A 60,948-nucleotide genomic window follows, 5' to 3' on the forward strand; every position below is an offset into this window, starting at 1 on the left:
TGTTTCACATGAGACTCCCAATCATCGTAAAAAATTAAAATGTCATCCAAATATACAATCATGAATTTATCAAGATAATTCCGGAAGATATCATGCATGAAGGACTGAAAAACAGATGGAGCATTAGAGAGCCCGAATGGCATCACAAGGTATTCAAAATGGCCTTCGGGCGTATTAAACGCAGTTTTCCATTCATCACCCTGCTTAATACGAACAAGATTATATGCCCCCCGAAGGTCAATCTTAGTAAACCAACTAGCCCCCTTAATCCTAGCAAACAAATCGGAAAGCAAAGGCAAAGGGTATTGAAACTTGACCGTGATCTTATTCAAGAGGCGATAATCAATACAGGGTCTCAAGGAGCCATCCTTCTTAGCAACAAAAAAAAATCCCGCTCCCAACGGTGAAGAAGATGGCCGAATATGCCCTTTCTCCAAAGACTCCTTAACATAAATCCGCATGGCGGTATGTTCAGGCACAGACAGGTTGAAAAGTCGGCCCTTGGGAAACTTACAGCCTGGAATCAAGTCAATAGCACAATCACAGTCCCTATGCGGTGGAAGGGAACTGGACTTGGGCTCATCGAATACATCCTGAAAATCAGACAAAACTCTGGAATTTCAGAAGAGGGGAAGAGGAGATTGACATCAAAGGAACGTCATTATGAACCCCCTGACAACCCCAACTAGTCACAGACATAGACTTCCAATCCAACACCGGATTATGTACCTGAAACCATGGAAAACCCAGCACAATAGCATCATGCAAATTATGCAACACCAGAAAACGACAATCTTCCTGATGGGCTGGCGCCATGCACATGGTCACCTGTGTCCAAAACTGGGGTTTATTTTTAGCCAAAGGTGTAGCATCAATGCCTCTTAAAGGAATAGGGTTCTGCAAAGACTGCAAGGGGAAACCACAACGCCTGGCAAATTCAAAGTCCATTAAGTTCAAAGCGGCGCCTGAATCCACAAACGCCATGACAGAGAATGACGACAATGAGCAGATCAAGGTCACAGATAACAGAAATTTAGGTTGTACAGTACTGATGGTAACTGAACTAGCGATTCTCTTTGTACGCTTAGGGCAGACTGAAATGACATGAGAAGCATTGCCACAATAAAAACACAACCTATTCTGACGTCTGAATCCTTGTTGTTCCGTTCTAGACAGAATCCTATCACACTGCATAGGCTCAGGCATCTGCTCTGAGGACAATGCCACAGCGCGCTCAGTTCTGCGCTCCCGCAAGCGCCGATCAATCTGAATGGCCAGAGACATAGAATCACTCAGACCAACAGGCGTGGGAAACCCCACCATAACATCTTTAACAGATTCAGAAAGACCCTTTCTGAAAATTGCCACCAAAGCATCCTCATTCCATTTAGTCAGCACAGACCATTTTCTAAATTTCTGACAATACAATTCTGCCGCTTCTTGACCCTGAGACAGGGCCAACAAGGTCTTCTCCGCTTGATCCACAGAATTTGGTTCATCATATAATAATCCTAGAGCCTGAAAAAAGGCGTCTACATTAAGCAAGGCCGGATTCCCAGATTCCAGGGAAAATGCCCAATCCTGAGGATCGCCACGCAGCAGGGAGATGACAATTTTAACCTGCTGAATGGAATCACCAGAGGAACGAGGTTTCAGAGCAAAAAACAGTTTACAGTTGTTTTTAAAACTCAAAAAATTGGACCTGTCCCCAAAAAACAAATCAGGAGTAGGAATCCTAGGCTCTAAAACCGGAGTCTGAACAATATAATCAGAAATACCCTGCACCCTAGCAGCAAGCTGGTCTACACGAGAAGCCAATCCCTGAACATCCATGCTAGCACAAGACTCCTCAGTCACCCAGAGGAAAAGAGGGAAGGAAAGACAAAACAGACTACAGAAAAAAAAATGTCTCAACACCTTTCTTCCCTTCTTCTGAGATGCATTTAACTCATTGTTGACCAGTTGTACTGTTATGATCCGGTGACCTTGGAGCTGCATGAGACGTTCTCTGGAGTAGGTGGTACCTGTACTGACCGCAAACCCTAAACTGACACCGCAACTAGAAGTAGCCGTGGGGTGTACCTAACAAGTCCTAGACACCTCGACACAGCCGGAGGACTAAATACCCCTATAGATGGAAATGGGAATTCTACCTTGCCTCAGAGCAGAACCCCAAAGGATAGGCAGCCCCCCACAAATATTGACTGTGAGTATAAGAGGAAAGACACACGCAGGCAGAAAACAGGATTTAGCAAAAGAGGCACTTCTAGCTAAATAGAAAAGGATAGGACAGAATTCTAAGCGGTCAGTATTAAAACCCTAAAAATATCCACAGCAGATAATACAAATATTCTACATCTAACTAAAGACATAGAATGTATATCTGCATCTCCAGAGAATCCAGCATGACTGAAAAATCCAAACAAAGTCTAAGCTGGACAAAAACACAATGAATTGCACTGAATAGTAAAGCACACTGCATGTGTGCTGCAGAGACAAAAAACCAGACACTTATCTTAGCTGAATTGACAGCAGGGCATGAGGAGCCAGACAGAGATGCAATCCCTCCAAGAACAATGGGCAACTGGCAAGGACTAATGGATCCTGCACACCTAAATACCTAGTAGAGCTACAATCAACAGAAACACCTGCCCTGGATTACAACCCAGAGACAACTGCACTACCACCAACAACCACCGGAGGGAGCCCAAGAACAGAATTCACAACACATTAAGCACTTTGTCTGACGTTCCCGTGTCTTGGCAAATTAATTGCTCCATTCTAAAGATATGATTGAGTTCCGAGACAAAATCAGATCGCGAGGGAGACTTTGATTGTTAGCGAGGGATTAGGTTGCGCCCCGCCATCAAGAAATGTCTAAGTAGACTCCTCTTGAACTTGGCGATGGAGAGGTCACATATAGATAATAAGGCCAATTCCATTGTAGGCTGCATTTTATAAAGGGATAGTTTGTTATAAAGATCAAAAATGGATACCCAAAAATTGTGAATAGGTGGGCAGGACCACCAAATATGCGAATATGAACCTTTATCCTTCCAGCACCTCCAATAGGTATCTGGGGTAGTGGGAAACATAATATGAATAATGGATGGACATCTATACCACCTAGTTAAAAGTTTATAACTTCTGTCCTGATAATCTGAGCATAATGAAGATCTGAGAGTGAGGAGGAGACTCTTGGAGCGATCCTCCGGCGTCAGTGGTTTGTTCAGTTCATTCTCCCATTTCAAAAAGAATAGGGGAGGATCAAGTGAGGTTATTTGGTGTCCTTGAAATATTTTATATAACAGTGATACTGTATGAGCCAGAGGACCCTCTCCCAAGCACGCGGACTCGAAAGGAGTAAGTCGTCAGAAAATGTCAGCCTGTTTGGATAACTTAATAAGGTAGCTTTTGATTTGTTCATGGAAAAACCAAGAACCTGGTGGAGGTTCAGTTCCGGCAAAGAACTACTGTAGGGGCTTTATTGAGGACTGGTCTATGTATTCATAGGCTATTGGGCGGTTGTCTTTATGTTTATGCAAGAATATAACTTTGTCCTGACCTGCGGGGAAGTCTGGATTGTCAGAGATTGGGGTCAAGGGGCCTAGTATGGACGAGATGTTAAGCTTTTGGCTGCCATATTTGATGAACAGGACCAGGTTTCTTGTAATAAAAGGCAAGTCATCTCCTTGAGTTTTCATGTTTCCTCCCTTCCAAATGTGTGGTATAGGGCTACTTAGTGAAAGCTTCATCTCTAGATCAACCCATTTTTTACTGAGTTTGTGGTGGAACAGGTCTAAAATGCAAGTTCCAAGGGATGCATAATTGTAGAGTGAAAAGTCTGGAAGGCTCAATCCCCTGGATTGTTTAGTTCTGCTCAGGAGATGGTAAGATAAGCGTGGGCGTCTGCCAGACCATACAAATCTCATTATTGCTGTCTTGAGTCTAGAGAAAAAGGAGGCAGGGAGGAACAAAGGAATGGAAGTAAAGAAGACGTGGTAGTAGGTCCATTTTAATTGCATTAATCCTTCCAAGCCAGGATAAATGTAGTTTGTTCCATATCTCTAGGTCAAGCTCCACCCTTTGTAGGGCTATTTTATAATTGGCATCATATAGTTGTGATGATTTGGCAGTAAGCTTTATACCCAAATAAGCAAGGGAGTCAGATCGCCATCTAAATGGGAAGGAGGAGCACAATTGGGAGACTAAAGAAGGTGATAGTGAAATATTCAATATTTCGGACTTGTGTGAATTAATTTTGAAATTACTTAGGGATCCAAATCTGTGCAATTCCAATATGATATTGGGTAGACTGGTGATAGGGGAGGTGACATACATGAGTACGTCATCAGCAAAAAGAGCCAATTTGTGTTCTTCCGATTGGGTCCTCCATCCTGCTATAGATGCGTTATTGCGACTGCCAAATGTTCCATAGTTAATACATATAATAAGGGCGACAGTGGGCACCCCTGTCTCGTACCGTTTCGTATGCAGAAGGGATCAGACAGCAAGCCGTTCACTTTGACCTGAGCAGAAGGAGACTCGTAAAGGGCCTTAATACTCCATAGCGCCTTCCTTTGTAACCCACTGTCTTCGAGCGTTTGACACATAAATTCCCATCCCGCTCTGTCGAATGCTTTTTCAGCATCTATCGACAGGATGCACATGGGGTCACCTCCCCTATTGGCTCGGTCTATCAAGGAAATGGATCTAATGGTATTATCTCTTGCCTCCCTTCCAGGTATGAAACCCACCTGGTCCTGGTTAACCAAATGTGGCAAAAGGCCACTAAGTCTCTTTGAGATAATTTTGGCATAAATTTTAACATCTATATTTATAAGAGAAATAGGATGGTAATTGCTACATAGAGAGAGATCCTTTTCCGGTTTTGGGATGACTGTAATGTGGCTAACTAGGGCTTGTGGAGGGAAGGAACCCCCTGAGGCAATAAAATTACATGTTGATAGGAATGGAGGGCATAGCAGATCTGAGAACAGCTTATAGAAGCCCGCTGTGTATCCATCGGGACCAGGGCTTTTGCCTAGTTTCAAATCCCAAACCACAGAGGTGACCTTTTCCAAGGAGAAGCCATTCTCTAAATCTGCTAGGGTCTCCTCTGAGATTGTAGGTAGTTTATTTGCTTGTATATAGGATTTAATCTTATCTTGAAATGTATGGGCGGGAAGGTCTTTAAAGTGGCCATTTATGTTATAGAGACATCTATAATAGTCATAAAAATCAGATAGAATGTCTGGGGCTATGAACCCTCTTACCCTCAGCATTTTTAGTGCGCAAGATAAATGTTTATGAACCCCGTGGGTGTAAGGCTCTCGCTAGGAATCTGCCACTTTTGTTACCTAGATGAGAGAAACGACTTCTGATTCGTTCTCTGAAACAGTGGGATTTTTGATCCAAAATTGTAAGTAGTTTTTGTCTGGCTGTGGATAAACTTGACAAAGTAAGTGGGGAAAGGTCCTGTTTGTGTTGCATCTCAAGTTTATGAATCTGTGAGGAGAGATCGGCAATGTTTGTTAGGAGTTCTTTCTTAAGATGAGCCCCCTGTGATATACGTACTCCCCGTAAAAAACTCTTCAGAGCCTCCCATTGCATTGAGGGGGACGTTGGGTCATCAGCATGGTCCGCCACAAAACCCTCTATAGAACGTCTCACCTCCAAGACACAAGTCTGATCCTGTAATAAGTTTTTGTTTCACCAGGAAAAGCCAGGTCTCACAGAGGGATCTAGCTATATCGAAAAGTAGATGGGTGCATGGTCGGACCACAGCACAGACACCACATCCGAGAGTCTAAGAAACAGTGAGAGACAAAGAAATAATCCATTTTACTATATAGAGAGTGTATTTGAGAATAAAAACTATAGTCTCTCGCATTTGGGTGGAGGGTCCTCCATACATCCACCAGTCGCAAGTCATATATCTGCTTCTTCACTTTTTTAATGGAGGACAAAGGGTAAGAGGTCTTACCTGATGATACATCTATTAGAGGATTCATTGGAAGATTGAAGTCTCGGAACTATCGGCAGGGCGCCTGCAAATTTCTCTAGAAGCCTCTTACATATGGAGCTAAATTTCTGCTGGCCTTGATTAGGGAAATAAACATTAGCCAAAATAAGCGTGCGGAACCCCCAAGCCACTTTCAAGAAAATATATCTTCCTTTCTGGTAGGAAGGATTTATGAAAACCAATAGACACTTCCTTAGATTTAGAATGGGGATTTGTACTATGGAACCATCTTGGGTAATGGTGGGATGTGCAATTAGGGGTCACCCGGTCTTAAAGTGTGTCTCCTGAAGCATTAAGATTGAGACATGTTGTTTGTGGTTAGAGTACAAAATTTGTCTTCTTTTCTCGGGTATATTTAACCCTTTAACATTATTGGAAAAAATTTTAATTCTGGCCATATCTAAAGTAAATTTCAATTGATTATGTGTACATTGAGACCAGGCCCTAGGGAGGTTTATGTGGGATTTTTGGGTGGGGGATAGGTCAAGGGATTGGAGAGAAAGGGGTGAGGAAAAGGAGAGAAAAAGGCAAGAAAGTTGAGGAGAAGCGGGAAAAGTTAAGTATATGGTGGATGAGCGCCTAGAATGGGAAATCATGGTGTGTTTGCCTGGCGGGCGACCACCAAGCACAACAGTCAGGGTGGGAAGAAGCTGGAGGTGAGAACTAGCCTCTATCTGCCACCCCCACAACCTAGACAAATACAATGCTGCATCAAACTTTGTTAACTGGCATCTAATTCCGACCAGACTAAACTTGAGTTCAAACTTAACAGTATAAACAATAAAATGAATAATTAAGACTACATAATCTTCAATGTTATTTAGTGTTGAGCATTCCGATACTGCAAGTATCGGGTATCGGCCGATACTTGCTGTATCGGAATTCCGATACCGAGATCCGATATTTTTGTGATATCGGGTATCGGTATCGAAACAACATTAATGTAAAAATGTGTAAAAGAGAGAATTAAAATAAAAAATATTGCTATACTCACCTCTCCGACGCAGCCTGCACCTTACCGAAGGAAGCGGCAGTGTTCTTTGTTTAAAATTCGCGCTTTTCTTTCCTTTACGTGAGTCCCGGCTTGTGATTGGTTGCGTGCCGCCCATGTGACCGGGACGCAACCAATCACAGCAAGCCGTGACGTAATTTCAGGTCCTTCAGGATTTTAAAATTACGTTCCGGCGTTGTGATTGGTTGCGTCGCAGTCACATGGGAGACGCAACCAATCACAAGCCGGGACGTCACGGGAGGTTGGACACGCGCGCATTTTAAAATGGGCGCGTGTCCAGCCTCCCGTGACGTCCCGGCTTGTGATTGGTTGCGCCGCGATCAACCAATCACAAGCCGGGAGGCTGGACACGCGCCCATTTTAAAATTTTAAAATGCGCGCGTGTCCAGCCTCCCGGCTTGTGATTGGTTGACCGCGGCGCAACCAATCACAAGCCGGGACGTCACGGGAGGCTGGACACGCGCCCATTTTAAAAAGCGCGCGTGTCCAGCCTCCCGTGACGTCACGGCTTGTGATTGGTTAATGGCGGCCATGTTGCCGGGACGCGGACCAATCACAGCAAGCCGTGACGTAATTTCGTCACGGCTTGCTGTGATTGGTCCGCGTCCCGGCAACATGGCCGCCCTGACCAATCACAAGCCGGGACTTCACGTAACCAAGTAAAAGCGCGAATTTTAAACAAACAACGCTGCCGGTTCCCTCGCTGAGGTCCAGGCTGCGTCGGAGAGGTGAGTATAGCGATATTTTTTATTTTAATTCTTTCTTTTACACATTTATATGGATCCCAGGGCCTGAAGGAGAGTTTCCTCTCCTTCAGACCCTGGGAACCATCAGGAATACCGTCCGATACTTGAGTCCCATTGACTTGTATTGGCATCGGGTATCGGTATCGGATTGGATCCGATACTTTGCCGGTATCGGCCGATACTTTCCGATACCGATACTTTCAAGTATCGGACGGTATCGCTCAACACTAATGTTATTCCGATGACAGATGACAGGATCGAAAAACCAGTAGGAAATGGTCCACATGACGGGACATGAGCAACCCAAAACCAAACCGCCTCAAGAGTTGAAGCCACTCATTGGGGTTTGTGTGTAGAATGTTTCACAGAGAGAAAAGAGGAGGTAAAGAGAAACATAAAACCCTTCATGTTGGAACTGGAGGAGAACCATTTTTCTTATGTTGCTTGGTGTGTTGAATTTTCAGCCATCTTGGAGGGATATCTGAGAGTTGGGGAGAGTGTGGCCAATCAGGAAGGTCAGTCATTGGCAACTCAAAAGTACCCAGAAAGTTAGTCAGGTCCCCCAGGTTACAGAAGGTGGCTGTTTTCCCTCCTTTAAAGGCTATCAGCTGGAATGGGAATCCCCACTTATATGCAATGTCTCTTTCTTTGAGGAGAGATAAAAAAGAGCGTAATGCTCTTCTGAGCTGTAGTGTACGCCTAGATAAATCTGAGAGCAGTAGAATCATTGTTCCACAGTAATTAATGGTGCCTTTCCGCCTGGCAGCCAGCATGATGGCTTCCTTGACTTTGTAGTACTGTACTCTACAAATAACATCTCGCAGCGCGCAGAGATGATGTCACTTCCAGGACGCCGAACACCGCAGCAGAGGAGGAGGAAAAGGCGGTGAACTCATGGAGGCCACCGCTGGGAATCACTGGCCCGCTTTACCCCCCCAGAAGCGCAGGTGGGCCAGGAAGGTCCCGAATCACTGGGAGACGGGAGCAGCAGAACGAGGAGGAAGGCAGAGCCCATGACCACCACTGCACGGCAGGAAAAACCAGGTACACTGCAGTCACCGGCCACGCAGCATACGAAAACCTCTCCATGCCCCATGGGGGACAGAAAAGACACTGGCGAATGGGATGTAGGAAGGGCCTTTTAACCTCTTGTGCTTCCTGTCCCCCATTAGGGAATGGAGACATCCTCCTATGCTGTCGTGGAAGGTGACTAGAGAAAAACAGGGTGGACGGCAGTGTGAACAGCCTCTTCTTACCTCAGCATCAATGGTATCTCCAGTATGAGATCAGAAATACAGGGTGTATAGCAGTGGGAGTAGCCTCTTCTTACCTCAGCACATCTGGCATTTTCAGTATTAGATTATATAGATGAGTGGACAGCAGTGTGATGAGCCCCTTCTTACATCAGCATCCCTGGTATTTTCAGTATTAGATCAGAAAGATAGGATGCACAGTAGTGTGAGTGCCTCTTATTACTTCAGCACCCTTGATATCTCCAGTACGCTGAGGCAAGAGAGGGTGCCAAGTTTATTACTTTTAATTAGCTCAATGGACCTGGATAAATAATTCCTGGAAAACCAATTTAAGGGCAAAACAATTTTTGTTACTTCGATTTTTTTTCTGTATTTCAAGAGCCAAATTCTTTTTCTGCTTCAAAAGCCATAAATGGGATTGTTTTGTTTAGTTTATTTTTGCAAAGTGTATTTCTCATTGGCACCATTTTTAAGTATGTCATGCACTGAAAAACTTTAATTTTGGGAGTGCTGCAATTCTAGGAGATTGGTTTTGTGGGTATTGTTTTTTCAGCATTCTAATTGTATATGGGTTATTGTTTGACTGTGATTGTATCAAACGTTTATCTTTTTTATTTTAATACCTTTGCATAATAAATACACTTTAAAAATAATATTTTCTTTTCCAAGCAACAAATTTGTGTCATTGCTTGGTTTTCACATGAAAAGTTGAAATTTTTATTGTAATCATTTGGCGGCTCTGGTTCTATTTGATAGCTATTTTCTTTTGGGAGATGTCATAAAAAAAAACAATTCTGGCATTTTTTTCAGTGTTTACCTTACAGGTTTTGCAATGTTCACACCATGTGTGTGGATCGCCCCGTCAGGGCAGCGGGGTACTCGGTACCGGGTCCTTCGGTTCACAGGGGGATGTCATGGTGGCTGACCCGGTCCGTGGCCCTGGGACGTCCATGTAAAAGGGAAAGGTCTTTAAAGAGAATGTTCGTGACGCCACCTGTGGTATTCGGTCAGGGTGACCGACGCTGCTTTAAGGGGTCCGCTGGGGTGATGTTATGGCAGCTAGATGGTATACCTTCCCATAGGTGAAGTATGTCCCCCAGGGCTTCCCAGTGTGTAGATGGTGGATGGTGAGAGTCGCAGTGAAGAACGAGGACACAAGGTTGCAGTCTCTTTACCTTTTACTGAAGGCTTCAGCATCCACAGTCCAGGGTACCAGACCACAGGGCAGGCAGAGTCCGGCCGGTTTGGAGGCAAATCCAGAGTTCCCTTATCCAGGTGGAAATCAGTAGCCTTCCCTTGCGCCGTGGTGTTGTAGTACCTTACTGCTTAGCGTCTCATAAGGTCCTCACAGATGTTGTAGATGTTATGTCTCTCTCTCTCTGTCCCCCAGATGGATAGGACAAACCTGTATGACCGGTGGCTTGAGGCATTTTACAGGGACTCTATCATGCCCCGGCCTCTAAGGGGTGCCACCTTGCCTCCTGGGTATAGGGGCGGACAGGTAACGTGAAATTAGCTGTCCTGCCGGTCTCTGGAGCAAGGCATAAAGGACTGTTGCTCCCTCGGTGTTCCAGCTACCGGGATCTTGTGCCTCAGAAGCAGCCTGTGTAGGGCAGAACTCCTCTGATATACACTCCTTTGCTATGACTTCTCCACTCTCTCTACAATACAGTTCTCCTTCAGTGTCTCTTTCTAGAAGCTGCCGCACTTAAGGCAGGCACAGCTCCGTGTCCTTCTGTCTCGATCTCTGACAGGATCCCACCCCATACCTTTCAGGTTCATATAGCAGGTTACCCTGCCTATCCGGATAGATATACATTCATTCCACATCTATATACCAATTTAGTAACAAGATTTTTTTGGGATTTCTTGGGGTTTCCTGTGATTAATTATATAACATTTTTTGTATACCTAGCCTGTTTTCTCTAATATAATTACCAGCATCTTAATATCGGGTTTACTTCCTCTAACCTTATATGATGCAGTGCAGTTTTGTTCTCTACTTTTAGTCTGGTGGCTCACAACCCCTCCCCCTTTCCCTCTCCACACTTGTGTTTTCCTTACTGGTAACAGTCTTTGTTAAAATTTTAATATTTGTCTAATAAAATCATATTTTAAATATATCCTTTTTTCTACACTTCATTTTTCTTTGTGCTATTTTTCAAAGGAATATGTAATTGATTGATATTATGAAGTGCTTCTTAGCCCTATAAAATAAGGACTATGGGAATATTAATTATCTCTGTATCTTATAGACAGATTGTCCGCTTTGTCCGTAAAATGGACTTTAAAGCCAGGGAAAAAACCTGGCAGGCCAAGGCATCCGAGTTATTTAAGCAAGGGGCCACCAAGACTAATGAGGATGCAGTTACTATCAACAAGGATCTGATCAAGCAATACAGGAATGCTCTGTATAAAAAGACACGTATATGGTGGAATAGGTCGGCCTTGGAAAACTATATGGATAAGCAAATTATCCCCAGGGGACTGCGAGTTCAACTATATCCGTCTTTTGAATTAGAGGATGATGTATTAATTAAAAGATGGCTTTCAACAGCTACAACATGCTCCCTGGAATTTATCCAGATTATTATCGATAAAAATTCTATGTCACTGACGGCTTTGGACTTGGAAATTGAGGAATGTGAACAACTTCTCATGAAAGATATTCCAGTAGAGAACTTTGATCAAATTATGACTGAAATCAATAAAGATGTAGATAGGTGGGAAAAGGAGGTTTGTCAGAATAAAACCCGAAAGTTTCAAAGAGATTTAAATGATTACGATACAGATAAGATATATAGATGGCAAAATAAAAAATCAAACCACCAGGGAAGAAATAAACAGAAGGATAAAAAGACAACTAAAAGTAATCAGCGTCGTAGTCCTTCTGCCAGTTCGGCAATTTCAACCTCGGATGCCAATACCTCACAAAGTGATGGAGAAAACACTACTAGTGAGGCATCAAGGATTGATAAAAGACTACCAGACATCTTCACAAGATCAAAAGCCTTACGCACTCAGGGGGACCAACTCAAGGTAATTAACTTGTCAAAATATGAATTATCAATGGCTGAAGTGAGACTCCTTGAGAGAGGGCTGACCTTTTCACCTACCTGTCGGTTGGATACTTTCACGGCAGTTCGTGATTTACACCTCTTCTCTAGGAAACTCATTCTTAAAAAATTCCATCACAAAAGTGATATCCATGATACCTTCTCCACAGTGGAAGAAAGGGAAGCACTGAGAAATCTTGAGGAACTATTACAGGAGAATGCATCTGCCCAGGTAGGTAAATTTCCTCACAACCTTTTTAACAAATCACGGAAATTTCCCCCTATTAAAACATGCCCGGCCATAGATGTCTTCACGAGAGTCCTCACTAGTGAAATTGAATCGCTATCTGAGAAACCGGTCTGGCCTTCTAACATAAAAAAAGAAGAAAAACAAGCTTTGGTTCACTTACAATCCTTAAAAGACGTAGTCTTTAAACCAGCGGACAAAGGCGGTAATCTGGTAATATGGCCGGTCAACATGTATGAACAACAAGCTTACAAATTACTAAATGCACCAGGTTGCTACAAGAAATTAACATTTAATCCCCTTACTAGACATCATGCTGACCTGCTAGAAATAATTGAAAAGGCCTTTGACCAAGGGATTATTACGAAAAAAATGGTGGAGACTATACAGAAATTACATCCTAAGTTACCCACTCTGTACCTGATCCCTAAACTCCACAAGGATCCTGTTGATCCCCCAGGTAGGCCCATAATCTCTGGCAATGGTAGTTTATGTGAAATTATCTCAGATTTCATAGATTTCTTTCTCAAGCCACTGGTATCTACTCTACCATCCTATATTCAGGACACCACGTCGGCTCTCCAGAGACTTAACAACTTGTCTCTGGATGACCATATGATTATGGTCACAGCCGACGTGGAGGCCCTATATACCTCCATCAGGCACACGGATGGACTGAAAGCAGTAGAATGGTATTTGCAGACCAGTGATTTGGATAGAACTATTATTCCACTTATTCTCACCCTTTTGAAATTCCTGTTAACTCATAACATCTTCACTTTCAATAGACATACCTACCTCCAAACTCAAGGCACAGCAATGGGGGCCTCTTGTGCCCCCTCGTATGCCAATCTTTTTTTGGGGGCATGGGAAAGAGAAATTTTTCAAGGAGATACCATTCCAGAGATACAATGGGTCCAGGGGTGGATGAGATACATCGATGATGTATGGTTTATTTGGGAGGGAACACCCCAGGGTCTGCAGAATCTAATGTCAAAGTTGAATAATAACAATCTTAACATTTTTTTAACGTATAAATCGGGAATGATTTTGGAATTCTTGGACATTAAAATCCAAGTATCTGAGGGCACTATACACACTGATCTTTACAGAAAGCCCACGGCAACCAACTCTCTGTTACATGCCACTTCCTCCCATCTACCTACAATCATCAAAGGAATTCCAATAGGGCAGTTTCTCAGAGCTAAACGCATTTGCTCTGAAGAATCTGACTTCGAAAAACAGGCGGTGGATCTTACCCATAGGTTTTTACAACGCGGGTATAGTAAAAGAAATATTAGGAAAGGCTATAGAAGAGCTAAAAATACCCCGAGGGATCACTTACTATATTCCACCCAAAAAAAGCTAAAAGAAACTGGAAACCAGGTAAGATTCATCACAACATACAACAACCGTTGGAATGACATCAAGTCATTATTCAAGAAGCATTGGAATATTCTTATGACTGACCCAATCCTCCAAAAAATTCTCCCTCCGGGCCCATCAATGGTAGCAAGAAGAAGTAGGAACTTACGGGATTTATTAGTACATAGCCATTATGACCCCACTCCTGAATCCAGACAAAAACCATTGCAACAGGGATTTTTCCCATGTGGGATGTGCAAGGGGTGTCTCAATATGAAAAGGGCTTTTTCTTTTTCTAATGCTGATGGATCTAAGACCCTGGATATTCGGAAACATCTTACATGTTCCTCCCAGGGCGTCATATACCATGCCACATGTTTATGTGGCCTGGTGTATATTGGTATGACCACTCGGGAGGTAAAAATACGCGTACGGGAACATGTCATTGATATAGAAAAGGCTAAAACAATCCAGGACCTCTCTCTTTTAAAGACTCTACCGCGCCACTTCAAAATCAGGCACGATTGCAATCCCAATGGATTAATATTTAAGGCCATTGATCAGATCAATTTGGGGACACGTGGAGGCGATTTGGCCAAGTCCTTAGCACAATTAGAAAGTAAATGGATTTATAGACTTGGTACAATCGCCCCACGTGGCCTTAATGAAAGCTTTGGTTTCAACTCATTTTTGTAACTGCAATACTCACCTAATATAGGACCGGTTTTTTAGGATGTTTTTAATTTGTATGTATAATTGTTTTTAAACCTTTTCTCTTTTTATCGTAGGGGTTTGTTATGTATTTTAACCTATTCTAAAGTGTATAATTATCGTGTATGTTTTTTTACCTTAGTTTCGCATACCCAGTTGATGTTGCTTGTGATCGTTGTGTCCCCCTGGCTTTTCACCTGATGGCTATTCCTGCTTGGACAGTGCGCTCTGCCTCGTGGACTGACCTTCCCCGCGGTTTCTTTGTGAGGGACATGCTGACAACCAAAAATATAATAAGAGAGAAGAAAACTGGCTGTTTAACCTTTTTTCACACAGATTTATATTGTTATCACCAATTTGGCACTATTGGCACTTTTGTACAATACTGGGACGACACCTTTTGAATTTAAACATATACTCCTATTATCTTCCTTCCCATGCATTTATGTGTGCACTTATTTCTGTTTAATGTCCTTGCCCTTGAGATAATGATATCGGTTTTTTTTTTTTTTTTTTTATCACTTTTTTGCACTTTATTCAATTGTATTTTTTACTTAGGTACATACATACTGTTATCAGTATATATTTTCTTTTTTTATTTATGCCCCTCTTCCTGAGTAATTTTTGCATTATGCCTGCGATACCTTCACGCTTCACCCACTTCTTTTCTTCTCTGTCAATGCGGGCAGAATCTTAGCGTCTTACATTTATCATATTTTTTATAGATGAAATATGGTTGTCCAGTTCACTATTTCATCCCGGGCAGTATTGCGCACGCGCAGGGTCCGGTCCCCCTTGACTTCTGGGAGACGCTATTTACGTGACTGCAGTGCGTTCCACTGCGTGTCATGATGCGCATGCCCAGAAGCCCCATTGGTATGGAGGGACGTCCCCTGTACGTGTGCGCTTTGGAAAGCTGCCTGCGATGACTATTCCCTCCCCTCTCGGGCTATTTACAATAGGCTCTGCGCACGCGCGGGGTCCGGTTCCCCCACTGACTTGTGGGAGGCGCCCAACACATGACCGCAGTGCGTTCCACTGCGTGCCATGGTGCGCAATCTCACAAGTCCCTTTTGCATGGTGGGACGGCCCTGTTATGCGTGCGCAATCTGAAGCCGTCTGTGACACTTCCGGTCTCATCACAGCATCACCTGGTAACGCTGCATAAAAACCCCGCACACTTCCTAAACCCTCGTCCTCGCCCCTATTGAAGAAGCTACGGCGAAACAGCGCTTGTCGGGCACCGGGGAACCATCTGCACTTGCATCATCAGTGCTAGGCATCACCTTTCTTATCTTGCACCACAGGTAAACCCTTTTCCCCTACTATACTTGTCTCTTTGGTGGGAATATCTCCACCTTGGTACTTGTTGTGGATATACCTTTCAGGTTCATATAGCAGGTTACCCTGCCTATCCGGATAGATATACATTCATTCCACATCTATATACCAATTTAGTAACAAGATTTTTTTGGGATTTCTTGGGGTTTCCTGTGATTAATTATATAACATTTTTTGTATACCTAGCCTGTTTTCTCTAATATAATTACCAGCATCTTAATATCGGGTTTACTTCCTCTAACCTTATATGATGCAGTGCAGTTTTGTTCTCTACTTTTAGTCTGGTGGCTCACAACCCCTCCCCCTTTCCCTCTCCACACTTGTGTTTTCCTTACTGGTAACAGTCTTTGTTAAAATTTTAATATTTGTCTAATAAAATCATATTTTAAATATATCCTTTTTTCTACACTTCATTTTTCTTTGTGCTATTTTTCAAAGGAATATGTAATTGATTGATATTATGAAGTGCTTCTTAGCCCTATAAAATAAGGACTATGGGAATATTAATTATCTCTGTATCTTATAGACAGATTGTCCGCTTTGTCCGTAAAATGGACTTTAAAGCCAGGGAAAAAACCTGGCAGGCCAAGGCATCCGAGTTATTTAAGCAAGGGGCCACCAAGACTAATGAGGATGCAGTTACTATCAACAAGGATCTGATCAAGCAATACAGGAATGCTCTGTATAAAAAGACACGTATATGGTGGAATAGGTCGGCCTTGGAAAACTATATGGATAAGCAAATTATCCCCAGGGGACTGCGAGTTCAACTATATCCGTCTTTTGAATTAGAGGATGATGTATTAATTAAAAGATGGCTTTCAACAGCTACAACATGCTCCCTGGAATTTATCCAGATTATTATCGATAAAAATTCTATGTCACTGACGGCTTTGGACTTGGAAATTGAGGAATGTGAACAACTTCTCATGAAAGATATTCCAGTAGAGAACTTTGATCAAATTATGACTGAAATCAATAAAGATGTAGATAGGTGGGAAAAGGAGGTTTGTCAGAATAAAACCCGAAAGTTTCAAAGAGATTTAAATGATTACGATACAGATAAGATATATAGATGGCAAAATAAAAAATCAAACCACCAGGGAAGAAATAAACAGAAGGATAAAAAGACAACTAAAAGTAATCAGCGTCGTAGTCCTTCTGCCAGTTCGGCAATTTCAACCTCGGATGCCAATACCTCACAAAGTGATGGAGAAAACACTACTAGTGAGGCATCAAGGATTGATAAAAGACTACCAGACATCTTCACAAGATCAAAAGCCTTACGCACTCAGGGGGACCAACTCAAGGTAATTAACTTGTCAAAATATGAATTATCAATGGCTGAAGTGAGACTCCTTGAGAGAGGGCTGACCTTTTCACCTACCTGTCGGTTGGATACTTTCACGGCAGTTCGTGATTTACACCTCTTCTCTAGGAAACTCATTCTTAAAAAATTCCATCACAAAAGTGATATCCATGATACCTTCTCCACAGTGGAAGAAAGGGAAGCACTGAGAAATCTTGAGGAACTATTACAGGAGAATGCATCTGCCCAGGTAGGTAAATTTCCTCACAACCTTTTTAACAAATCACGGAAATTTCCCCCTATTAAAACATGCCCGGCCATAGATGTCTTCACGAGAGTCCTCACTAGTGAAATTGAATCGCTATCTGAGAAACCGGTCTGGCCTTCTAACATAAAAAAAGAAGAAAAACAAGCTTTGGTTCACTTACAATCCTTAAAAGACGTAGTCTTTAAACCAGCGGACAAAGGCGGTAATCTGGTAATATGGCCGGTCAACATGTATGAACAACAAGCTTACAAATTACTAAATGCACCAGGTTGCTACAAGAAATTAACATTTAATCCCCTTACTAGACATCATGCTGACCTGCTAGAAATAATTGAAAAGGCCTTTGACCAAGGGATTATTACGAAAAAAATGGTGGAGACTATACAGAAATTACATCCTAAGTTACCCACTCTGTACCTGATCCCTAAACTCCACAAGGATCCTGTTGATCCCCCAGGTAGGCCCATAATCTCTGGCAATGGTAGTTTATGTGAAATTATCTCAGATTTCATAGATTTCTTTCTCAAGCCACTGGTATCTACTCTACCATCCTATATTCAGGACACCACGTCGGCTCTCCAGAGACTTAACAACTTGTCTCTGGATGACCATATGATTATGGTCACAGCCGACGTGGAGGCCCTATATACCTCCATCAGGCACACGGATGGACTGAAAGCAGTAGAATGGTATTTGCAGACCAGTGATTTGGATAGAACTATTATTCCACTTATTCTCACCCTTTTGAAATTCCTGTTAACTCATAACATCTTCACTTTCAATAGACATACCTACCTCCAAACTCAAGGCACAGCAATGGGGGCCTCTTGTGCCCCCTCGTATGCCAATCTTTTTTTGGGGGCATGGGAAAGAGAAATTTTTCAAGGAGATACCATTCCAGAGATACAATGGGTCCAGGGGTGGATGAGATACATCGATGATGTATGGTTTATTTGGGAGGGAACACCCCAGGGTCTGCAGAATCTAATGTCAAAGTTGAATAATAACAATCTTAACATTTTTTTAACGTATAAATCGGGAATGATTTTGGAATTCTTGGACATTAAAATCCAAGTATCTGAGGGCACTATACACACTGATCTTTACAGAAAGCCCACGGCAACCAACTCTCTGTTACATGCCACTTCCTCCCATCTACCTACAATCATCAAAGGAATTCCAATAGGGCAGTTTCTCAGAGCTAAACGCATTTGCTCTGAAGAATCTGACTTCGAAAAACAGGCGGTGGATCTTACCCATAGGTTTTTACAACGCGGGTATAGTAAAAGAAATATTAGGAAAGGCTATAGAAGAGCTAAAAATACCCCGAGGGATCACTTACTATATTCCACCCAAAAAAAGCTAAAAGAAACTGGAAACCAGGTAAGATTCATCACAACATACAACAACCGTTGGAATGACATCAAGTCATTATTCAAGAAGCATTGGAATATTCTTATGACTGACCCAATCCTCCAAAAAATTCTCCCTCCGGGCCCATCAATGGTAGCAAGAAGAAGTAGGAACTTACGGGATTTATTAGTACATAGCCATTATGACCCCACTCCTGAATCCAGACAAAAACCATTGCAACAGGGATTTTTCCCATGTGGGATGTGCAAGGGGTGTCTCAATATGAAAAGGGCTTTTTCTTTTTCTAATGCTGATGGATCTAAGACCCTGGATATTCGGAAACATCTTACATGTTCCTCCCAGGGCGTCATATACCATGCCACATGTTTATGTGGCCTGGTGTATATTGGTATGACCACTCGGGAGGTAAAAATACGCGTACGGGAACATGTCATTGATATAGAAAAGGCTAAAACAATCCAGGACCTCTCTCTTTTAAAGACTCTACCGCGCCACTTCAAAATCAGGCACGATTGCAATCCCAATGGATTAATATTTAAGGCCATTGATCAGATCAATTTGGGGACACGTGGAGGCGATTTGGCCAAGTCCTTAGCACAATTAGAAAGTAAATGGATTTATAGACTTGGTACAATCGCCCCACGTGGCCTTAATGAAAGCTTTGGTTTCAACTCATTTTTGTAACTGCAATACTCACCTAATATAGGACCGGTTTTTTAGGATGTTTTTAATTTGTATGTATAATTGTTTTTAAACCTTTTCTCTTTTTATCGTAGGGGTTTGTTATGTATTTTAACCTATTCTAAAGTGTATAATTATCGTGTATGTTTTTTTACCTTAGTTTCGCATACCCAGTTGATGTTGCTTGTGATCGTTGTGTCCCCCTGGCTTTTCACCTGATGGCTATTCCTGCTTGGACAGTGCGCTCTGCCTCGTGGACTGACCTTCCCCGCGGTTTCTTTGTGAGGGACATGCTGACAACCAAAAATATAATAAGAGAGAAGAAAACTGGCTGTTTAACCTTTTTTCACACAGATTTATATTGTTATCACCAATTTGGCACTATTGGCACTTTTGTACAATACTGGGACGACACCTTTTGAATTTAAACATATACTCCTATTATCTTCCTTCCCATGCATTTATGTGTGCACTTATTTCTGTTTAATGTCCTTGCCCTTGAGATAATGATATCGGTTTTTTTTTTTTTTTTTTTATCACTTTTTTGCACTTTATTCAATTGTATTTTTTACTTAGGTACATACATACTGTTATCAGTATATATTTTCTTTTTTTATTTATGCCCCTCTTCCTGAGTAATTTTTGCATTATGCCTGCGATACCTTCACGCTTCACCCACTTCTTTTCTTCTCTGTCAATGCGGGCAGAATCTTAGCGTCTTACATTTATCATATTTTTTATAGATGAAATATGGTTGTCCAGTTCACTATTTCATCCCGGGCAGTATTGCGCACGCGCAGGGTCCGGTCCCCCTTGACTTCTGGGAGACGCTATTTACGTGACTGCAGTGCGTTCCACTGCGTGTCATGATGCGCATGCCCAGAAGCCCCATTGGTATGGAGGGACGTCCCCTGTACGTGTGCGCTTTGGAAAGCTGCCTGCGATGACTATTCCCTCCCCTCTCGGGCTATTTACAATAGGCTCTGCGCACGCGCGGGGTCCGGTTCCCCCACTGACTTGTGGGAGGCGCCCAACACATGACCGCAGTGCGTTCCACTGCGTGCCATGGTGCGCAATCTCACAAGTCCCTTTTGCATGGTGGGACGGCCCTGTTATGCGTGCGCAATCTGAAGCCGTCTGTGACACTTCCGGTCTCATCACAGCATCACCTGGTAACGCTGCATAAAAACCCCGCACACTTCCTAAACCCTCGTCCTCGCCCCTATTGAAGAAGCTACGGCGAAACAGCGCTTGTCGGGCACCGGGGAACCATCTGCACTTGCATCATCAGTGCTAGGCATCACCTTTCTTATCTTGCACCACAGGTAAACCCTTTTCCCCTACTATACTTGTCTCTTTGGTGGGAATATCTCCACCTTGGTACTTGTTGTGGATATACCTTTCAGGTTCATATAGCAGGTTACCCTGCCTATCCGGATAGATATACATTCATTCCACATCTATATACCAATTTAGTAACAAGATTTTTTTGGGATTTCTTGGGGTTTCCTGTGATTAATTATATAACATTTTTTGTATACCTAGCCTGTTTTCTCTAATATAATTACCAGCATCTTAATATCGGGTTTACTTCCTCTAACCTTATATGATGCAGTGCAGTTTTGTTCTCTACTTTTAGTCTGGTGGCTCACAACCCCTCCCCCTTTCCCTCTCCACACTTGTGTTTTCCTTACTGGTAACAGTCTTTGTTAAAATTTTAATATTTGTCTAATAAAATCATATTTTAAATATATCCTTTTTTCTACACTTCATTTTTCTTTGTGCTATTTTTCAAAGGAATATGTAATTGAGGATCCCACCCCTGTCAGGGACCAACTACCTGAGCGAAGCTCAGCCAGCAACTAACTAACTTCCTCCCCAGGCAACCAGTTTTACCTAAGTGTGAGGAGTGCCCTAATAAATAGGAGCAGAGCTCCCCCTGGTGGCCTGGAGTGCGAAATGTGTTGCATGTTTGTGATACCTGGATTCGGTTGTCCTCCTTTGCCTCCAAACGCAAAATCTCTCCCCCTAGAGGAAAATGACATTACTGCAATGACCAGGACCCTGGGGCGCTGCATGTGAACCTGCTTTGCTGTTTAGGATGTAAAGAGATATCAGATACACAAAATACTGTATATATTTGGGCGTCTGGATGATCTGTTTAACTTGACTTTTTGCATTATATTCATGGTTATTAGGGCCCAAAGAGATTAAAAAAAACCAGCTAACTCAAAGATTTGTGAAAATACCCTTTGGCTATGTGCACACGGAGTATTTTTGGAGAGTGCATCTACCCTTATACGTGATTTAATCAGTAGATGCAAACTTTTAACACAATATCTATATCAATATCTAAACTGTTAGGAATGCCTGAATCACCAATTAAGTCAGTTGGCCGAAAATAAATGTATTGTACAACTACAGTTCCTGCACTGATACAATATTCTACCACTGGTTTGATGAAAGCTACTTAACCCCTTCACCCCTGGGCGATTTTTCATTTTTTTCCTCCCCTTCTCCCAAGAGCTATAACTTTTTTATTTTACCATACATATAGCCATATGAGGGCTTGTTTTTTTGTGGGACGAGTTATAGTTTTGAATGACACCATTCATTTTATCATGTGATACACTGGAAATCGGGAAATAAAATTCCAAGTGCCATGAAATTGTGGAAAGAAATGTACAATTTTTTTTTTTTTTGGGTGGCTGGGGCATAATTTATCATGTTCTATGTGGTAAAACTGGCCTGGCTATATGATTCTTCAGGTCAGTATGATTATGCAGATACCAAACATGTTTATTTTTTTAAGTGGTGTAAAAAAAATCTGAAATTTGGAAACAAAACAAAAAAGTTTGCTTGTATCGCCATATTCCAAGACCCATAATGTTTTACATTTTTGGCATATGGGACTGTATGATGGCTTGTTTTCTTGTGCCCCCTGGGCTGACATTTTTACTAATACCATTTTGGGGTATATACAATGCATTGATCGCCTCTTATTGTATTTTATTGCAATGTTGCTGTGGCCAAAAGATAAAACATAATTCTGTCATTTTAATTTATTTTCTCGTTAAATTTACCGATCAAATTCATTTACTTCACATTTTGATTGATCAGACTTTTCCAAATGCAGTGATACCAAATAAGTGCAGTTTTAAAAATTGATTTATTTTTAATGGAGGCGATTTGAACTTACTTTTTCATATTTTTAAAAACTTTTTTCAACTTTTTGCTGTATTTAATAGTCGCCTTAGGGGATCTTGAATCTGAGATCATGTGATCGCTTGTACTATACATAATAGTACATCAGCACTGCTCTGCATAGTGAAAATCACAGCCTTCTATGAACGTCAGCTACAGGTTACAGGAGAATCGCCATGACAAGCACGGAGGTCTACAGCAGATCCCCAGCTGTCATGGCAACCCCTCCTCACCCCACCAATAACATCACGGGCACGCCTATGGGTGAAAGGATTGTCCTGCCCCACTGTTGGCAATGGTGTTAAATGTCACTGTCAGAGTTTGACACCCGCGGCTGTTAAGGGCATAATTTGGCCTGATTAAATCAAAGTCAGGGACACCACGTATAATGTACACCAGAGGTGTCAAACTGCATTCCTCGAGGGCCGCCAACAGGTCATGTTTTCAGGATTTCCTTGTATTGCACAGGTGATAATTTAATCACCTGCACAGAATGATTCCAGCACCTTGTGGAATGCTAAGGAAATCCTGAAAACATGACCTGTTGGCGGCCCTCGAGGAATGCAGTTTGACACCTCTGATGTACACGGATGACAAATGTCATGAAGGTGCTAAAGGGAGTGTGTTAGCAGAATGAATGTTCAAACCAAGTACAGGCAAGCTATGCAACCTTGGAGTGCCCAAACATTTAAATGCACCTTCACACCCACTTATTTTCTCCTCTATCCCCACCCCCTCTTCTGTGATTGACTGCTCTGGCTTTTTAGAGCCAGAGAAGGGTGAAGATAGATGGAAAATAAGTAGGTGGGAAGGTGACAAATGTTTGGCCACGCCAAGGGAGCACAGAGCGCCTGTACTTGGTATGAACAGTCATTCTGTCCCTTTAAACAGCCACACATGCAAAGACACATTGTGGACTTTTTATTCTCTATGTGTTTCCTCAGTTGATGATATTATTGGAAAATGACTATTATATAAGAAACATTCTCTAAAATATGAGTCTTCCATATCAGTGTTACCCATTATAACTGTACAGCACTTTTATCAGCAAGAAATGGGTATTCATTTAGCAGCCTGAATTTGCAGAGATAAATATTCTAGTGTGGTTTCCAGAATATAACAGCTTGCCAAGGAGCTGATGATGTCTGGGTGATTCCTGCGAGATAAAATACAATAGCAGAACATTTAATTCCAAAACAAAAAATATACGTATGATCCGTAGCTACAAGAAAAATCCCATCAGAAGAGATAAATAAATCAAATCTCGACCAGACAGAACAATAATTGTCTCATAAGCAAGCAGGCCAGAATCAATACTAAAAGGGGAATAAGCATTATTCAGCTTTGTGAGCTGTAACATTGACAGGTATTAGTCTGCCAGTGCTTCAAGGATCATTTTACTATCCTTGGATTCTTGGAGAAGTAACTATAAGTGAAAAAAAATGTTATGCAGCTGAAAATCGTGAATGCCCTAACCTGCAGAGAAAAGCCCAGAAATATATCATGATGTTAACAAAAAAAAAATGGACTCTCTAAAACAGGTCCTTAGCTAGGATGCCACAGGTGTATAGTAAGGGGTAATGATTGTAGTTTTGACTTCTTGAATTAACTTGTCAGGTTTAAATATTTCTTGAGTACACTTACGGTAATGACCATGAAGAAGAATCTACAATGCGAGTAATGCACGACCTGCGTTGAGATATTCAGGCTACATTTATTAAAACAAAAAAAGGACAAGAACGGAAATAAGAAACTTAGGCCGTGTTTCACATTGGCCCGATTCATCAAAGATGTTAAATCCAAAAAGTGGCGAAAACCTTTGAAATGTCGGAAACCTTGACGCTATAATTCGTCTAATTCATGATTACTTGTGGCATTCTCTATGCCAGAAATCTTACCTCAGTCCCCGATTGGACTAAGGCTTAGGGCTCGTTTAGATGTCCAATTTTTGACATGTTTCACTGCTATCACGCAGCTTCTTTAGAGGAAAGCGCCTAACAGGCCATGCACATAGAGCGGTCATATATTTGAATGAATCCAAACAAAGAGACCACTGTGTAATAACAATAATTGATATCTTTATTTATGAACATCAAAATTCTAAAACACATTAAAAACACATGTGGGGATTGTGGCAAACACGACAAGAGCAAAAATACAGGGTGATAAGAAATTCCTATCACCATGTGCGATTTATAAGGTCTGTGAGGGCCAGAGGAGTATTTAACACCTGCCCCCCATTCAGTTTGTAAAGCCCTTCTGGTGAAGCAAGAGGCAAAACGAAAATTCCTATCACCATGTATTTTTGCTCGTCATGTTTGTCACAATCCCCATATGTGATTTATAATATTTTTTACAATTTACTGATGTTCATAAATAAATATATCAATTATTAACAAAAAACATAAGTACTAAGAACTGAAATGTTCGAAACGCTTAAGCTTTACCCCTGCGTTTTTTTCTGCACTATTTTATACATGGATATTTAAAGTTTGAATTTTAATATGGATCAATAAAAGTTTTTTAATAATAATAATTTTCCTTGGACGTGGATACACCCGCAGATGCTGCCGACACAGCTTCTGTCCCTTCAGCACCCCAGGATTAAGTCCACGAACTGCATTTACAACTAGGTGAGCTGGGCTTCAACTTTTTCTTTGCTACCTACACATTCTTCAATTTTGACCATTCACATTACTGTTAAGGCCTTTAACATTGGTTGACAATATTAACACGTTAGAGACAGCATACAAACATCTCACATCAATATCCATACTGTGAATGCTTTGGGACTTGGGTCTCAAATTCACCACTCAAAACTAGTTACATCTCAAACAAGAAAAAAGTGAAATAGTGCTCCTAGTGTGATCAAAAATGGCAGGCTTGAATGAAACAGTGATTGGTTAAACTCACCTGGAGGTGTTGTGCAGCAAGCTCAACACTAACATGAGCGTGATTAGGGTACTCAAAATCCACAGACTGCAGCTGCTTCTGTGAAGCCCTGGAGTGGATTTGACAGACACAAAGACGAACTAAAAAAAGGTACCTGATGAAGGCCAGAAATGCATATTCTGAATAAACAAAGTTGTATGCTTCAATGCTCTCATCCATTTTGACAGCACTCACCAACACGGCGACTTTTTCAATTCTCCTTTACATCTCACACAGAGAATACTAAGGCCCCAATTCATCATTACCTTTTAGCTTGTTTTTTTGTCTAGTTTTGTTCCTTTTTTTTTCATTTTTACTATTATTCCAGATTCCAGATGTTTTCATCCTCATTCATCAATTGCAACTTTTTAACAAAGTTTAGCGCAACTCCACTCCAGTCCCCCTCCCGTGCTGTATCTTGGAGTACACCAGCATTTTGACAGTTTTGCCCCATCTTGAAAAACAAAAAGTCTCAAACAGAAAAAAAGATCAAATTTAATTTTGCTCCAAATTCTTAACCTTGGATCAAGAGTGCCATTTTGAAGAATGTGGCGCAAAAAGCTGCAACTAATAATACAAGACAAAAAAAAGTAAATAATGAATCAGGACCACAGTAACGATTTATATAGACTCAGTCTATTTCCACTACCAGGAGGCAGTTATTTGTCTCGTACTACACCTCCTCCACATCCTCTCAACAGATATGACCCCATCACCTAAAGCAAAAGAGCAGATTTGCACCCACTGCCCTCATTCTTTTCATTCATGCAAGGTAAAAGGCTGCCGAGCAGTTTTACACCTTGGGAGCCTGGGCAAGTTTGTTCCTGCTGTGTTAAATCCTCAATTTAAAATTTCTTTCTGAAGAATGCCCTCCAGGCTTTGCAAAAACAGGACAGCCAGACGGATACTATGGTTCTGCAATATACAGTGAAAATTGCGGCTTCGTAAGAAGCTCAGCCTGTGGTTTTTCTTCTCAGAAGACCCAAGATGCCAGTGACTGAGGCCTTCATTAACCCCCCGCCTGCAAGGTAAACCTAGTTAGGAGATTGACAGCAGCATAAAATGATTAACAACAGCACAGCTCTGATGACTGCTATTAGCCAACTCCTGATGTGGTCAGGATGCCTTTTGTGAAGCCATCGCACTCGCGCCAAAAAAAGTTAGGTCATAGTCCCTTTAAAATAGGCATGCTGCACACTGTGAATGTGGTCATATTCTTACCAATTGCCATCTTCTCCTGTAATCTGCACTCTTACAGTCATCTTCTGCACCACATAACCACCATACAGCCTAGCCAAATCACAGTTTTCTGTAAGGGCTGGAAGTGCTTTCTAAATCATCTTCCGAGCCACACGGAAGCCGCTGTGTGTTCACGGTAGTCTGAATTGCAGTCGATACTATAAGTACCATGAAATTAGAAGATGGAACTTGAAAAGTCATATACTGCTCTCACATGGGCACCTCTGTGGTTGGGGTTCGCCAAGGTTAAAATAAATTGGGAATTGCATTTTTTTTTTTTTAAGTCCTATGAAGGGAATCTTTTCTCCAGGGCTTTCGATTCCCAGTGTGGTTGGTGTCCTCCACAGGCTTCTCTAAATAGGTTTCCAACGGCAGTGCAGGCCTAGGCGGGATCATTGTTTTGAAATGCAATGCAGGAATAAATAGCTAGATATCGACACTTTTTCCACATATTACTACTGTAAATGACTGATACCACCCATCCTACATCTCTACCAGTCAGGAGACGAAGTATTGAAATAAAAATATCTACCTCATCAGTTGTTTCTAGGTGTAAGAATAGCACATTATATCAGCTGTCATGTGCGTGGGAAAGATGCGGGCTCAGCCTCGGAGGCAGCATCAACGTCAGGGGCAAATATGACTAAAAAGGGGCTTTCCCAAGAACAAAAGTAAATTTTAATCAATAGAGCTTGTAATTAGAGTAAGTGCCACAACTGGATGTGTATAAATAAAATGTTCCTGTGCTGAGATAATATTATAAATGTGCCCCTGCTGTGTACTGTGTAATGCTAGTGGTAATATCCATGGATACCTAAGCTATTGCAATGTCTGCACATGAGGAGAGACACAGTGAAGTAGAAGAACTATACTGCACTTTTAATTGGAGGTATTTGCTAATATTACCCCAAATACATATTGGGATAGGCTATACGATCTTGGAGATGGGAATACCCCTTTAATGCAGCCAGTCATGTAAAATATTGGGATCCACTGCACACTGCAGTCTTTTGGTATAATGGTTTTTTACTACCGTAATTAGTGATGAGTGAACGTGCTCACAGTATGTGTTACCCGTGCATGCTCGGGTGCTAACCGAGTGTCTTCCGCGTGCTCGAAAAATATGTTCCAGTCCCCGCGGCTCCATGTCTCGCGGCTGTTTGAAAACACATGCAGGGTTTCCTGTTTGGCAATTCTTGCATGCGTTGCGGCTGTCGAACAGCCATGAGACATGCAGCCACGGGGACTGGAACATATTTATTGAGCGCACGTAAGACACTCGGTTAGCACACGTCATGCACGGATAACACCTCATGGGAGCACGTTCACTCATCACTACTAATTATCTCCCCAGAAATAGCCTATGCTAGGATTACAAGGCTTCAATGGAGAAGGCAGCAGAATGATAGCTTTAAAGGGAGTCTGTTACCAGGTTTTTTCTTCCTAAGTTGAGAACAGAGACGCTGAATCAAGTGATTTATCACTTACTGGGTTGCTCGCTGTACTTTTGATCAAATCATTGTTTTATCAGCAAAAGATAACCCCTAGAGAACCAGTACACCTGCTCCCATGTAGTTCTCCATATTCAATAAAGCTGTATAACCTATCCCCCACCACTGTGATATCATGCTGTGTACACTGTGCATAGACAGAAAACTGCCAATCAGTGGTGTAAGTGGGGTTAGACAGAGCTTAGCATCCAGAAAAATGGGAGATCTGCAGCAGATAGGAGCTTTTAATTAAAACTGCGGCAAGCAGTCAGAAAGGGATATATTACGGGAATCTGGGTCTCTGCCCTATATCATGCTGCTCTCAGATGGGGAAGAAAATACATTTGGTTATAGATTTCCTTTAAAAGAAGGAGCTAAAGGATAAATCTCTATATAAGCAACCGTCAAAGCTCCAAAGCCTAGATTCTGAAGGACAGAAGGTAAAATGAAAAGACCAGCTCCACAAACTGAAGAAAAAAATTTAATTTATTCATTCCATGCTCAATGCGACATTTGATGAGTTCTCGTCTAAACAGATGACTAAGTTTTGGGGTTGACATTTAGAGAATGCGTATCATCTGAAGGGACAGATTGAGACTGCTGGGTGATATACACCATTGGCCATTAGCCTGGAGGCCAGCCCAGCTGACGTCCTCCAAGAACATGCAGGTGAAGGTGGTACACAGACTGGCCACCATCTGGTCCTTCATTTACCACCATACGGAAGCCATTCGTCAGGCCTAGATCAGCAGCGCATTTATTGCCAACAATCATCAGATGTCCTAGGAGCTGGCAAGAGAAAAAGAACAGAGGTAAATTCAGCTAGCTTGTATAGTTTACCTACTTATACTATAATAAGTAATGCTGGATAAAAGGAAAGAGGGAAACTTATAGGAAATCTGCAGGACAAATCACTCAAGAAAGGAAAAGCCACCTCGTGTCATTGTGGCTTGCAAACACAGTCCAAAGATTCAGCGGACATCATGGTACCAATAATACAGACTATTTCTACCACATTTACTAACATTTCTCTCAGATTGTAGAGATAAAAAAAAAATACACAAATAGCAAAGCATTATTAATACTATATGTATCATTTATAACAATAATTATATGAGTAATAGCAGGCATCTGGACATATCTTCTAGACATGCTCAATTATATGTGCAGAGGTCTCTGTACAGGAAATACATTTATCATAAAGCTGTGTTTTAAAGGGAATGAAAGGCAAAGTTACCAGAGTGAGCCATGTAATGACTGACAGTATGATCTCCTGATCTACATGTCTATCACTGGCTCTAATTTATAATAATCTCTGGAGGCAGATTCTCATACAGATCAGTGTCTGGCCTGTAGTCCTGAACAGCTTAGCTACATATAAAAACGTGGATTTCTGTGGAATAAGACATTGGATGGCAGCTATCAAGGTATAATTTTATTCCGCTTCCTACGACCTACATGCCTATATAAATGGCTTAGGAGGGTTAATCCTACTGACAGATTCCCTTAAAAGATTACATAACCATTAAAAGGTGATTTTTGTTTTTACCATTTACATCAAAACAGTAGGACTTGCCCTTTTGGGTTTTCATTGTTTGGCTTTGTCAGACTTATTTTCTGGCATTTTAAAATTCATCATCAATCCCTTTTAAGACATCACCACACTTTCTTTTTTTTTTTATGGAACAAACAATTTTTCATTTTTTTTTGCCAGTTAAATATAGAGGCTTTCCCCTGGCACATCACAAGGAAAAAAAGAAAAACACAACAGCAGGAACATTTTGCTAAAAATGCCTTTAACTCAATAATGTCGTCATTTTTTTTATTTTTTGCAATACTTAAAGACCAATCTCACGTTCTCCACTTGAGTGCGCTTAAAAAAATAGTGAACAATTGCAACAAAATAGTGTACCATCATGCAGTTTATTGCAGCCCACCCCAAAGGAGAAGGCCCCCCAATTAACCATTTCCCAAGTCACTGTACCAGAAGGCTACAGCTAGAATAAGGTATCAGTTATCTCCCCTCTCTAATGCTTAGACCCCTTCCACAAGTCCACTTAAAAAAGTATGCATTTTTACTATCTGTGTGGTTTTCTGTTGGTCGTCCTTGTGTACTATTCGTGTGACACGTACCAGAATAGAAATTACAGATTTTAGGTGTTGAAGATAAATGAAAAAAATTGTGTGGTCCCGCCCAATTTTGGTAACCAGCAAAGGTAAAGCAGACAGCTGTGGGCTTATATTATCAGGATGGGAAGGTCCCAGGATATTGGTCCCTTCCCTGCCTGGAAACACCAGCGTGCAGCCACAACAAAAGTGGAGCATTACATTACATGCCCCAATTCTGGTGCTTCTCCTTCGCTTTACCATACTTGCGCATAGGCAATCGGAATAACATGGCTTAGAGTTTACTGGTTAGGTTAATTAATTTTAGATTTTAATAGACCGAACTTTTACAGACTAGATTGCAAAGAATAGGCTTTTCTTGTTTCCTTATTTTTAATGGTGGAAAAGGAAGATGCAGCCTATGTAAGATCAACTGTGTGTGGAGGAAGTTCGGCTCCAGAGCACCATCCACATTTGGTGACCCAACGCTGACGTAAAGTGACATTACTGTATATTAAAGAATTTAACTATTTCTTGACATAAAAAACCCTAGCTAACTTTTTACCCCTGCAGCTCAGCCACTGCCTATCATGTACCTTTGCTCACATACAGAGGAGAGTCTTGCTGTGCTTTATCGGAGATTGAACTTTTGGAACTTAGCCTAATAAATCACATTTCCTCTGTTGCTCTCCTACAGCTACACAGTATGAGACAGATCTGAGTCTTCTTTACGTTAAAAACAAACTGTCTTCCCAGCTGTGGGTTTCATTTCTGCTCCCGGTTGAAACAGAATACATGAAAGTAAATGTGTCCCTCCGCTACGTGAACGGCTGGAGGCAATGAATCCTCAACGGGCTGAAAGAAAGCGGCTATTAATCAATATCAAAACAAGCTTTCACTTACAGCTTCATCAGCAGGATCCGCTTCTGAAACACGGCTAATGGCCTTCTTAGGAACCACTAAGAAATGTGTTGGCGCTTGTGGAGCGACATCATGGAAAGCGATACACTACAAGAGAAGAAAATCAAGACACATTAAATAATGATAAAACCCGAGGCGGCCAATGCTCATACGGTACAGGGATGAGAAGATCAGAACCAAGAACACACACCAAGAGAGCAGGGTCGGAAAGAAGTGAGAGGCTCGAGACTGGGACAGATTATGGTATAGAAAGCCTTGGGGTTGGTGGAATGAGCATATTGTCTAAAGATGACTATATATGTAAAGAAGGTCAGCCGAAACTGGAGATATCAGTGGGACCGGTCAATTTCCTAATATGTATTGAAGTCTCCCCCCCCCATTAACAGGTGTCACAGGGAAGAGGGGGGGAGTGGTGCGATAAAATTAAAAAAAAAGTTGTAGAACAATGCGAAAAACACTTTTTTTCTGTAAGTCAGTAATTTAACTATAAAGCAGATTAGCAGATTTCACAGTACTAACTCATTTCACTATTAAATAAATCCCTTAGACTTGATCAAGTCAACGTATTTGCTAAACAATAATCCTTGTCAGGACGGCTGTACATTCTTGTTTAAGGTGTACTTAATACTAAAATGAGCATTTACATACTAGGAAAGCAAACTTCTCAAAAAAAAAAAAAAATAGGGGAGAGGTATTTTTAAAGCCTTTCTGACATGGATTTTCATTGTAAGTACACCAGCTTCTTCAGGCATAAGATTTATTTAACAATGTATGCTGTTTGTATTGTGAAATCTTTTTCATTTTTCTTCTCCCTATTCTGGGGAGTATTTTTTGTGTTCATCCATAGGCTTCTTTATAGATTTTGAAAAAATGCTCAAAAAGCTGGTAAAAAATGTATTAAAAAAAAGCCCACAACTAGGAAACAAATGGCATTTTTTCCAAGAATATTAAAGTGCAAATGAGAACTCAGCGATATTGAGCAGATCCTTCATGCTGAGACAAAGCACTGGGCTTTCCAAGAAATACAATATACCATATATACTCAAGTATAAGCCGAGATTTTCAGCCCATTTTTTGGGGCTGAAAGTCCCCCTCTCGGCTTATACTCGAGTCATACCCAGGGGTCGGCAGGGGAGGGGGAGCGGGGGCTGTCTAATTATACTCACCTACTCCTGGCGCGGTCCCTGCAGGTCCCTGGCGCCCCAGCTTCTTCCTGTACTGAGCAATCACATGGTACCTCTTATTACAGTAATGAATATGCGGCTCCACCTCTATGGGAGGTGGAGCCGCATATTCATTACTGTAATGAGCGGTAACGGTGACCGCTCAGTACAGGATGAAGCTGCGGCGTCGGGGAAGCAGGGACTGCACCGCGCCAGGAGCAGGTGAATATAACGGGGAGGGGAGCAGCGCAGCGCGATATTCACCTGCTCCTCGTTCCGGGCGCCGCTCCGTCTTCAGCGTCTTCTACAGTGACGCTCAGGTCAGATTGTGTGGTGATGTTAGTGCGCGCCCTTTGCCTGAACGTCAGTGCAGAAGACACTGAAGATGGAGCGGCACTGGAACGAAGTCAGGTGAATATTGAAAGTGCTGGGGGCATGAGTGACAGAGAGGTGAGTATGTGATTTTTTTGTTATCGCAGCAACAGCAAATGGGGCAAGTGTTTGTTTGGAGCATCTTGTGGGGCCATAACGTTTGTGCAGCACTATATGGGGCAAGTGTCTGTATGGGTCCATAACGTTTGTGCAGCACTATATGGGGCAAGTGTCTGTATGAGGCCATAATCAACGTTTGTGCAGCACTATATGGGGCAAGTGTCTGTATGAGGCCATAACTTTTGTGCAGCACTATATGGGGCAAGTGTCTGTATGGGGCCATAACGTTTGTGCAGCACTATATGGGGCAAGTCTCTGTATGGGGCCATAATTAACGTTTGTGAAGCATTACGGTATATGGGGCAAGTGTCTGTAAGGAGCATCTTATGGGGCCATAATCAAGGTTTGTGCAGCACTATATGGGGCAAATATCTTTATGGAGCATCTTATGGGGCCATAATCAGCATTTGTGCAGCATTATATTGGGCAAATGTGTCTATGGAGCATCTTATGGGGCCATTATTAACCTTTATGCAGGATTATATGGGGCATATTTTAATATGGAGCATCTTATGGGGCCATCATAAACTTTATGGAGCATTATATGGGGCTCCTGATTCAATATGGATATTCAAAAACACAACCTAATGATGTCTCAATTTTACTTTTATTGGTATCTATTTTTACTTTTGACATTTACCGGTAGCTGCTGCATTTCCCACCCTAGGCTTATACTCAAGTCATTAAGTTTTCCCAGTTTTTTGTGGCAAAATTAGGGGGGTCAGTTTATACTCGAGTATATACGGGTACGGTACTTTATTTTAGTTCTTCTTTATATAGTCATTACAAACAGATCTATTTCCAGTGTTTTATTCCTGTTAATGTTGATGATTATGGCTTACAGCCAATGAAAACTCAAAAGTCATCATCTCAGTAAATTAGAATACTTTATAACACCAGCTTGAAAAATGATTTTAATATCCAAAATGTTGGCCTGAAATTTACGTTCAGTAAATGTACTCAATACTTGGTCGAGGCATCAATTACTGCATCAATGTAGCATGGCATGGAGGCGGTCAGCCTGTGGCACTGCTGAGGTGTTATGGAAACCCAGGTTGCTTTGATAGCAGCCCTCAGCTCATCTGCATTGTTGGGTATGGTGCCTCTTATGTTCCTCGACAATACCCCGTCAATTATCTATGGGGTTAAGGTCAGACAAGTTTGCTGACCAATCAAGCACAGTGATACTGTTCTTTTTAAACGAGGTATTGGTACTTTTGGCAGTGTGGACAGGTGCCAAGTGCTGCTGGAGAATGAAATTTCCATCTCCTAAAAGCGATAAAACATAGTGGACCTACACCAGCAGATGACATGGCTCCCCAAACCATCACTGATTGTGGAAACTTCACACTAGACCTCAAACAGCTTGGATTGTGGCCTCTCCACTCTTCCTCCGGACTCTGGGAGCTTGATTTCCAAATGAAATGCAAAATTTACTTTCATCTGAAAACAACACCTTGGACCACTGAGCAACAGTCTAGGTCTTTTTCTCCTTGGCCCAGGTAAGATGCTTCTGGCGTTGTCTATTGGTCATGAGTGACTTGACACAAGGAATGCGACACTTGTAGCCCATGTCCTGGATACGTCTGTGTGTGGTGGCTCTTGAAGCAATGACTCCAGCAGCAGTCCACTCCTTGTGAATCTCCCCAAAATTTTTTAATGGCCTTTTCTTAACAATCCTTTCAAGGCTGCGGTTATCCCAGTTGCTTGTGCACCTTTTTCTACCACACTTTTTCCTTCCACTCAACGTTCCATTAATATGCTTGAATACAGCACTCTGAACAGCCAGCTTCTTTAGCAATGACCTTTTGTGGCTTACCCCCCTTGTGGAGTGTGTCAATGACTGCCTTCTGGACATTGTCAAGTCGGTAGTCTTCCCCATGATTGTGGAGCCTACTGAAACAGACTAAGGGACCTTTTTAAATGCTAAAGAAGCCTTTGCAGGTGTTTTTTGTTACTTTTTCTAATTTTCTGAGATAACGACTTTTGGTTTTTCATTGGTTGTATGCCATAATCATCAACATTAACAGAAATTAACAGTTGAAATAGATCACTGTTTGTAATGACTCTATATAATATATGAGTTTCACTTTTTGCATTGAAGAACTGAAATAAATTAACTTTTTGATGATATTCTAATTTTGTGAGAAGCACCTGTAGATGTGTATTCTAAATTGCTTTAGGATTTATTTTTGTTGGGGTCAGTCAAAAGTACATGGCCTGTGCAAATGATTAATCAGACAGACAAAACAGACTGCAGCACATGGTATGTGCTTGATGGGCTAATGTATGCCCATCACCAGGACACAACTTCATGGCACCATCGGGTTACTGTACCAGAGAATACAGGGTGATTCACTCTCTACTTTACCCAGAAATATTTCTGTAACTTCTAAAAGACGTCGACTGTATGACATTATGACTGTACATACTTTGGTTCAGGAGAAGTGAGGTGCCATGAATCTCAGCAATGAGAAACATGCTCACGTCGAGTCGTTTTGCCGACTTGTTGCCCCTCCAGTTGTCTCTGTTACGAGAAAGACCTGCTACATATGCCTGTCTGCACATTAGTAGTTTCTGTGGTGCTCGCATTTCACTCCTGCTGAATTCCTTCTTGATTTGATAACAGTTCGGAGCGAGCTTTCATTGTGAGACAGCCATGTCATCTTTCACATGTCAACAAGAGGCCAAGAAAGGTCGAATTCACCTGTTCAGAGTCTCTGCCGTTCAGAAATTGAAAGTGCACGATCAAGAGAAAATGGTTCCAGACCTTCATTGCTGAAAAAAAAAACATACTGGACTATACGTGGTACACTGATGAAGCCTGGTGTCACCTATGTGGCTACGTCAATTCCCAAAACACCTGTACTTGGGCAGCTGCACTTCACGAGATGCCAGAAAAATGACAGAGCAATCCCCAAGGGACTGTGGCCACCAAGGTCGCCTGACTTAACACCGCCTTTTTTTTGCGCTTGGGGCTATTTGAAGGGTCAGGTGTATTGTAACAAGCCATGAACATTACAGGCACTCCGAAAGAACATGCAGCGAGAAATTCAGGTAATGACCCCAGACATCCTGCGGAATACATTCAACAATATGGATTGGAACCAGCTTGGATGTGAACGGCGGACATTTTCAACCAGCTTTAAACCATCAGTTTCTCATGAACCAAAGTATGTACAGTCCAAATTTCAGTACGGTCAACGGTCTCTTTTAGAGGTTACAACAATTTTTCCAGGTAGAGAGTAATCGATAGAGAGTTTGACGCTGCGTACTTATGTAGCATCAAACCCGCAGAGGCCAGCTGTTACAGCATAGTGGATGAGATTTCAAGAAATCCCACTTCCACTATGCGTCCACAGAAGCCTGCGGCTCACCCGCAGAGACGGACATACGACGTGTCTCTCCGCAAAAGCAATTTCACCCATAGAATGTATTTTACCCCGTGAATCCGCACGGTTCATTGAGCACAGGCAGATTCACCTGCGTTCAATAGACTGCAAACATGCGCTGTGTCCAAAGTGCTGTCAGTTCTGGATCGTGTGCACCCGGGCCTTACAGTCATTTAATTGCATGGAGAAACATTGTAAGGTAACAAAGGAAAATCACCATCTAGGTAACACATTTTTAAAGCCAGAAAAAAAATATGATTTAAAAAAAACTTGTATAACATTTCTAGAGCATCTTTTCTATCTGTCGCCTGATTCAAGCTACTTCAACCACAGGCAGGATAAATCAGGGCCTGGCTGCATGTATGCAACCAGACGTAGACCTTTCTGGAAGGCTCCAGCATTTCAGAGAACATGTACTTTAAAAGATCTTCCCAGGCCAGCGGCAGGTGATTGATAGGTGTTTCCATCATGTCTACATAGGGAAAGACCTAACAAACACCTCCAGCGCCTCTGGGAAGAGTCAGCCGGACTAGTCTCATCTCCGGATAGGATCCCTGGTTGAACCTTAATGGTACGTGCAGACGATAAGTAATTGGCAACGCTTTGGATGGAGCACATGTCCGCTGCATCCAAAGCGCTGCCGGCTATTGAACGCAGGAGATTCCGCATGTGTTCACTGAACCGTGCGGAATCACCGAGTCCAATACATTGTACGGCTGACAGTTACTTTGAGGAGGCTCGCGTCTCCGCAAGATGAAGACATACTGCGTCTCCGGACACATAGTGGACATGGGATTTCTTGAACATCTGGACGCTGCACAATTACGCAGCGTCCAGCCCGCAGCATATAGTTATTATATGCACATACCCTTAAAGTCTATTTTCTGTGAAACGTATACCTGGATGCAGTCATAATTCATGCTGTCCGCAGATTGGGTAGCATGAATCAGGTGACAGTTTCCCTTTAATAAATTCACAACTGAGTCTTTACATTCTCTTGTCAATGGCCATCCTTGTACACAGTCTATAGCCAATATAGTCACAGTCTATAGTCTTATTACATTTCCAGTAAAAATAAAGGAACAGCACAAAATTCCCCCCAAAAAATATTACTTATGAGGAAAACAAGCATTCACTAAACCAGACGTGCTTTGCTCTGTAAATGTTTCACACTAAGCTTGGAAACATTGGACTTTGGACGTTTCCACTTTAGTAGACGGGAATGGATCCTGATGTCTAAAATGTAACCAAAATCAAGTTCCATGGGCGCAGGTCACAGAATATCTGGAAAGTAGTACAGCAAGTGGGGTTTATACGTGTCCATTCCCACAATGCATAGTTCATAGCATGGATGCCTTAAATGTGCACATTGAGGGTTAGGTTTGTTGCAAAATTCATATTAACCACTAGGAATCAGTATGTTCTGATGTTTTTGACATTTTTTTATGGAATTTCTGGAGCCATAATTTTTTTGACAACAGTAGTTGTTTTTTTCCAGGATGAGTTGTTTTTGTCAATAGCATCATAGCATCAGTTTGTGGCACATATAACTTGTTGAACTTTTATTAACTTCTGTGCTTGTACCACCTATGGTAATCACCTGCAATCTGAGCGTACAGTTATGTCCATTTATGAGAAGGGGTGAACGTAGGTAAATCAGACAAACCCTGCAATATTCTTCTCAATGCACAGTGACAGTGCACTCCGTCACTGTCTATACTAAGAAGTGACAAGCTGCCAAGAGAGCACACTGTCAGTGCGCATTGTACGGAGAAAACGCGGCAAGCAAAATGGACAGACTAGCCCCGCCTCCCAAACAGACATTACTTTCAAAGGTGGGGATGGTCCCTGCTGGCAGAATTCTCTCCTTATAAAGCACACTGACAGTGAGCTCTTTCCAGCTTATCACTTGTCATTAGAGCCAATGAGGGAGCGCACTGTCACTGTGCATTGCAAACAATATTGCAGGATCTATCTAATCTACCTCTGTTCACCCCTTCCAACAAATGGATTTTAGTGTACTCCCAGAATGCAGGTGATTGCCAGGGATGGTAGAAGCACAGGATTTAATAAAAGTTTAATAAGTTATATGTACCACAAAATGATGCAATTGACATAAAAAACAAGAGCTCTTATGACTGTCAGCGGAAAAAAAAAAGTTATGGTTCCTGGAAAGCCATAAAGAACTGAAGAAAAAAATATTACACAGTGACAGGGGAGCTTGTCGGAATGGACAAAGCATGCTCAGTAGAGCTGGGACTAGCCCATCCCCTGAAACAGACGTCACTGATGACGCTTCCTTTCAGGATGGGGACAGAGGCTGCAGCAGTGACTACGGTTTCTGCCCAGAGATCATGTCTCGAGTATCCCAGCATGCACTGGGGTTTCTCAAATGATATGCCATTAACATGGATGTAGATTTTAAAAAAAGCAGTAATAGAGAGGGGATGGTAAGGAGTAGGACTTTTTAATTAAAGTATAATAGAAAAGCAATAAGTTTGTTACAATAAGTAGCCAATTAGGATTTAAAAAATCAATATTTGTTTCGGAGCACTCCCTTATGGTATGACAATCTGTAGAAGGCTCAGCAGGCGGGAGGGGCGAAGGCTCAGCAGGTGGGAGGGGCCAAAGGCTCAGCAGGTGGGAGGGGCCAAAGGCTCAGCAGGCGGGAGGGGCCAAAGGCTCAGCAGGCGGGAGGGGCCAAGGCTCAGCAGGCGGGAGGGGCCAAGGCTCAGCAGGCGGGAGGGGCCAAGGCTCAGCAGGCGGGAGGGGCCGAAGGCTCAGCAGGCGGGAGGGGCCGAAGGCTCAGCAGGCGGGAGGGGCGAAGGCTCAGCAGGCGGGAGGGGCCGAAGGCTCAGCAGGCGGGAGGGGCCAAGGGCTCAGCAGGCGGGAGGGGCCAAAGGCTCAGCAGGTGGGAGGGGCCAAAGGCTCAGCAGGCGGGAGGGGCCAAGGCTCAGCAGGCGGGAGGGGCCAAGGCTCAGCAGGCGGGAGGGGCCAAGGCTCAGCAGGCGGGAGGGGCCAAGGCTCAGCAGGCGGGAGGGGCCAAGGCTCAGCAGGCGGGAGGGGCGAAGGCTCAGCAGGCGGGAGGGGCCAAGGGCTCAGCAGGCGGGAGGGGCCAAGGGCTCAGCAGGCGGGAGGGGCCAAAGGCTCAGCAGGTGGGAGGGGCCAAAGGCTCAGCAGGCGGGAGGGGCCAAAGGCTCAGCAGGTGGGAGGGGCCAAAGGCTCAGCAGGCGGGAGGGGCCAAGGCTCAGCAGGCGGGAGGGGCCAAGGCTCAGCAGGCGGGAGGGGCCAAGGCTCAGCAGGCGGGAGGGGCCAAGGCTCAGCAGGCGGGAGGGGCCAAGGCTCAGCAGGCGGGAGGGGCGAAGGCTCAGCAGGCGGGAGGGGCCAAGGGCTCAGCAGGCGGGAGGGGCCAAGGGCTCAGCAGGCGGGAGGGGCCAAAGGCTCAGCAGGTGGGAGGGGCCAAAGGCTCAGCAGGCGAGAGGGGCCAAGGCTCAGCAGGCGGGAGGGGCCGAAGGCTCAGCAGGCGGGAGGGGCCAAGGGCTCAGCAGGCGGGAGGGGCCAAAGGCTCAGCAGGTGGGAGGGGCCAAGGCTCAGCAGGCGGGAGGGGCCAAGGCTCAGCAGGCGGGAGGGGCCAAGGCTCAGCAGGCGGGAGGGGCGAAGGCTCAGCAGGCGGGAGGGGCCAAGGGCTCAGCAGGCGGGAGGGGCCAAGGGCTCAGCAGGCGGGAGGGGCCAAAGGCTCAGCAGGTGGGAGGGGCCAAAGGCTCAGCAGGCGAGAGGGGCCAAGGCTCAGCAGGCGGGAGGGGCCGAAGGCTCAGCAGGCGGGAGGGGCCAAGGGCTCAGCAGGCGGGAGGGGCCAAAGGCTCAGCAGGCGGGAGGGGCCAAAGGCTCAGCAGGCGGGAGGGGCCAAGGCTCAGCTCTTTTCTGAGTGTCCACTCAGAGCAGGGTATAGATTCAATAGAACCTGTGGGACATTCTGGCTTTTACCATACATGTTACAGTGCTATCAGTCCATGTACTATTTCCCTCAGCTACCCCCACAAACCACTATTCAAGGGGGACTGACATGAAAAAATGTGACATTTAGTTTATTTGGATAAGATAATTAGTTAAGAAAAAAAAGAAAGGACTTATAACGAGTGGCGCAAAACATAGAAAATATCATCTGTGCTGTTCAGTGCAGACACATGATTTGTATCCGCTTAATCACCCAGAGCTGCTGAAAATTAAAAAATGTGAAAAACGATCATATTTATCCTGGGGATTAGATCACTGGGGGTCCGACCGCTTGGACCCTACCGATCTCGAGCTTCTGAACACAGACGCTGCAGTCATTCTTATGGGAGTGGAGCCCAGCCCCTGCGCTCCGGAGTCTCCAGCAGTCGCAGACAATGAGTGCAGCGCTCATGATCGATCACTCCTCTGATCGGAGGGATCCCAGCAATCCGACCCCCAGCGACTGATAAGTTCTCCCCGATCTCAGGAGAATGTGATTTGTGAATACACCTTAAAGGGTTAATGCACGTCATCCCAGATCTCAGGCTTGTGGGACAAATCTGCATCAACAACTGCATGAAATATTAAAGAACTTTCAGAAATATCAACAATTCCGTTGAGTATGACCGTGACCCAGTGTGAGGGCTCAGACCATGTGCGATCACTGGCGGACAGCAGCGGTACAATGATCGCCTGCACCCAGCACCGGTCACAGTCACACGTGGTACTGTCGGGCCCCCAGGGCTGCTCATGCACACGGCTGCACGCCACGTACTTGATCGTCCTCATAGAAGACTTTGGCCGGGATTTCCTTACGGATTATTTTCCCGAATATGGTGTCCCCCCCAGGACGGGCCGCCTGGGCTTTGCAGATCTCATCCGCCATGACTGCAGGCTGGGTGACTGACAGAACACAGGGGCGTGTCTCTGGTGTACCTACAGCAAATAATCCTGTGACACGTCGGCGCCGGCCAATGTCGTCACACTGGGAGCTCATCTGGCCGCCATTTTGGAATTGGGAAAGACTGGACTATAAAGCGGACGTGTATGAGTTTCCCATTTCCAAAATGACGCCGGACGAGTCACGCACACGACGCAACAAGGGGCGTGGTTATTTCACTGAGCTGTGATTGGTGAGAAACTTGACGTTTCTGACCTGTGGAGGATGTGAGGGGCATGGCTGGCAGAATGAAGGTGAGTAGTGAAGGCAGTGCGGGGCTCATGGGGGAGATACGTTTTAGACTTATGAGGGGATCACTGTTTCATTTCTGTGTTTTTTTAGTCAGGCTGCACGAATTGTTTCAAGACCCCAATTACAATAGAAAACTATTCCCTTCTCCCATATGGGCCCCATGTCAGCAATGGCGGCTCTGTCCGCAAAGAGTGACGGCTGCAGCCAATCAACAGTGGCATGTCAGCACCGCAGACACTCGCCCTGGCGGAATATTAATGAGCTGCGCGTACTGACTGACTGACAGACAGACTGACGTCATCATCCCAAGAGGCATTACCTTTCCCCATACAGTGCTGCTGTGACGTCAGCATTGTGCCACCCATGATGGTTCTGGATGTGGCCGCGTGATTTCTCAGCACTGGTGATGGCTTCATTCCCACAGGCGGTGATGTCCCCCAGCAACATCCCAACATGTGCCATTGTCCGTGTAAGGCTGGGGTCACACCACCATGTTGTCTCTCCTCCAAGAAAATCGCTCCGATTCTGCTAATCACACTCCGATCAGCGTGTGATCCAATTCTCTCGGATATGGAGAAGGTGGGAAAAAAAAATTCTCCATTGTGTCAGTCTGTGAAAAATTGTGTGCACTCCTATGTCATCCAAGTGCAGTCACCATCTACCTTTTTGACCAAGCTGCCCACCCAAACCCCTCATACCCCCAACCACCAGGCACCTGCCAGACACCTTGCTAACCCCAACATTGTTTTACTGCCTGGTGTGTGTGTGTGTGTGTGTGTGTGTGTGTGTGTGTGTGTGTGTGTGTGTGTGTGTGTGTGGTCTCTAATGTTGTATCTCCTATTTTCATTGCTTTCTGGATGTCACACAGGATATTTCTTCAGCCTCGGGATGCTATGTCCTCTATTTGCATGGAGAGAAGAATGGACTACATTGTTAGCTACTAGAGGGGGAAGGAGACTGATTTTTTTCGTAAAGCATCATTTGTAGACTTTTGGTATAAAAATGACACATTACTGTGTGAATTGGTCCTGGAGCAGGTTTTTTTTGCATAAGTAATTAAGGGCATTTTGCCACAGTATTGTACCAGTGGTCCCGGGGGTTTACTGCAAGGACCTGCTTGTTACCGTGCATTGGCCTAATATTGGTTAGACACTTTTCCAGCCACAATTTTCAGACTTGTTGTTTCCTGTAAATTTATCAGGTTCTGAAGCTTTTCAAGACCTTGCACCGAACAAGACAACACGTGTTCCAGAATGATGTGCGGGCATTAGCCGGTGAGCAGGAATTACTGAGTACACAATGTTTTTCTGTTCGGGTCACTTTTGTGGATTTCATAGTAAACCGACAGTTGTGCCGAGGATAATTGTAAAGTTCTGAAGAATATGTTGGAGCTGTATAGATAAAATGATTAATATGTACAAATGGGTCGTGGCCTCTGCACTGTCATAAAAAAACCCTGTACAATCTTTATGGCTCAATGCCACACATTTTCACAGTATCTCCCCTCGATCCTCTTGTGCTGTTACATGCCGTCTAGAATGATATCTATGGGTTATTGATTGGTAAAACTGGATTTGGTGGGATATTCCAACGTTGAGATTCCCTTGATTCGACTAAGCCTCTTTTATGCAACTAGAGGGTTCACTTTGACATTTCTGATCGACACATGTCAAAAGGTGGTCTTGTTCTTGTTTAGAAAAGTGTATTTTCGGTCCATTTGCCAAACAGTCCTCGCAGAAGCCAGTGCAAGTGATTGGTCTAATGGGCTAGTCCACGTGACTCTTTTTGTTTTTTACATAAGGAGGTGGACACGTGGCACGCACTATTCTGACTGTTTTTCAGATCTAATTCTCCCATTAACCCAAATCACAGGCAGCGCAAATCAGATACTGGCTGCGTCATGTCCGAGTAAACCTATTTTGAAAATCCGACCAGAACTATGTATCCGAAATGAACGAGTTTAGGGCAAGTTCCTTGCAGCTTCGACCCCCTTCCCCTCTTCCGCTTCCCTAGACTGACAGGTCACTCCCTATATGTGTGTGTATATATTGAGAGACCTCTCAGTCTAAGGGAGATTGGTGGGGAGTAGCCACCGGGGGCCTCTCTTGGACTAGTCATTTGAGACACCTAGTCCTAGTATGTTTTCTTTAAATAAACTTTCAGAGTAAAACATGCACTGCTGCATGAATCTCCGGTCAGGTTCCCCTTAAAAAGTAAAACTGAGAAAAAACTTCATAACATTCACACGTTGATTGAGAAGAAGGCCTAAAGGTGGGACTTCACTTTTAAAGAACTACAGCAGCGTCCCGTCCCCCCCCCCCAATTTCCTTTACTTTTCCCTGTAAGAAATTACATTTTGAACATGGCCTTAGACGAAGGATGCACAACCCCAGTCCTCAAGGGCCACCAACAGGTCATGTTTTCAGAATTTCCTCAGCATTGCACAAGATGTTGGAATCATCACCTGTGCAGGTGATTAAATGATCATCGATGCAATACTAAAGTAATCCTGAAAATATGCACTGTTGGGGGACTGTCCTCTTGCACCCCTGCCTTAGACTATAAATAGTCCCCGTAGTGTTTCCTGAGTGCAGACATTGTATGTAGAAGCAATAGCTTACAGCCTTGAAAAAGGCACATACTTTTTCCTTTCACCCATGACTGCACCGCCTGATAGTGTCCACCACCATCAATGACAGGAAACCTACAGAATAAAAAGGGTGGAACCTTTCCCCCTTAGCGGTTGGTTTCCTGTCCTTGATGAGGAACCCATACCCAGTGCAGAATAAAGAAGAAAAGTCTCCTGCCCAGTCGCCTATTCACTCGTGAGGCTATAAGGCGCATCATGATGACTAGCGTGCTGGTGACATGGGACCCGAAAGAGTTGAAGCACTTCAAGAGCGGTCCGGACAAGGTGGTCATTTGGACAGGGTGCTGACTAGGCTGGTCCTGCATTTAAATGTGATTTAAGACCGCCGGATTATTGGTGACTCCAGCACTTCCTCCCAATTTTGGCATGGAGTAGCAAACGCAGCTGCAGGTTCAGCAGCTCTCGAGACCTAAGCAGCAACGACGACATGGGGAAAGCACCAGAATTGTCAGTAGGTCCTGCCAGCAAAGCCGCAGCACACCCTCCAGGGGAGATTACTCTGGTGATCTGATTCCGCCTCCAGACCTGGTACCATCACTAGTAGCTGTTTGGTAAGGAATCTTTGAGAAAGTTCACTTTTGTAGCGGGTCACTCTCTTGGCCTAGAAGATGCATATCTAAACTCAAACCCAGCTTATGGCATAAAAAGCTCTGCCAGGCATGTATAGGGAAGACAGCATGCGAAAACATATCAAACCAAATGTAGTTTTGGCACATGATATAACAATGAGCGTAAATAGAGTGACAATGCATATAACTGAACTATAGCTTATACGAAATATGGCTTCTCCAATATTTGCAAAGCATAATTCAAGTATTCTCAAAACAAATCGATAGTGTCCGTGCCTCTAATAAGCTGCCAATACTGCAAAAGTGTCAAATACCACCTAATCGTGGAATCAAGATGTAAATAGTGAGTCCATTAAATGCAGCAGGTCCCAGCTTGTCACATAATATAGACACCCACATGGCTACCATTATATTGCGGCCTCAACACGTTTCCCCATTCCTGTTCATGGTTATCTGTTTGGTTTGATTTTTGTCAGGGCGAGCCGGTGCGCCACAACTTGCGTGCTTAATTCAGGGTGCCAACTTTTGGGCAAGTACCATAATGAGGGATAATTATTAGGGAAAGGATTGAGGTTCCCTGCCTACCTATAATCCCTGATTTGATATATATCACCTATGACTTATAGTTTACTTTTGTAGTGCCACTTTGTAAAAACTTTATGTTTTGGGAATATACCGTATGTGGTAGTTCTTTTTTAATTAAATATTAATAAAATGTATAACTTTTTAATGGATGAGGGTTTTTTCATAAGACATAATTGATACTATCCTATATATCCTCTATACTGTTAATTTGTCAATCTTAGAATTTCTCCAGGAGGGACGGGAAAGTGGTCTATCCATGAACACCAACACAGATATCTGCCTTGGCTCATGTTCACACGTTCAGTATTTTATATCAGTATTTGTAAGTCAAAACCAGGAGTGGGTGAAAATGCAGAAGTGGTGACGTGTTTCTATTATACTTTTCCTGATTGTTCCACTCCTGATTTTGACTTACAAATACTGAGGTAAAATACTGACGAAATACTGAATGTGTGAACATGGTCTTAGAAGCACTATATAATTATAACTTGGCAAGCAATAGATGAATAATGACACTCTTAAAGGGAATCTGTCACACCCCTGGGATGTCTATGACCTATTAATATGGGCATATACTGTAGGTAATAGAAATGTTACACTAGTCCTACCTGTATGCCACATATTAATGGTCTTGTGGGGAAATGTTATATTCTGTCTTTATGCTAATAATTTCTTCTCGGCTCCGGGGCGTGCGGTGCCTGGAAGTAATCCTTGCCCCCTGTCCTCATTACAATACCACCACCATCCCATGCACTTCAGTTACGGCTCCAGAATCCCTCTACTGCGCCCTGCACTCCTTCAGAGGGATGAAAACGAGTTGTTACTCCAAAAATTCCACCATGGGATTTGAACCTGGTACTTGAGGCACTGACCTGCTCTGCTTTCGAACCAAGAGATTGTGTCAAAATTTTTACGTTGAAAAAAATCTCTTGGTGGGCCTAACATCTACTCCTAGGGTGACATTCAGGCCTTGTCGTTTAGCGTTCACTTTATGCAATTCCTAGACATTAGATGTTAGAAAATGACAGATAAAATGTTTTGGCCATAAGCCCGTGGCAAAAGAATCATTGTTCATCTCCTTCCATGGTCCTAGGAAGGGTAAGAAAGTTTCAAAGAGTACTCTTAACTAGATGGATCAGAGAAGCCACTAGTTTAGCCTATTCCTCAAGTGATCGGGCGGTGTTGACTGAGGTCCTCTCATGCTCTCCCATCCAACTGATGTGGGGGAGTGGTTCCGCCCTTTTATGATGTAGGTTTCCTGTCCTTGATGGGCAGATCTCTCTCAGTTGGTGCTGTCATGGGTTCTGGAAAATCCTATTACCGGTAAGTGATTTAGTCTTTTTATAAGGCACTGTAAATGTAACATAATGACATGATTTGGATAAGGCACATAATACAAGTCCAACTATTTATCACTGGTAAAATAAAGGTTTACATGAATATAAATCAGTGGTAGATCTCGCTCGAAGTACAGTAGATTCAAGGATATTTTTCTTTTCTATTGATTTCATTTGTGGATTTTTTGTTATATGATCTTAAATGTCGTCTTTTTTTTTTGTTTGTTTTTTTTATGCGAACAATCCTTTCAATATTCGTATTCCCTTTTAATAAATGTTCTCCATCGCCAATGATAGCTGTTACTTTCCTTCTCAAAAAGGAACAGATATTAATCTGTCACACACATGTTTTGTTGCTTCTGGCTATACAGGATTGGTCGGTCGCCGAGGCAATGCGGTGTTGAGTGGCAGCCATTTTTCTGTATGGCCGTCAGCTATTGTGTTTTAAAAGTTATGCCCTAATTGGATAATAATACAACCCCTAAATTAACCTCCTCTTGTATACACCTTGAGTTTACAGATTGGCTGTTTTATATTTCAGCTGCCAGGCAGAAAATCAATGAAGAATTCCAGAAGAATAGAAATGAAAGTGCTCCTGAAAAAATATCTGAGGTAAGGACCCTTTATTTCATCAGTTGGAGTTGTCAGATGGCAGGTTTTACCACAGAAACATCTGACTAAAAAAATCTTAAAAATGCAGAAATTTTGGTTTTCACAAAGTTTGCGACTTCTGTCAGTCTCAAAACTTTTGTTCTTGACTGTATACTGTATGTCAAAGCCTTATGTCACAAGTATAAGCCATGAAATTCTACTACAAAAGTGTGAACAGTGACTAAGATGGCTTATGTCCTTTCCTTACTATTAGGCCGGGATCACACATGTGAGAAACACGGCCGAGTCTCGCATGTTAATACCCGGCACTCGGGAGTAGAGCGTGCGGCTGCATGTATTGCTATGCGGCAGCACGCTCCGCTCCTGAGTGACGGCGGCAATGCCGGGTATTACTATGCGAGACTCGGCCATATTTCTTGCATGTGTGATCCCGGCCTTATAGTGAATCACAGTAGTTTCCTTACAGGTGAATTATTATGACTTTACATATTCTGTATCAAAATGCCAAGAGCTCCCGGTCCATGGTGATCCTTTGATCAAACTTCTAAACGTAACTTTGAAAATGTAAAACTGCTCAGATGTTTTAAATTTAGTGTATCTGAACTGCACCACTTGATATCCTTTGTCTTCTAGGCTCTAGTTCTCAACCTATGGTACATGTTTCCCAGGGGGTGCAAAATACACTGCTCAAAAAAAATAAAGGGAACACTAAAATCCCACATCCTAGATATCACTGAATGAAATACTCCCGTTGTAAATCTTTATTCATTACATAGTGGAATGTGTTGAGAACAATAAAACCTAAAAATTATCAACGTAAATCACAACATATATCCCAGAGAGGCCTGGAGTTGGAATGATGCTCAAAATCAAAGTGGAAAATGAAGTTACAGGCTGATCCAACTTCAGTGGAAATGCCTCAAGAAAAGGAAATGATGCTCAGTAGTGTGTAGCCTCCATGTTCCTGTATGACCTCTCTAAAATGCCTGGGCATGCTCCTGATGAGGTGGCGGATGGTCTCCTGAGGGATCTCCTCCCAGACGTGGACTAAAGCATCCGCCAACTCCTGGACAGTCTGTGGTGCAATGTGACGTTGGTGAATGGTGCGAGACATGATGTCCCAGATGTGTTCATAGCTTCAATGTCTTCATCTTGCAAGAACTGCTGACACACTCCAGCCACATGAGGTCTGGCATTGTCCTGCATTAGGAGGTACCCAGGGCCAACCGCACCAACATATGGTTTCAAGGGGTCTGAGGATCTCATCTCTGTACATAATGGCAGTCAGGCTACCTCTGGCAAGCACATGGAGGGCTGTGCGGCCCTCCAAAGAAATGCCACCCCACACCATTACTGACCCACTGCCAAATCGTTCATGCTGAAGGATGTTGCAGGCTGCAGATCGCTCTCTACTTCATCTCCAGACTCTGTCACGTGCTCAGTGTGAACCTGCTTTCATCTGTGAAGAGCACAGGGCACCAGTGGCGAATTTGCCAATCCTGGTGTTCTGTGGCAAATGCCAAGCGTCCTGCACGGTGTTGGGCTGTGAGCACAACCCCCATCTGTGGGCGTCGGGCACTCAGACCATCATGGAGTCAGTTTCTAACCGTTCGTGCAGACACATGCACATTTGTGGCCTGCTGGAGGTCATTTTGCAGGTCTCTGGCAGTGCTCCTCCTGTTCCTCCTTGCACAAAGGCTGAGGTAGCAGTCCTGCTGCTGGGTTGTTGCCCTCCTACGGCGCCATCCACGTCTCCTGGTGTAATGACCTGTCTCCTGGTAGCGCCTCTGGACACTACGCTGACAGACACAGCAAACTTTCTTGCCACAGCTCACATTGATGTGCCATCCTGGATGAGCTGCACTACCTGAGCCACTTGTGTGGGTTGTAGAGTCCGTCTCATGCTACCACGAGTGTGAAAGCACAACCAACATTCAAAAGTGACCAAGACATCAGCCAGAAAGCATTGGTACTGAGATTTGGTCTGTGGTCCCCACCTGCAGAACCACTCCATTGAGTGTGTCTTGATAATTGCCAATAATTTAGCATCTGTTGTCTATTCCATTTGCACAACAGCATGTAAAATTGATTGTCAAATAGTATAATGCACCCCCATAGGCAGCCTGTATAGTATATTTCACCCCATAGGCAGCCTGTATAGTATATTGCGCCCCCATAGGCAGCCTGTATAGTAATTGCGCCCCCATAGGCAGCCTGTATAGTATATTGCACCCCCATCCATAGGTAGCCTGTATAGTATAATGCATCCCCATAGGCAGCCTCTACAGTATAATACACCCCCCCATAGGCAGCCTGTATAACATGATGCACCCCCATAAAAAAAATAAATCCAATACTTGCCTCTCTTCCTCCTGGTTCCTCCACTGCTCTGAGCGCCTGCATGTCTCTGGACCGCGGGCGCTGAGTAGTGACAACATCGCAACTCTGTCAGTGGTGGTGTCAGACGCTGACAGGGGGATGATGGGAGAGGGAGCATAGCGCTCCTCTCATCAATGCGGTCAGCTGTATCGGCTAGATGCTGATACAACTGAACCTGCGATGACGGGCGGGGGGCCCACTGCTGGCACCGGGAAAGGCCCCCCACCCCCGCCTGCTCAGGGGCCGCATAGCAGCTGGGAGGCAGTGCAGGGTGGGACTCCTTAGAGCGCGGGGGCCCGGGGTGATGACCCTGTCTGCTCCCCCGGTTCCAAAGTTTAGGGTCACCCAGACAACTTTGTGTTTTCCATGAAAACTCATGCTTTTATTAATCAAATGAGTTGCCAAATGAATTGAAAATCTAGTCCAGACATTGACAAGGTTCGAAAAAAAAGATTTTTATTTGAAATAATAATTTTCTCCTTCAAACTTTGCTTTCGTCAAAGAATGCTCCCTTTGCAGCAATTACAGCACTGCAGACCTTTGGCATTCTAGCAGTTAATTTGCTGAGGTAATCTTGAGAAATTTCATCCCATGCTTCCAAAAGCCCCTCCCACAAGTTGTTTTGGCTTGATGGGCACTTTTTGCGTACCATACAGTCATGCTGCTCTCACAACAGCTCAATGGGGTTGAGATCCGGTAACTGCGCTGGCCACTCCATTACAGATAGAATACCAGCTGCCTGCTTCCTTCCCAAAATAGTTCTTGCATAATTTGGAGGTGTACCGTCCTGTTGTAGGATGAAATTGGCTCCAATCAAGCGCTGTCCACAGGGTATGGCATGGCATTGCAAAATGGAGTGATAGCGTTCCTTATTCAAAATCCCTTTTACCTTGTACAAATCTCCAACTTTTATCAGCACCAAAGGAACCCCAGACCATCACGTTACCTCCACCATGCTTGACAGATGGCATCAGGCACTCTTCCAGCATCTTTTCCGTTGTTCTGTTCTCACAAATGTTCTTCTGTGTGATCCAAACACCTCAAACTTGGATTCATCTGTCCATAACACCTTTTTCCAATCTTCCTCTGTCCAATGTCTGTTCTTTTGCCCATATTAATCTTTTCCTTTTATTAGCCACTCTCAGGCTGGCCTCGACCAATCATCAAGGCGGGATTTCCGAGACAGACAATTAGACCCTTAGACAACACAATGGCGGCACTTGACAGCAGTGGAGCACAATGCCCGTCGCTGATTGGTCGAGGCCTGGCTGCCTCGACCAATCAGACGCGGGATTTCCAGGACAGACAGACAATTAAACCCTTAGACAATTATATATACAGTATATATATATATATATATATATATATATATATATATATATATATATATATATATATATATATATATATATATATTATATACATATACATATACTGAATGTGTGTGTGTATGTCCGGGATTGGCATCTGCACCTTCACAGCTACAGCCACACGTCTGGACCCCGAGAGCGTCATAGGCTATGTTGTGAGGTGAAATTTTAACCCCGCGCTTTCCCATTCACCAAACAATTTTGCCCCTATCTACATAATGGTGAAAAAGTGAAAGGAAAAGTGTTAGAGGCAAATTGACAGCTGCCAGATGTGAACAAGGGGGACTTAAAGAGAGAGCGATGGCGCCAAAGAGTATATACCGTACAGTTGCTAAGGTGGGTCCCCGACATGGGATACTCACCACACACGGGGATATAAACACACACAAAATGCGCCACACACTACCATGTGCTTGAACACATATACCACCCTCCGCACACATTTCACCACACATACACCAACATCGCCACAAAAGTCGAAACACAAAAGTCACCGTTCAAAATTCGCCACATGCAAAACTAGGCTCATGCAAAACTTACCACGCGTGCAAAACTCACCTCATGGAAAACTCGCCACACGCAAAACTTGCACACACGGAAAAATTGCCACATGCACAAAAGTTGCAATACATGCAAAAGTTGCCTCACACAAAACTTACACATACTCAAAACGCACCACACATAAAACTCGCCACGCGCAAAACTTGCTGCACACAACTTGCTACACTAACCTGTCACATGCAACTCGACACACAAAGTTGCTACACGCATGTCGCCACACAACTCAACACACACAACTTGACACATGAAACTCGCCCTAAAACACACACAAGTCTGGTATTATCCTTCAAAAATAGAAATCTGATTAATAAGCAGACAAACTACAAGAGCAACAAATGTACCAAATACGGCAGCTGTCTGTCACATGACCTGTCTATTATGTGTATGTGTGAGCTAATATATACTGCCAGGGGGAGGGCTTCCTGTTGGCTGGGGATTTATCAGGCTGCCAATTTAGCTTACAAATACTGAGGTAAAAATACTGACAAAATAACTTGTGAATGAGGTCTAATACAGGAGATGACACACAGGTATATACTATATACAGGAGGAGATGACATACAGGTGCATACTGTATACAGGAGATGACATACAGGTTTATACTATATATAGGAGGAGATGACCTACAGGTATATACTATATACAGAAGAGATGACACACAGGTATATACTATATACAGGAGGAGACGACATACAGCAGGTATATACTATTTATAGGGGAGATGACATACAGGTATGTACTATATACAGGAGAGGACATACAGGTGTATACTATATATAAGGGAGATGACAAACATGTATATACTGAGGTGAAAATGAGAGGTGTGAGGTGAAAATGAAAAGGTGGGAGTGCAAAATGAGGAGTGAGGGAAAATAGTGGAGTGATCGGAAAATGACAGATGAGGTCAAAATGACAAGAGTTAGGGGGGAAATGAGAGGAGTGAGGGGGAAAATGAGAGGCGTGATGGGAAAATAAGAGAAGTGAGGATATATATATATATATATATATATATATATATATATATATATATATATATATATATATATATATATATATATATATATACACAGTGGGGCAAAAAAGTATTTGGTCAGTCAGCAATAGTGCAAGTTCCACCACTTAAAAAGATGAGAGGCGTCTGTAATTTACATCATAGGTAGACCTCAACTATGGGAGACAAACTGAGGAAAAAAAATCCAGAAAATCACATTGTCTGTTTTTTTTATCATTTTATTTGCATTTTATGGTGGAAAATAAGTATTTGGTCAGAAACAAACAATCAAGATTTCTGGCTCTCCCAGACCTGTAACTTCTTCTTTAAGAGTCTCCTCTTTCCTCCACTCATTACCTGTAGTAATGGCACCTGTTTAAACTTGTTATCAGTATAAAAAGACACCTGTGCACACCCTCAAACAGTCTGACTCCAAACTCCACTATGGTGAAGACCAAAGAGCTGGCAAAGGACACCAGAAACAAAATTGTAGCCCTGCACCAGGCTGGGAAGACTGAATCTGCAATAGCCAACCAGCTTGGAGTGAAGAAATCAACAGTGGGAGCAATAATTAGAAAATGGAAGACATACAAGACCACTGATAATCTCCCTCGATCTGGGGCTCCACACAAAATCCCACCCCGTGGGGTCAGAATGATCACAAGAACGGTGAGCAAAAATCCCAGAACCACACGGGGGGACCTAGTGAATGAACTGCAGAGAGCTGGGACCAATGTAACAAGGCCTACCATAAGTAACACACTACGCCACCATGGACTCAGATCCTGCAGTGCCAGACGTGTCCCACTGCTTAAGCCAGTACATGTCCGGGCCCGTCTGAAGCTTGCTAGGGAGCATTTGGATGATCCAGAGGAGTTTTGGGAGAATGTCCTATGGTCTGATGAAACCAAACTGGAACTATTGTGTTTGGAGGAAAAAGAATACTGAGTTGCATCCATCAAACACGATACCTACTGTAAAGCATGGTGGTGGAAACATCATGCTTTGGGGCTGTTTCTCTGCAAAGGGGCCAGGACGACTGATCCGGGTACATGAAAGAATGAATGGGGCCATGTATCGTGAGATTTTGAGTGCAAACCTCCTTCCATCAGCAAGGGCATTGAAGTTGAAACGTGGCTGGGTCTTTCAACATGACAATGATCCAAAGCACACCGCCAGGGCAATGAAGGAGTGGCTTCGTAAGAAGCATTTCAAGGTCCTGGAGTGGCCTAGCCAGTCTCCAGATCTCAACCCTATAGAAAACCTTTGGAGGGAGTTAAAGTCCGTGTTGCCAAGCGAAAAGCCAAAAACATCACTGCTCTAGAGGAGATCTGCATGGAGGAATGGGCCAAAATACCAACAACAGTGTGTGGCAACCTTGTGAAGACTTACAGAAAACGTTTGACCTCTGTCATTGCCAACAAAGGCTATATTACAAAGTATTGAGATGAAATTTTGTTTCTGACCAAATACTTATTTTCCACCATAAAATGCAAATAAAATGATAGAAAAACAGACAATGTGATTTTCTGGATTTTTTTTTCTCAGTTTGTCTCCCATAGTTGAGGTCTACCTATGATGTAAATTACAGACGCCTCTCATCTTTTTAAGTGGTGAAACTTGCACTATTGCTGACTGACTAAATACTTTTTTGCCCCACTGTATATATTAGTATGTAGTGCCTTGCAAAAGTATTCGGCTCCCTGGAACTTTTCAACCTTTTCCCACATATCTTGCTTCAAACATAAAGATACCAAACGTAAATTTTTGATGAGGAATCAACAACGAGTGGAACACAATTGTGAAGTTGAACAAAATTTATTGGCTATATTAAATTTCTGTGGAAATTCAAAAACTGAAAAGTGGGGCGTGCAATATTATTCAGCCCCTTTAACGTAATACTTTGTTGCACCACCTTTTGCTGCGATTACAGCTGCAAGTCGCTTGGGGTATGTCTCTATCAGTTTTGTACATCGAGAGACTGAATTTCTTGCCCATTCGTCCTTGGCAAACAGCTCAAACTCACTGAGGTTTGATGGAGATCGTTTGTGAACAGCAGTTTTCAGCTCTTTCCACAGATTCTCGATTGGATTGAGGTCTAGACTTTGACTTGGCCATTCTAACACCCGGATACGGTTTTGTAAACGATTCCATTGTAGATTTTGCTTTTGGATCATTGTCTTGTTGGAAGACAAATCTCCATCCCAGTCTCAGGTCTTTTGCAGACTCCAACAGGTTTTCTTCAAATACAGGTCCTTCTCAAAAAATTAGCATATAGTGTTAAATTTCATTATTTACCATAATGTAATGATTACAATTAAACTTTCATATTCTATAGATTCATTATCCACCAACTGAAATTTGTCAGGTCTTTTATTGTTTTAATACTGATGATTTTGGCATACAACTCCTGATAACCCAAAAAACCTGTCTCAATAAATTAGCATATTTCACCCGACCAATCAAATAAAAGTGTTTTTTAATACCAAACAAAAAAACCATCAAATAATAATGTTCAGTTATGCACTCAATACTTGGTCGGGAATCCTTTGGCAGAAATGACTGCTTCAATGTGGCGTGGCATGGAGGCAATCAGCCTGTGACACTGCTGAGATGTTATGGAGGCCCAGGATGCTTCAATAGCGGCCTTAAGCTCATCCAGAGTGTTGGGTCTTGCGTCTCTCAACTTTCTCTTCACAATATCCCACAGATTCTCTATGGGGTTCAGGTCAGGAGAGTTGGCAGGCCAATTGAGCACAGTAATACCATGGTCAGTAAACCATTTACCAGTGGTTTTGGCACTGTGAGCAGGTGCCAGGTCGTGCTGAAAAATGAAATCTTCATCTCCATAAAGCATTTCAGCCGATGGAAGCATGAAGTGCTCCAAAATCTCCTGATAGCTAGCTGCATTGACCCTGCCCTTGATGAAACACAGTGGACCAACACCAGCAGCTGACATGGCACCCCACACCATCACTGACTGTGGGTACTTGACACTGGACTTCAGGCATTTTGGCATTTCCTTCTCCCCAGTCTTCTTCCAGACTCTGGCACCTTGATTTCCGAATGACATGCAAAATTTGCTTTCATCAGAAAAAAGTACTTGGGACCACTTAGCAACAGTCCAGTGCTGCTTCTCTGTAGCCCAGGTCAGGCGCTTCTGCCGCTGTTTATGGTTCAAAAGTGGCTTTACCTGGGGAATGCGGCACCTGTAGCCCATTTCCTGCACACGCCTGTGCACGGTGGCTCTGGATGTTTCCACACCAGACTCAGTCCACTGCTTCCTCAGGTTCCGGTCACCTCTTCTCGTTGTACAGCGTTTTCTGCCACATTGTTTCCTTCCAACAGACTTACCATTGAGGTGCCTTGATACAGCACTCTGGGAACAGCCTATTTGTTGAGAAATTTCTTTCTGGGTCTTACCCTCTTGCTTGAGGGTGTCAATGATGGCCTTCTTGACATCTGTCAGGTCGCTAGTCTTACCCATGATGGGGGTTTTGAGTAATGAACCAGGCAGGGAGTTTTTAAAAGCCTCAGGTATCTTTTGCATGTGTTTAGAGTTAATTAGTTGATTCAGAAGATTAGGGTAATAGGTCATTTAGAGAACCTTTTCTTGATATGCTAATTTATTGAGACAGGTTTTTGGGGTTATCAGGAGTTGTATGCCAAAATCATCAGTATTAAAACAATAAAAGACCTGACAAATTTCAGTTGGTGGATAATGAATCTATAGTATATGAAAGTTTAATTGTAATCATTACATTATGGTAAATAATGAAATTTAACACTATATGCTAATTTTTTGAGAAGGACCTGTATGGTCCTGTATTTGGCTCCATCCATGTTCCCATCAATTTTAACAGTCTTTCTTGTCCCTGCTGAAGAAAAGCAGGCCCAAACCATGATGCTGCCACCACCATGTTTGACAGTGGGGATGGTGTGTTCAGGTTGATGAGCTGTGTTACCTTTACGCCAAATAGTTTGGTTTTGGTATCATCTGACTAGAGCACCTTCTTCCAGATGTTAGGTGTGTCTCCCAGGTGGCTTGTTTCAAACTTTACACTACACTTTTTATGGATATCTTTGAGTAATGGCTTTCTTCTCGCCACTCTTCCATAAAGGCCAGATTTGTGCAGTGTACGACTGATTGTTGTCCTATGGACAGACTGTCCCACCTCAGCTGTAGGTCTCTGCAGTTCATCCAGAGTGATTATGGGCCTCTTGGCTGCATCTCTGATCAGTCTTCTCCTTGTTTGAGATGAAAGTTTAGAGGGACAGCCAGGTCTTGGTTGATTTGCAGTGGTATGATACTCCTTCCATTTCAATATGATCGCTTGCACAGTGCTCCTTGGGATGTTTAAGGCTATGTGCACACGTTGCCGATTTTGCTGCGGATCTGCAGCTGCGGGTCCGCAGCAGTTTCCCATGAGTTTACAGTACAGTGTAAACCTATGGAAAACAGAAAACGCTGTGCCCATGCTGCGGAAAAAAACGCGCGGAAACGCAGCGGTTTACATTCCGCAGCATGTCAATTCTTTGTGCGGATTCCGCAGCGGTTTACACCTGCTCCACAATAGGAATCCGCAGGTGTAAAACCTCAGGGGAATCCACACAAAGTCCGCATAAAAACTGCAGTAAATCCGCAGGTAAAACGGATTTCTAAAATCCGCTGCGTAAAAATCCACAGAGGTCCATTCTACGTGTGCACGTAGCCTAAAGTTTTGGAAATCATTTTGTATCCAAATCCGGCTTTAAACTTCTCCACAACAGTATCACGGACCTGCCTGTTGTGTTCCTTGGTCTTCATGATGCTCTCTGTGCTTCAAACATAACCCTGAGACTATCACAGAGCAGGTGCATTTATATGGAGAATTGATTACACACAGGTGGATATTTATCATCATTAGGCATTTAGGACCACATTGGATCATTCAGAGATCCACAATGAACTTCTGGAGTGAGTTTGCTGCACTGAAAGTAAAGGGGCCGAATAATATTGCACACCCCACTTAATAATAATCTCTATGGTATCGCCTGTTTGTAAAATGGCTGATCCTTTGTTACATAGTTCCATAGGTTGAAAAAAGACCTAGGTCCATCAAGTTCAACCTTTCTCCACCAATTGTTTTTTTTTTTTTTTTTGTCACAAGATTGCGGGTTATAGTTAATTTAATGTGTATAGAGAAGAAATCGTCCAGCCCTTTTTTAAAAGCTGTCAGTGTCGGCCATTACTACCTCTTGTGGCTGGGCATCCCACAGTCTGACTGCTCTGTGAAGAATTATCCTGTCTGTATTGATAAGACTGCTAAAAAGTCTGAGCAGTAAATGAGTCTAAAATTCAGCTTAGTGGCCAGTGTAAAAATTCAAGTTGTATTATTAATAATATTGATATTATCATGATGGAAAAATGAACAAATTATCAAAATATATAAAAAGACACTTAACATGAAAACGTGTAACAATAGGCCATCATCTGCTATTACACTCCCCTTACAGCATTTGTATATACCATAGTGAAATATTTTTGAAAATGGTAAATTTAATGCTTTACGCTCATCTGAAACTTTTTTTTTTTTAGCTGATAAAAATTGGACAAGATGTTGAAGTTTTGTTGAGGACAACAGTTATCCAAGGGGTTCACACTGATTCTAATACAATAGGTTTGTGTTCCTATATTTTTCTAGTGGAGTTCTAGGTGGGAATTACACATTAGAGGAAATGTATCAATCACCCAATGAGGGTTTCTGTTTTTGTGTATATATCACACTACAGTTCATGACATATTTGCATAATTTGCAACATTTGCTTTTCTAGAAAGCTGGTAGACTTTAATGGGGAGGGGATAGGGCTTCATGTCAAATTTACTATAGTTTATAACAGAGATTGGTGTAACTTACCGTACAAGCCTTCGCCATCCCCTTGCTAGAATAGCCTTTATTCTAGAGTGGGGAAAAAGTATTTAGTCAGCCACCAATTGTGCAAGTTCTCCCACTTAAAAAGATGAGAGAGGCCTGTAATTGACATCATAGGTAGACCACAACTATGAGAGTCAAAATGAGAAAACAAATCCAGAAAATCACCTTGTCTGATTTAGCAAGATTTATTCTGCAAATTATGGTGGAAAAAAAATATTTGGTCGCCTAAAAACATTCAAGATTTCTGGCTCTCACAGACCTGTAACTTATTCTTTAAGAGGCTCCTCTGTCCTCCACTCATTACCTGTAGTAATGGCACCTGTTTGAACTTGTTGTCAGTATAAAAGACACCTGTCCACAACCTCAAACAGTCACACTCCAAACTCCACTATGGTTAAGACCAAAGAGCTGTCGAAGGACACCAGAAACAAAATTGTAGCCCTGCACCCGGCTGGGAAGACTGAATCTGCAATAGGCAAGTAGCTTGGTGTGATGAAATCAACTGTGGGAGCAATAAGAAAATGAAAGACATACAAGACCACTGATAATCTCCCTCAATCTGGGGCTTCCCGCAAGGTCTCACCCCATGGGGTCAAAATGATCACAAGAACGGTGAGCAAAACTCCCAGAACCACACGGGGGACCTAGTGAATGACCTGCAGAGAGCTGGGAGCACCGTAACAAAGGCTATCATCGGTAACACACTACGCTGCCAGTGACTCAGATCCTGCAGTGCCAGACGTGTCCCCCTGCATAAGCCAGTACATATCTGGGCCCATCTGAAGTTTGCTAGAGACCATTTGGATTATCCAGAAGAGTTTTGGGAGAATGTCATATGGTCTGACATTTTTATTTATTTATTTTTTTTCAAAATCCATTTCAGAGCACAGTGCCAATAGTGTTTTGTGCAAAGGACAGCATGCCGAATTGAAAGCAACCAGGATGGCAGCCATTACACAGATACTCCCAATACGGCTTCCCTGGCTCCATCCTCCTCACTAAGTAAGAGCAGCAGAATGTCTCGTTTGCTGAATGCTTTCATGCTTTTCTGCACAGACTTGGATGGAGCTAGGGAAGCAGTTGCCTCCACACCACTGACTCCATCTTCATTGCTAATATCTAATGTCCGCTGATCGGTTGGCAGCAGGGGGCGTGACATCAGCACAGAGATGAGTAATAGTTAAGTTTGACTTCTTAGACCAGTTAAGTAGGGTATTTTAGAAATTTGGCCAGAAAGTAAGTAACCCCTTTAAATACCCCTTTAAATACACATTACTCCTAAAAGAACTAAATACACATTACTCCTAAAAGAACTGAAAATGTATGTTCCTGCTTCCCCCAAGAAACACTAACTTATTTGGTTTGTCTTTTTCCAGTTCTGCAGCCAAGGGAAGAGGTCCTTTTCGACAATATGCCATACTGTGATGCGCCTAAGAAATGACACCCAAGCTCCAACTTTATCGCCAGTGTTTTCAGCTTTTGGTTGCACTTCATTCTAAGGGGAAGAGACTTTGTGGCATAAATGCAGAATGGGAAAATGTGCAAATGGGATTTGGTTGCTTTTGGTAAAAGCTGCATTTATGCCAGTGTAGTTCTCATTTGTTATGAACAAAAGTCCATTTTTTATAAACCTTTTGTAAATTATTGTACTGTGAATAAAATATTTAAATTATGTGACATTCTGTTTTCTGATCAGTTTTAGCATCCTAAGATAAGAGAATATGGAGCTGATCATGTAGGACTTATGTACATGTAGAAGTAAAAGGTTGTCCACTATGGATAATTGAATTTTGGTAAGGAGAGACTCCAGAAAACTCGCTGATCCTCGCTGATCCTATCACTGGTGAGCACACAACCATTCTGGGTTATCTATGACGCCTTGCAACAAGTGTCCAGTTGTCCTGCAGCAGACAGAGAGGTAGACAGCTCGTAAGGACAAACCTACAACTACACTCAATGGCCCCTGCTTCCTAGTGCACGTTATAGCAGAATTGTAGTGTGTGCACTACATATAGTAATCAACAATTAATCCTGATAAATAATGGCTTCAGCAGCAATGGTTTGCCGGGAGCATCATCCCTTATATGCATGTTCTCCTGTACATCCTTTTAATTATGATGAAATGGTCATTATTTTTTAAACAGAACCATCTAACCTCTTTTTGCACAATGGTGTATTTAATCTCTCCTTTGTGACGTGATATGTTCCAATAAATTATACTTGAGTGCAGAGCAATGAATGGAAAATGCAAGTGGCAAGTGTTTTGGAGCTGAAAATAAGTCCACACAGTACTCTCCTGTAATATCCACACAACTGTTCCAATTGAGGTTAAATTTCACCTAAAATTCTGCTCATAAATTGTATAGTCACAAACATGATAGCCAAGTTTGTATTTATGTAGTGCAGGATTTAACCTCAAGGTGGCAGTCAAACACAAAATGTGCTAGCATTTAGGGTTGATCGAATAG

At 43.0% G+C, this 60,948-nt stretch overlaps 2 protein-coding genes across 3 annotated transcripts; one reads left to right on the forward strand and one right to left on the reverse strand.

The window, feature by feature from the left end:
* Positions 1–28,720: 28,720 nt before the first annotated feature.
* On the reverse strand, positions 28,721–41,253 carry HINT1 (histidine triad nucleotide binding protein 1). The gene is made up of 3 exons (XM_077291577.1): positions 41,095–41,253; positions 31,262–31,366; positions 28,721–29,041 (listed from the first exon to the last, which is right to left on the reverse strand). Exons 1-3 carry the CDS (start codon positions 41,203–41,205, stop codon positions 28,877–28,879), a joined length of 381 nt encoding a protein of 126 aa, XP_077147692.1. The 5' UTR covers positions 41,206–41,253; the 3' UTR covers positions 28,721–28,876.
* Positions 41,254–41,397: 144 nt separating this feature from the next.
* Positions 41,398–60,157, forward strand: LYRM7 (LYR motif containing 7). 2 transcript variants are annotated; one of them, XM_077291590.1, is made up of 5 exons: positions 41,398–41,513; positions 42,713–42,785; positions 47,194–47,264; positions 58,144–58,225; positions 59,857–60,157. In XM_077291590.1, exons 1-5 carry the CDS (start codon positions 41,496–41,498, stop codon positions 59,919–59,921), a joined length of 309 nt encoding a protein of 102 aa, XP_077147705.1. In that variant the 5' UTR covers positions 41,398–41,495; the 3' UTR covers positions 59,922–60,157. The 2 variants fall into 2 exon arrangements, with proteins under 2 accessions (XP_077147705.1, XP_077147713.1); XM_077291598.1 differs by having other exon boundaries at positions 41,506–42,090.
* The last annotated feature ends 791 nt before the right edge of the window (positions 60,158–60,948 follow it).

Source organism: Ranitomeya variabilis, chromosome 1, assembly GCF_051348905.1.
Source record: "Ranitomeya variabilis isolate aRanVar5 chromosome 1, aRanVar5.hap1, whole genome shotgun sequence".
Lineage (NCBI taxonomy): Eukaryota > Metazoa > Chordata > Amphibia > Anura > Dendrobatidae > Ranitomeya > Ranitomeya variabilis.

Bases quoted from the DNA above. Each gene is read 5' to 3' on its own strand.
- HINT1 (XM_077291577.1), bottom strand. From the start codon at position 41,205: ATGGCGGATGAGATCTGCAAAGCCCAGGCGGCCCGTCCTGGGGGGGAC. The intron at 31,367-41,094 runs GTACGTGGCGTG...CTTCTCTTGTAG, and splicing joins TCTTCTATGAGGACGATCAA to TGTATCGCTTTCCATGATGT. The intron at 29,042-31,261 runs GTAAGTGAAAGC...TTCTCTTGCCAG, and splicing joins CGGATCCTGCTGATGAAGCT to CTCCTAGGACATCTGATGAT.
- LYRM7 (XM_077291598.1), top strand. From the start codon at position 41,965: ATGTGCCATTGTCCGTGTAAGGCTGGGGTCACACCACCATGTTGTCTC. The intron at 42,091-42,712 runs GTGGGAAAAAAA...TAAATTTATCAG, and splicing joins TTCTCTCGGATATGGAGAAG to GTTCTGAAGCTTTTCAAGAC. The intron at 42,786-47,193 runs GTGAGCAGGAAT...TTTATATTTCAG, and splicing joins TGATGTGCGGGCATTAGCCG to CTGCCAGGCAGAAAATCAAT.